The 72089-nt window shown below is 32.4% G+C and overlaps 2 long non-coding RNA genes across 7 annotated transcripts; one reads left to right on the forward strand and one right to left on the reverse strand.

The window, feature by feature from the left end:
- The first annotated feature begins 3021 nt into the window (after positions 1-3021).
- Positions 3022-14687, forward strand: LOC118195935 (uncharacterized). Its single transcript, XR_004759343.2, has 4 exons — positions 3022-3162; positions 6311-6423; positions 10700-10808; positions 12680-14687. It is a non-coding gene; the product is annotated as an uncharacterized LOC118195935 (long non-coding RNA).
- Positions 14688-15298: 611 nt separating this feature from the next.
- Positions 15299-40817, reverse strand: LOC118195934 (uncharacterized). Of its 6 annotated transcripts, XR_015039852.1 has the most exons (8): positions 40745-40817; positions 33023-33177; positions 27835-27900; positions 26342-26446; positions 25371-25407; positions 23959-24067; positions 17949-18057; positions 15299-17093 (listed from the first exon to the last, which is right to left on the reverse strand). It is a non-coding gene; the product is annotated as an uncharacterized LOC118195934 (long non-coding RNA). The 6 variants fall into 6 exon arrangements; XR_015039851.1 differs by lacking the exon at positions 26342-26446 and having other exon boundaries at positions 25371-25404; XR_015039849.1 differs by lacking the exon at positions 26342-26446.
- Positions 40818-72089: the final 31272 nt, after the last annotated feature.

Raw genomic sequence — 72089 nt, forward strand, 5'->3', positions numbered from 1 at the left:
TTCAAATATTTTTAAAGCAAAAAATATACAATTTACAAACATATAAGAGTACAGAAACTGAGATCACTGTGCCGAGTAACAGAGTGGATATATATATAAATATAGTATTTATACACGTTTGATGCGGCCGATTGCAACCAAAATACCAGGTGCACATCTACGTTTTATAGCGGTCCTATATACAAAATTTCAACGTTCTGAGGCTATTCGTTTTCGACTTATGCGAGATACGTACGTACGTACGTACATACGTTCGTACAGACGCCATGAAAAATTCTCTTCAGAATTAATTTGAAAGCAGTTTTATCATTTTTTTTTGGAGGACACGAGTATTTTATTCTGTCCGTACGTACATATATCACTCAAAAACATCGTTAAATTGCATTCGATAGCGGTCAAAATGGATATTTTCGTTGAAATATGCTGCCTGAAACCTTTCGCGATTACAATACTTCCTTTTTACTTCGTACAATGAAGTAAAAAACGTGTGAAATTCTTCCATTAGAATCCGAAAATGTATCTCAAGTTTTTTTTCATCAAAATTTGAAAATGCTATAAGAGTGTTAGAAGAGAAAAGAATGAAATCACTTGCATAATAATTTTAATATTGAAATACTTCCAATTATCCGAGTCCAAACATCCAATTGCCAAATTATCCGGAGTAAACCTACTCCAATCAAGCTTGCCCGAGGGTGAAGCATCTCCGCCTGGCTTTGTCCTATCATTCGCACTCATAATCAGATCTAGTACAAGAATGCGGATCCCAAATTCAAAATGGCTGGGCTTATTATTCGCGAAACGGCATTTTGCGTTCCAATCACTATGAACGATGGGATATTTTAGTCTCGAAAAATCGGGATTGTTTCGGAACGATATTTTGCATTCAAGGGCTGTTATTCTCGAAATGGGATTTTGCGTCTGTTTACTATAAACGGCGTATTACTTTGCGTATATTGTTGCCAGCAAATATTATCGCCCTGTATTATTTTTAAAGAAACTAAATAATTAATAAAACTGCATACTTTTTGTTATACTTTTCTTGTGATTTAAGTTTATTTGTAATAAAATATTAATTATTCGTTTTAAGAATATAGCTATAAAATAACAATTATTTCTAAGAAGAAAATACTATTAAAAAAATCTGAAAGGTTTCAGGTTTTAAATTACGTCCAAATAGGCGTTTTTTTAACATTTTGTGTGTTACCTTAATTTATTAATATCAAGTTCTTCGCACTTAAACCAAAAAATTCAGTTCAATAACAATATCGCAAAATAATTTTAAATTGAGCATATCATTAGAATTTCCGATACACAGTCTCGTGCGCTGGAGATATATATATATTTTTTTTTACCCGTACAGTGTTGTTACCGCTCGCTTTGAAATCGTTTCGCAGCCAAAGCATGCTTTCATGGTGGGATATATCATTGGGAAATTAACTTGTATTTGCGTTACACTCGGAAAAAACTATAAAAAGAGGTACCAGTTAACCCTTTCGCTGGAAATCGAACACACATCGAATGAACTTCTAAAGGATCTAGTTTCATAAACTCTGCACATGCATATATATTAATTCTGAATTTGTGAATATAAAAGAAATTTCTTCTAGTAGATAGTTATCCAACTCGTAATACATATTTCGATTCCAAAATTGATTCTAGAAATGTAATTTTGCCTTGAAGAAAAGGCTCACGAAATCGTAATAAATGCAACTTAATTGAAAACCTGACCTAAAAAAAAAAAAAAAAAAAAAAAAAAACTTAAAGGTTTCAGATTTTCAATTACGTCCAAAGGGGCGTTCTGTCTGTTACCTTTATTTATTAAATATCGCGTTCTTCGCACTTAAAACATAAAATTCAGTTCAAGAGCAAATATCGTAAAATAGTTTTAAATTGAGCACATCTTTAGAATTTCCGATACAGTCTTCAGCGCTGGAGATAAAAATGTTTTCTCTGTACAACGTTGCCATGGTTGACTTTGAAATCCTCGAGTTTGTTGTTAATCAAAAATTCGTTAAAGTTTCACAGAATATGAAATCGATAATAAAACAAAGTCCAAATTTCAAATTTGGGCTTCCAGATGCCCATATTCGCAGGAGGATTACGTCATTCAAAATTCGATGGCTCTAGGTACCATTGTTTTATCACAATGCGAGAAAGATACATACATTTATGCAGATTCTTCATTATTTAATTTCTTCAAATATAATACAGATCGATAATATTTGGTGGCAACGATTTGAAAAGTGATAAAGCCTTTTAAAGGTTTCGACACAAAATGCCACAAGGAAATTAATAGTCCTTCAGGGCAAGTTGTCCCTTTGGACTAGAAATCTGCATTTATGTATATCTGATTCTTGCACTAAGAAAAAGGCGACAGTTCTTACAGCCATCCAATTTTAAATAACGTATATCTATGTACGCGTGGAACTCCACCTATGTACGCGTGGAAGCCCGAATTTCGTATTTTTTTGTTTTGTTATTTATTTCATATTTTTTAACATTTTAATGAATTTTTGCTTAACTAACTCGGTTTGAAATCTTTCAGATTTTATTTTTGTTCAGTTATATATTTAAATTAATTATTTATTATTATTATTATTATTATTATTATTTTTTTTTTTTTTTTTCGCGATGGGAATCTTCCTCAGTACTGTAAAATGAAGATATTCGTATGTGAAAAACTGCGTTATTTTTGCATGCTGTTTTTGAATTTTGACCGTTATAAAATGAAGGTATATGACTAATCTCTTACCATTAAAGAATTGTAGAATTTATTTATCAGTCTGACGTTGCATTGTCTACTTTCAAGCGATATGATAGCGCATTATCGGTTACAGTTTCCACCTCGTTATCTTCCAACTTAGCAAAAACCGTTACTCTGATAACTTCCTGGTAAGTTCCCTTTTACAACTTAACTATTGGAGGGTTCGTTTCTCTTTTATTAAGATTAGCCAATGGGAAAGCGTGAAGAGAACAAACGGAAACTTTCCGTTTCGAAGATGAAAGTTTTATAATCGGGAAGCAGATCATGATATTTCTCAAACCTAGTTTGTTCACTACGTGTTTTATTTCGCATTTTGAAAGATATCGTTCGATTCTGCAATGAGAAAATATTTTCGTCTCGAAATTTTTTTGGACTATACGTTTTGGCTTCACCATTCAGTAAGCACGATTTTAGATATCTAGAATTGAAAATTGAAAGTTTAAAAGCTTAGTTATGTGTGCCAAATTTTAATGAAACACTAAAAGTTGATTTAAAAATGTTAAAAACTGAAAAATTGAAGTAATGTGTATTTTATAGTTAATTACTTATTAATGAAAATAATTTTTAGTGTCCCTTAAGTAAAAGTACAAAAAAATTTCTTGAGGTTATAATTATATCTTGGAGATTTGTTTTTTGAATTAATCAAGATTAATTTTGTTTTAAAAGATTAATAATTCGTTTCCGAATTAATCCTAGTATGCGTAAATTTAAAAAAAATCAGCAAAACTAATAGTGTATGTTTTGAACTGTGTGATTCTCTGAAATTGGTATACTTTTTTTTTCATATAATTCTTGGCTTGAAAATAAAAATTTAAATAATATTTTTTAGCCAATGCGCAGTATATGTATATTTTCGCTTTTTGAAGTTTTAGCTAATATTTAGGAATAAATAAATTGTTGTTTTTCTGCTTTCGTTAGAAATTAATACAGAAAATTTAATTTGCTAGTTTAGTTTTGATTACATATTTCTGTTTGTTTCTCATTTTAAAAATAGTTCATTTTAAATTTTATCTTTGTTTGCATTCCTAGTGATTGACAGAAATAATTATTAAGAGATTTCCGGAAGCTCCCCGTGCCCAGATATCTCGCGAAAGCTTTCTTCTTATGAATTATATCTACCAGTATTTCTTGCTTATCAGTTGCGTCAGGCCCACCAAGTGGGTGAACGGTTAAGTCCTTGAACACTGGTAGTTCGGTCCCAATTTCGAATCCCGCGAAGCCTGTTAGTCTCTCCCTCCTGTTAGTCCTTTACGGCGAAACATGTAAATAATAATAATCAGTTGCATCAGTAGCGAGAGGATTAAACCTTGAAACAATGCTTGTTTGTCCCAAACTCAAAAAGAAACAAATGACATTGGATTTTCGGGATTTTTCCCATGTATCAGCTAAATACGATCAGTTTTTCCCACTTGAGCGTTTTCCAATAAGCTGCCCAGCCAATTAGTGTTAGCGATTTTGACTGCCTTTGCGATGGGCGCGGATTCGCGGAGGTGACATGGTTGTAAATGTCCCAGGAGGCAACGGTATCACCTGTTAGGTACATCCATTACGAAATGGCCACCAACCACTTCCAGTCCTTGTAGAGTCACAAGGTTAATTAATATTAAACAAAGCGCCCGGCCATTAAAAAAATTGTTTCGGTAAGTGTTTACATTTGGGTGCCCCTTGTTTGTTTGGCGATTCTTTTTTAACGCCAAGAAGGAAGGGATAATTTCAAGATGGCCGCTACACAAAACCAAAATAAGAAGTCAAATAACTGCTCAAACTCGGTATCCATGTGCCCATCGATCTATTTTAACTTGAAAAAAAAATATATATATCAGAGAATTGCACAAACTAGGCATTGCGCACTACCTTTGTGCTATACATATCGATTTATTTTCACAAAAAAAAAAAAAAAAAAAAAAAAAAAAAAAAAATCAGGAAGCTAAAACAAAGTTAAAACTATCACGCTAACCAGAAATAGGATTTCATAGCCAAAATTGAACAAAATTTGTTAATCGTAGGGGCACTCAATTCTACGCCACAGCCTATTTTTCAATAATAATAAGAAGAAATCTGAAAGTAATCCCTCTTTTTAACTTTCAGATTTTATATTACGCCCAAAGGGACTTTTTTAACATTTTGTGTGTGTTACCTTTACTTATTAAATATCATGTTCTTCGCACTTAAACCATAAAATTCAATTCAAGAGCAATATCAAAAAAAAAAAAAAAAAAAAAAAAAAAACTCGCGCATAAAATAACCGTGCTTTGGAAGATACACGCCATGTTAATGGAACGCTTTGAAATCGTTGAGTTTGTTAATCAAGAATTCGTTAAAGCCTTACAAAATATGAAATAGGTCATAAAACAAATTCAGAATTCCAATTTACGGTTTCCACTTGCCCATATTCGAGTGGAGGACTAAGCTATTCAGAATTCGATATCTCTAGGTAACGTTGCTTTTACATCCCATACATTCACGCAGATTCTTTATTATTTAATTCCTTTAAATATAATACAGGGCTCTAACATTTGGTGGTAAGAATTTGAAAAGTGAAACGCCGTTTTATAGTGGACAACGCAAAATTGCCAGTACCAAATTATTAGCTCTTCTAAAAAATTATCCCGTTGAGCTATTTACTTACATGGAAGTATTATTTTTTCTGTATGCGTCATAGAAAAATCTAATATGGAAAGGAAGAGGAAGGAATAAAGGACAGGAATGGAATAAGGAAAAGGAATGGAATTCAATACTCCTGGAAAGTTTAAGAAAAGCCCTTCTACATAGAAATCAGGATGTTGACTGATAGTCCAGAAAAGAGGCTATGAGATGGAGCATTTAGAGAATACGCTTTGCATTCTAAACGGCCACGAAATTATTCTAAAAACTTGTAAACACCCTGTTTCCCTATATATAAGCAATGAGAAAATCCTCTTAAATTTTTAGTCCAAAGAGGCTTTGTCCTTGAAGAACTATTGTTTTCGTTCTGCGATTTTGCGTTGAATCACTTTTCAAACTGTTGCCACCAAATTTTAGAGTCCTGCATTATATTTGAAGAAATTAAATAATGAAAAATTTGCATAAATGTATGTATATTTCTCGCATTGTGATTAAACAACGGTCCATAGAGCCACCGAATTTTGAATGACGTAATCTTCCTACGAATACGAGTATGTGGAAGACCAGATTTCAAATTTGGAGTTTGCTTTATTATCGATTTCATATTTTGTAAAACGTTAACGAATTTTTGAGTAACAAACTCAACGATTTCAAAACTAGCAATGGCAACACTCTACGGTTTTTGTCTCCAGCGCGCGGAACTCTGTATCGGAAATTCTAAAGATAGGCTCATTTTAAAATAATTTTGCGACATTGCTACTGAACAGAATTTTATGGTTTAAGTGCAAAGAACATGATGTTTAATAAATAAAAGTAACACTCCAAACGTTAAAAAAACGCGCCTTTGGACGTAATTTAAAATGTGAAACCTTTCAGATTTTTTAAAAATTTTGTACAAATATTTTATTTTTGTGGTTTCTATTTTCTGCTTTTCTTCTACAGCGGTACGCGTGTGGACATGAAGCATTCAGTTCTGTGGAATATTGTGGCACGCCTAATTGTGCAAGTGGAATTTACAAGAGTGGAAGTCAATCAAGCGAAATAAAAAAAAACAAGTAAGGCAATTCTTTTTCAAAATATGCAGCAAACACTGTTTCGGACATAAGTGAATAATTTGATGAGCCAATTCAATAAGTCACTGAGATACACTAGAAATCCATTACTTATAAATTTATATGCTGTCTTTCTGGTAACTCGATGTGAGAGCTAACATTTTTCAAAGAATTTTCTATCATACCAAATTGGGTCAATATATCACACTTTTATAAACTTGAATATACTTTTAAAAATGATATACAGTTCATAATGTGTAACTGATTTACTTTATCAGTAATAATACAATATGCTTGAAAATACAAACGAATTACTGTTCTATAATGCCAATTTTTTCTTTCATTTTTGTCATGTAATAATAATATAATATGACTTGTGTTTTTGTCATGTAATAACAGTGCCTTATATCTCAGATAAACTCTAAAAAAAAAAAAAAAAAAAAAAAAAAAATACTGTCCTCGTAGAAAGATTTTATACCAAATCCAATACAAATATGCTCTCTGAAACAGTATGTGCAACAATGTAGAAATTCCAAAAATGAGTAGTATTATTGTTAGACATTGTTACAATGTTATTCTTATTATTATCATTATTGTTGTTGTTTTGCACATTATTATTATCATTATTGTTGTTGTTTTGCACTGTGTTATTTCGAAACCGTGTGCAAAGGGAATCCCGCGTACATGTAAAAATGTCGAATCAAAGTATTTGTCAATAAAATAATTTTAAAATTCAATTTAATTTTTAAAAAATGGATTGAAAGAATATTTTTATGAAAACTGTACACAATTCGCTTTGTTGAAGTAATATCAATTTGTATGGTTTTATTTAAAATGATTCACTCGAATTGTGTTGAAGAGTGTGTATGCCATTTAATATGAATAACATGATAAATACAGGATTATGTTACAGAAACTGCTACAGGATTTTAAAGAAATTCATTCAAACCTTATTTACTTGAATTCAGTCACTGTTAAGGACAATATCTGAAAATACAGAAATCCGTAATATGTTTACAGGTTTTTAATGCAGCATTAATTTTGAGCTTTACTCTTGCTAGTATAGTTCATTTAAGGCATACAGATTATTGTCTTTTTTGGAATATTTCACAGTTCTTTTACATCTTCTAAAATGCATCAGTGCATATTAAATTTTGTTTATGGTATGCTCGTCTGGTACTTATTATACTTGAATAAGGGAATATATTACTAGTACAAATATATAGAATTTTTAGGCCAATAAGATTGTAGAAACGTTAGGTTATTTCGAAGCAGGAGACATGAAAAAGAAGCAATGCTCTCACCGAGACTCGAACCTTGGACTTCTCGAATATGCGCCGAGCATGCTCACCATTACACCACGAAGGCTTGCTAAGAAGGCGGAAGAAATACCCTATATGCTCCCCCTTTTAAAGGGCGACTGGGGATTAGCGGACCCAATCGCCAAACCCTGGTGGTGGAGTATCATCATCCACCACATTTTTAGTTCGGGCGCCACTGTAGAGACATTAGGTTATTTCGGAGCAGGAGACATGAAAAAAGCAGCAATGCCGTGGCCGGGACTTGAACCTCGGCCTCTCAAATACGCGCCGAGTGTGCTGACCATTACACCACGAAGGCTTGCTAAGAAGGTGGGAGAAATGCCTCATAAGATAAAATCTTATTTTGGGAGCATGCTCTACATTTTCCCATTTTTTTCATACATTCTTTGAAAACGCTCTTCCTTTACAGAGGGTGCTTACACATTTTTAGAAACATTTCGAGGCCATTTTAAGTAATGTTTAAAATGTAAAGACTATTCCTTAAATGTACGATCTGATTTTTTTTTCCCTGGACTGTACATCGTCATTTCCATGATACAAGGGCTTTTGGTAAAATTTCCAGGGGTAATGATTTCCATTCCTCTTCCTTCACTTTCCAGAATACTTCAATAGTGGTAGGTTTGCGCTTAGAAAGAGTTGTTTTCAAAAGATCAAAAATACAATATTTCATACTTAAAACGTCAGGAGACTTCGGAGAAATACGTTGAAAAGGCATATATGCAATATCTATTGCAGTCTTTATTTTTTCAAGAGATGCCGTGGTACTTTTCTAACTATGATCTGTTTTTTTGTCTTTATGAAGTTTTCCTCTTTAAAATTCGTTGGGATTAAAAAGAAAATGGCATTTCTTCAGTAAATATCAGATCGGATGTAACTTTCTCCTTATAGTATGTTACGTTGATTTTAACATTTTTGTCCACTCTTTTTATTTTTAATTTCCCACTGGAAGAGAGTCCTGGGACAATAATAAACGCCTTACTGAAACCTTTTTTGCATTGACGAAACCAGGTTTGAACATGTTTCTTTCTTCGTTTCCCCCACTATAAAGTAAATGCATGCCTCATCAAGAATTACAATGTTTTTCCATTTTATCTCCTGCTAAATAATTTTCGCACAGGATACTACCAACTATTCAGCGTTAAGCCCCGTGCCTCGGTAAAAGCTAGTGAACATTCTGTATTTTAGCTTTTTTAAATTCTAGATCATGGTTTATTATTTCTTTATTTCTGCAAATGTATTTAAAGACTTTGCAATTTATTTCTGAGTCGGTGGATTTGCTCTTGTTACCAACGGCCTAACTTTAGAAATATTCGAAACAGTACCTTCTTTTTTCGAATATTCGTTTGAAGTCTTCTTTGCATGTAAGAAGTAATGACTGACTGTTTTTCGCTTTCCGATTAATAATGCTCCTGCTTTTGCACTTAGTAATATTAATAAAAAAAAGCGCCCAGAAGAAATCGAAACACAATTGCGAAACTCGGCAAGAATGTAGTCTGGTAAGAGATATGCATTTGGACGCCAATGAGACAAGGGTAAGTGCGGTATCCGCATATGAGTTGTGCAGCTGGAAGAGTTTAAAAGCATTGTTTCTCGTCCCGCAAGGCTATTCAAACGAATCTGTAGACTTAGCTGGACGGTGCTGTGACTAGAGATACCTCTGAGGCGTAATCGACGGCAGTACGAAGAGTTGTCGGATTTCGAGGAGGGATGTATAGTAGGCCTCAGAGAAGCAGGTTTGTCGAACAGGCGTATCGGCTGCCACTTCGGTCGGTCGGAGTGATATGGTAGTTGCTCGGTGTTGGCGACAATGGATCACGGAATGTCTAGTCTACAGTTGCGGAGGGTCAGAGTGTCCCAGGAACACAAATGAGCAAGAGGATCGCGAAATCATAAGAGCAGCCACTTTCGCATTAACAACGCCGCTAGCATCTATTCGACGCCATTTACCACCTTCAAGGTATCTGGTGGTATCAAGGGAAACCATTCGGAGACGACCGGCCGAAGCCGCCAACATCCATTAAGACGCCTACATCTGATCCCACATCATAGGCAATGTCGAACAACCGGGAGTGAAACCGACCGGAGGGGTGTGATCTTCAGCGATGAATCCTGAGTCAGTTTCAATACTTATGACCAACGCACACGCGGTGGAGGCGGCCAGACCAGTGGGCCGACACGGCATTTGTTGTCGAGGGCATACGGCGATTGCAAAGGTGTGATAGTGTGGGAGCAATTTGTTAGGACACACGATCACCTATAGTCGTCCTTCAAGGCGATATGACGGCTCGCAGTTACGTGGACGACATTTTAACGCCGATTGTACTGCGTATGCTATCAAGCCGCCCAGGTGCCACCATTTATCAGCAAGCCAACGCTCGTCCACCTACTGCGCAACTCTCTCAACAATGTCTTCAAGGATATGAAGCACTTCCGTGGCCTACCAAGTCACCAGACATCTCGCCACTACAACATGTTTGGGACACGTTTGGAAGGCAACTGCTCGGAGTATTGGTGAATTAACTGCCCATTTGCAAAGATTAAATCTCGCGCAGGGAGTCATAGGTTACCTACTTGATTCGATGCCAGGCCCTGTTTCGGCTTGTGTAGTCCTTTATCATGTTAAGTTTCGTGATAGTAGTTAGTTTCCTTGCGGGCGCATATGCTGTTGCCAAAATTTTTACTCCAAGTTATTTTTTAAATAAAATAGCTCTGAAAATGTGTAAACACCGTCTGTATATTCTGCAAAAACTCCTTGAAAATGAGCATGCATCTTTTTCGTACATTAAATAAAGCATTTTTAATGGAAGATGGCATGCATTATTGTTATTTGATAAGGAATATTTAAATTGCACTTCAGTTACTTTACTTATTCCTTAATTTAAACCTTAACTGAACTGTACGTATAAATTGGTAAACCGTCTCTTCTGATCTAAGTCTACTTTTTAATTTATTAACAGGAACGTCAGTTTTTTGTGAATGAATTAACAGACAACACCATGTATGCCTATGCCTTTCAACTGAGATTGAAATTTACAAGAGTGAAAGCCAATCAAGCGAAATAAAGAGGTAAGTAAGTTATTTACAGCTGCGTGCATTAAACTGTGGATCAATATGTAGTTTGTTCTTATGTACGATCTTATGAAAACTCTTTTTATTATTATTTTTATTATTGTTAGTCCAAAAGGGACCTTAACTCCGTATAAGATATCAGTCCTGAATTTGCGTTGAATCACGATAAACGAGCATAGAGTGACTAATGGACATGGCGCTAACGTCTAACTTCTTAGCAAGTTCTCGAGTAGTTGCATACTGATTTTCTTCCACAACTTCTTGCAGGCGGGCCTCATCAACATCAATAGGCCCACCAGAGTGCACTGCTTCTTGAATGTCATAGTCCTTGTTGTTTTTGAACTTTCGGCCACCAAACCTTCCACAGTATCAAATGATACAATATTAGTACCTAAAGCTATACACATGAATTGATGGCATTCTGTAGCTGACTTTTTGCGGCAGAACTGGAAGTAAATGATGATTATAATCTGGTAGTGTGATAGTTCCATTTCGGACACATGTACTTTATGATAAGAATATTTTTTTTACAAGTTTCACAATACGGCGTTCTAAAGCAAGCCTCTTTCTTTTAAATGCCAAAAATCGTTTCACAAAATATGATTAAAGCCAACGCGAACTGTTTGCGCAGACGATACTTGCGGTGGTGGAAAACTTTCGTCAAAATCCGATATATGGCGCACTTGTGAAGGAAATTATGCTTAATAATACAGCTAAAAACAATAAAGAAAATGGGTAGCAGGAGTGAATGCAACAGCTGATTGGTAGCCTGCGAGCTCATCGAAAGGGTAAGAAACCTTAACAAACCATTTTAGGCGTTCGTTAAAATCTGAAACCTTTCAGACTTTTTTTGTTTTTGTTCTCACTATTATTATTATTATTATTGCTGTTATATAATTACTGTCTCTTTTCTCTGAATTCTGAAACTATACGTTTATACCTTAATTGCACTTAATTTACAATCTGAGTAAACTCATTAAGCTGTTTAGGGACTTTTCGTCCTTCATAATAACCACAATAAACAAGTGAAGTAATAAAATATTTTAGGTACTTCAAAATAAAGCGCACAACAAGGAGAATAACAAAAATAAACTTCCTCCTCTGCTAATATAATAGTTTTTCAATATTTGAATACCTAAATATTAAACACTCAGAAACCTAGTTGCTATCTAAAATGCTTTCTCGCCGAACGAATAAAAATTTAATTCGCCAGCAATTAAGCATTGCATTAGAAAAACGTAGGATAATTGTACTGCTCGCCTAAGCTGCCAAAGATCTTTCTTTCTCTCTAAATTTAGATTATCAGAGGCAGAAACAGTCGAACACTGATCGTTCGATCCAGGTTTCAATGCTGACGAATGGACTGGCTTCATAGGTATTTTTGTGGGAGTATCTATGTTAGAGAAAAATAAGCCAGTTTCTATTAAAAAATTCTTCATGAAGGCGTCAGGTTTAGAGATACAATTCTTGTGCACTTTACCAATTAAAATAAACAAACAAAAGCTAAACGTAGATTCTCGCGCTAATGTTATTTAATTTAATTTTTAATTTTGGGGGGCAAAAGACGAAGTAGTTAAAATTTGGCAAGATTTAGCATGCTAATTTAATGCACCGTAGAAAGCCATACAGTTACAGTTAAAACATTTTAAGATATATTTTTTAATTCGCTTTTATCCTAGATTAGAATTTTGAATGAAAACATCATAAATATTTTTGCTAAATATTCGCTTTTAAACGTTAATGCTAACTCAAATATCTTTATTTAAATTAACGTTAATTAACGAACTTTAAGAAAGTCTTTTTTTTTATGTATAAAGTAGTATTATAATGGAATTTTTATCAGACATAATTTTCTAATTCGTTTGCAGGGACATTGATTGGTAAGCAATAATGTGCATGGAAACCCATCGATAAGAAATACGAAGCTTGGCACCATTTCCATACAATACTATGTATGGAAATGGATTAACAAACATTACATGTGCAAAAACGAATTGACAAGCCATACTATGTATGGAAATGGATTAACAAACATTACATGTGCAAAAACGAATTGACAAGCCATACTATGTATGGAAATGGATTAGGAGACAATAAGTGTGCAAGAACGGATTGACAAACCATGCTATGCATGGAAATGGATTAAGAGACAATACGTGTGCAAGAACGGATTGACAAACCATACTATGTATGGAAATGGATTAAGAGACATTAAATGTGCAAAAACGAATTGACAAGCAATACTATGTATGGAAATGGATTAGAAGACAATACATGTGCAAAAACGAATTGACAAGCAATACTATGTATGGAAATGGATTAAGAGACAATACGTGTGCAAGAACGGATTGACAAACCATACTATGTATGGAAATGGATTAAGAGACAATACGTGTGCAAGAACGGATTGACAAACCATACTATGTATGGAAATGGATTAAGAGACATTAAATGTGCAAAAACGAATTGACAAGTAATACTATGTATGGAAATGGATTAGAACACAATACATGTGCAAAAACGAATTGACAAGCGATACTGTGTATGGAAATAGATTAAAGACATTACCACTGGCAAAAATGTGTTGATTAAGAAGCAATGCTATGCGCAGAAATGGATTGACAAGCAATAAATACTACATCTTGCTTGTCAATCCGTTTTTGCACATATTTTTGCACTGACACCTTTCGCATAGAGAGCAGAATTGTAACAGTGGAAGGTAATCAAGTGGAATGAAGAACTATGTAAGTCTGATTTTACAGTTTGCATAACAAGTTTAAAGAATAATTAACTAAGTTTTTTTTTTAATTTCCGGAAAATTACTTTTTAAATATCTCATTAATATAAAATGACAATAATTTTGCATAAATTAGTATTACTTTAAAATTTTGAAATATACTGTCTGATGAAATTTATGTACTTATATTAAGGCATCTTGGCACCATTTGGCCATTTTTTATGGAAAATGCAAAAGTTATTATGAATGCAATTTGGTGGATTTCGCAGCTTTTTTTGAAAAGATTCTCAAATGATCCATATTTATCAAGCAATCCAACTTTATAAACATACATTAGCAATTTAAGATATCAATTTTAATTACTAAATGAGAATTACGTGGTGTATTAAAAAATAGAACACTAATATTCTTCTCCAAATCTTTCCGTAATTTGTTTTTCTCTATTTCTCCTTCCCAATAACAAAACGATATGTTTTCAGTTAAAAAAACATCAAAGAATTGTAGAATTGTGAAAAGCTAAGGTTCAGCTAGCTATCTACCAAACGCCAAACACATCTTTTCGTTGTTCCCTTTAGAAATTTGGCGGCAAAATTCTATATTCCCACAAAAATTTCACCGCTGTTTTCTTCTATACTAGCACACTCTACAAGCGCATATTTTAAATTTAGTTTTAAGGCCAAAAATATCACGATTTGTTTATAAAGGGCATTGGAACTTGGAATACAACAAAAAGAACGAATATGATAATAGTGGTTTTAACTAAAGGACTGTTATAAGCATGGTTGTCTGAAGAATGGTAATGGACATAGTTGCCAGATTGTGGCATATTCTGAAATTTTGGCGATTTCTACAAAGTAGTTACGGTAAGAACGTAAGTACCAAATTGTAACTACAAATGTATTTTTGGGTATTGTTTTCATTAAAATGGTCTTTTAGATCTTATGAGATACCATTTGATTCTTTTTCAGAATGTACTTTTTTATGACAATTTTTTAAAAGGTTCTTTTATTCCTTTAGAATAAACATTTCAGTAGGAATGGGAAATAAATGTAATATTTTGGGAGCTATTTATATGTCTTAAATTTTACTACTGTACTTTTAGATTGGTTATTATAATAAAATGTTAATTATATTCAGCATTTATCGTGCTCATGAAAGTCTTTAAGTATCCTTTATTTTCGCAACCATTGGTAGTAAACATTTACTTCCATATACAAAAAATGTTTTAAATAACGAAAATATTCATTTTATGGTATTACTAAAGTTGAAAAATTCCTTTTATAAAAATTGCAAAATCTAACATCTATGTGACCCCTCGATAGCTATAGTTATTAGTTAGTAAATGTTTGCAGTTATTCTAAACAATAAAACACAAAACTTTTGACTTCCATACGACAAAAACTGGACGAAATATTTAATTTAAGTTTAAGATCGTTTTCCCGAAAATTCGATTTCGGACACAAATTAAAGAGCGAGGTACTCAATTTTGAAGTTCATAAAATTTAAATACTCATTTAAAAAATGGTTCCTGATGTTAATAGATTAAGTAACAAGCATAAGTGACTTTCATTAAACGTTTTCCAAAATGCTCATTTATTGGATCTTATCAGAGTTCATATTCTAGAAAACAATGGCAAGTTTCACATATTAAAGAAATTATAAAAAGTATTATGCATTGCACATAGCAAATTCATAATATTGCTGCGTTTTACGGGTTCCTGGATTTGGAGTGATTGAAGATAACACTTGATGAAGAATCAAAACACAATTTATTCATCGTCAATATTACATAGGACAGTTCCAAAGACGCATTACAGTCGTCGAAAAACTAATTATTCTTTTAATATTCTGAAAATAATTTCTCATTTAAGAATGATAGCATAACAATACGATATCACTACTTTTGAAACATCAAATGAGAAAACAAGGATTTATGTAAGGCAAAAATGTTTTGTCAATATCTTCATATTGTCTATCTATTACAATAAGAAGCAATATACAATTTACAATATGAAATTTCAAATAATTCGCTGTTCATATTGTGAAACTATTTTTTAAAAATAAACATCTGCAGTAAGCTCATTATTATTACACAATGAAGTTCATATTCTTAAGGCTAGCTGCTAGCTGTTGTTGAATCATTTTCTTGTTCCAAGAAAAGGCTTGGAATGTCTTTTAGTGAGCAATTTAAAACACATAACACATACATTTAGCATCCAATTTATTGTCATCCTTCAGTGGGATTAAGAACTACTATCATGTATATTTTATTGTCATGCTATTATCTTATTACAAAAATGAATGTCTCAATTTAGGGCTTTTAATTATAATAATGTTCCAAAGTTATTCAATAGATAGAGTCAACAAAAAGCATGTTAAATCAGATCTAAATTTGCATACATGTATATTTTATTGTCATGCTATTATGTTATTACAAAAATGAATGTCTCAATTTAGGGTTTTTAATTATAATAATGTTCCAAAGTTATTCAATAGGTAGAGTCAACAAAAAAGCATGTTAAATCAGATCTAAATTTGCATACATGTGTAAAAATTTTAATTAAACAGGACAAAGGAATTTAAAAGGTTTAGAAGAAAAAAATAGTACAAACAAAAAATTTAGTTTTCCAATTAATATAAAATAGTACTAAAATAAATGTGCTACATTAAACAGAAATATTTCAGTGCTGATGGCTTAATGCTTCAAAGTAATGTTTATCAAGTAAAATTTTTTTTAAAAAGCAAGTAAATAATAATCTTTTTTTTTTTTTTTTTTTCCTTTTTTTGTTTGTTAATTGCATAACAAGAAAACATTCTTGTTATGCGAATATTCTAGAGTCTACGTTCTCTAAAATTTTACGAATGAACTGAAACCTTGTGTCAAGCTTAAAATTATCATATGCTTTTCTGGTGGTTCTGGGAATGAAGCACCAGCTTCTTCAGCAGTGATTTGATTGAAGCTATTTTGAATGTTTCATTATTTCTCTCCAAAAGAGAATTTAGAATCTGAAATTATGTACGCATTTCCTGCAAAACAAGTACAAAAAAGGCAAGTGAAATTATCTCTATGGCAAATTATAAAGGACAAAGCACATGGATGAAGTAAAGAACCATGTAATTTTGATTTTGCTTATTACACAAATAACTTAGAGAGACTGCTGCATAATTAGAAAGATGATACTCAAAGGACAGACAGAGAGATGTGTGCAAATTGAGCATAATCTTTATTGCCAGACACAATCTAATTATCAAAACTATATTTTTCATTACTTATGATCATGAACACATTATTCCCACCATAATTTTACATAGAGTATCACATTTTAAATAATGCTGTAGTTAGCAGCAAAACAAAGCACGGTGAAATGAAATAGAGTCCAAGCAGCAACAGAACTGCAAGCTAACTGTGCATTTATCCAATCTGGCAGTCTGTTAAGAGAAAGGTTTTGGTTTCCAAAGGTTAGAAAAGTTTCAGTTCTCATGTTACATTCTCGTGCTATGAGTTATGTCATCAGCGTTGTGCAGGCCATGCAAGATGGAATGATCTAGAAATGATGCAATCAAAAAAGTTATTACAATTTTTAGAACAGAGAGGGAGAATTAAAGACAGTTATTTAAATTATAATTTTGTTTTACATATTTTTTACTTTATATACATATATATATGTAATGATTTCAAATGCGCAGATGAAAGCAGTGGAACTCTCAAGATACTGCGTAGATGACCGAGAAGACCATAGTGGCTTGATAGGGAATTCAGATGAATAGTTACCTTTTTTTATTTTATCCATTCTTTAGAGGATGTGAGATTTGTTGAAATAAACTGCACTTACGTTCCACGCAATCGAGGTCGAAAATAGGGTCGAAAATCGGCTGCGCCATATTATTGTAAAGAAACTGTGGTTTGAAGGTGGCAGAGTGGAAAGCATGATGATGCAATTTAGCACAACATATCTTGAAAAATCACAATCTTTATTTTTTCCATGTGTATCAAATCATCCTTTTTCAGATAAGATACTTCCTAATTATATTTGAATAGAATAACTCCCATTTTGAAGTACGACGTCATCTTAAGCATGTAAGTGGCAGCAGAATGGATGAAATGCATCTTACCATTTCCTGTGCTTTTAATATTACATATATATAGAGAGACTTAGTTTATCCTTTGTAACTAACCTTGAATTTCACACAAAATTCAAGTTACCTAAATTAATGGTGAATTTTACACATACTTTTAAAGAGATTTTTCAACTGAATCATTAAATTAATATTCTTCAGATCAATTTTTTTCTATAAATTTTCTTGAGGAAAATAAAAACAATGCTAATAAATTCTAAAAAACTCAATTAAAGAATTATGTTTCACAGAAAATATTTCTACACAGGTAAATTTATACTTACATAACAGACATATTTACTCGAGAGAGTGAATGTTTCGATGTCAGGTTAAGGTTAACATTCCCAGTTTTCGAAAACTGCAATCCTGTAAACCCATACAGACTGGTTGCCTCTGAAATTATACTTATTTTAACTGTAAATGCAGGCCAAACAAATTATTTGAAATATATGACATGATGATGGAACAGAGACAGATTTCATGAAAACAACACATGGATTCATTCACGTCACTCTTAATAAACATAAACACATATCATTTTGGGTGATAATCACACCCTCGACACTTTTAAATAATAGTTTACATTTTTAGAAAAATAAAGCAAAGTGATGAGAATATACATGTTGTCAGCAGCAAGCAAAGCAAGGAAAAAGGGAACTGTACAATAGTAACAGTGGTATTTAAAAACCTCGATTTCTTTGTTTAAATTTTAAGCTTTGATATTGGACAAGAGCTAACTGCTGCAGTGCAAGATTAGGGATGACATAATTTTTCAAGTGATGCAGTTAGTTTTAAAACAGGAAAGAATGAAGGAAAGCATCTAAATTAAAATGAGTAATTAAAAGAACTATTGCTGAATTAAAGTTAATTATTTTGAGTTACCTATCTTATACATATATATATATATGTGTGTGTGTGTAAGATAAAAAATATGAAAACAAACTTCTAAATTTAATTGTCTGATAACCTTTTTTAGTTTTAATTTAATTTGAGGACTTCCTCTGTCTGTCTTAAAAATAGCACTATAAATCTAAATTGCGTGATTCGAAATAATCATGTGATCTTACATAACATTTACTGCAGATATCTCTTGCCCAATCAAAATAATTGTAAACCCAAACTAACTCAAGCTGAAGCTTGACTTCTTTCCTTCTTCCTCTGAAGTACTGCGACACTCTTTCCTTTTTCACTTTTGCTTTCCTCGTGGTCAGATGCTTTGCTGCAATCCTCTATGTACTGAAATGATCGTTTATATAACAATAGTATCAAAATTGTGCTGGAAATAGGGATGATTGGAGTGCCAAGTGAATTATGGCCACAAAATGTTAATTTAAATAAATGTGGAATTTGATTTGGCTTGATTGTTTCTTCTTCAAAATGGATGGTTACTCTAAGCATCAAATCTTCGCCATCAGTACTTCTACGCATCTACATCTCAACATGTTTACATTCAACGCTTCAAATATGTTGTGCTATCATTAGATATACAGTACAAAGTCTTTAATTCGGAATTATAAGCCGTCGGGACTTCGGTGATTCCGGATTATACATCATCAATTTAAATCTGATAAGATGGCATGCAGAAATTATAAATTTAAAAACATGAAACTGTAATTTATGAAATAAAGAGCAATTATGATCTAAAGGATATCAAAATTTACCAAAAAAAAAAAAAAAAACCTTAATATTTATTTGTTTACTTTATTAAGCACTTCTTTCAACGCACGCATGCATAAAGCATACATTACACATAGCTGAAATTAGAAAATTGCAACTATCCTATTTGATGTGTATTCATGATATTTATAACGATGAGGAATTTGATTTAAATCATATCAAAGGAGTACATCAAGATAAAATATTACATTTAGTTAGGAATTATAAGCCAAATAAAATAAAAACATCTGCCCAGAAGATGAGGATAGTGCTGACAGATCAACTTCCAGTTCATTGCACGTCCGCGACGTCCCCCCCTCCCCGGCAGAGCAGCGTGAAATTGATAAACAGATTTTGGAATGGTTAGAGAAACAAAGGATATGCCTTTATCCATTTTCTGCAGCAATTCCACTTTTTGTTTGATGGACGTCGAAGCATGCTTTCGCTTTGTAGATCCTTTGGCAGCTCCAGAATCGGAAGCTCCTTTTGACATAATCGAAAGTTCAAGCTTACTTTTTATAAAATTGCTCTAACAATCTGCAAAAAATAATAAGCCGGATCAAATTAAAAGATTAAGGAACAACGTAATCTGCAACATTAACTGAAATAGATAATTTTAGCCTAGCTTATACCATCTGTTATACATTAAACGTGCATGCATAAATGTATTATGTGCATGCATAAACATATTATGCACATGTATAAATGCGTATGTAAAGGTATTATGTGCATGCATAAACGCATAATGCGTTTATGCATGCACAGAAAGTTTGTAGCTTTGAGGTCCAGATTATAGATCATTCCGGATTATGGACGTCCGGATTAAAGACTTTGTACTGTATATATATTGGGCCATATAAAAAGTATCCATGGTCTTTTGGTACATTTTTGAACAAAAGATTTCTTTATTCAAAATCAATTTTAATCAAGTACATATTGACCATTATTATATGTGACCTCTTGCCATTTTTTGAGTAGCTTCATGATTGCATCGGTGTAAAACTTCGGTGGTTTATCATCGAAAAGCGTGGCCAAGTGATTTTCTACGGCATTTTGGTCAGCCAATTTTTTTACCATCAAGAGAGTTTGCAGAGATTGAAACAAATGGTAGTCAGATGGTGCAAGGTCTGAGCTGTATGGTGGATGCATCAAAACTTCCCAACCAAGTTCCATCAATTTGTTCCAAGTCATCAAAGATGTGTGTGGCTGCACATTGCCTTGATAGAACACAACTACCTTTCTTTGGCCAATTCTAGTTGCTCCCAAAGTTATATTGAGTGTCTGGTAGGGCCAATCCCACCAAACACCCAACATAAGCTTGTTTGTCAACAATCCATGCTTTGAAGTCATTTGTGGAGGGTCACCAGCCTTTGACCATGATTGCTTGCATTTGATATTCTTACATTTCACCCATTTTCCATCACCTGTAATGATTTGCTTCAAAAATAGTTGTTTTGCAATTTTGTTGCATTTCAGCAGCATTTCACTGATCATCATTTGATCAATCAAATTTTTTCGATTAATTCATGTGGTACCCAAACATCAAGCTTTTCTTCATAGACTGTTTTAAATGATTCCAAACTGTCATGTGGTTGATATTTAGTGCCTCCGCTATTTCCTGACAGCTTGCGTGCTAGCCTTGCTCCACCAGTTGCAAAATTTCATCGACCTTTTTCAGTGACTGGCTAACCCACAGCAAGGTGCATCTTTGACATCGAAATTTCCAGAACGGAATCGAGCAAACCACTCCTGGGAATTTCATTCACTAACAGCATTCTCACCGTACACTTAACAAATTTGTTTGGCATCTTTTTGCAGCATTTTTACATTTTTTATAGTAAAAAACTGCTGTGATAAAGCAGAATAAATTTAGTAGTGTATTTCTTTAGATATTTCACTTAGTGTTTCAAGATGCACTTTCATCACATAGTGTATTTCTTCAGATATTTCACTCACTTTCAAATCAACACAACTTTTTACACTAGCAATGAATTAGAACAAATTAAAAAACTATCTTCAAAAACAATGGAAGTTGAATGTCACCTTTTAAAACACATGTTCGTTTGAGACAATTGGGTGAATGTTGCCAGATATATAGGCATTAACACCATCTAATGGCAAAAACCCACAGACTTATATGACTCAATATATATAAATTATAAACTTTTTTTTAGATGTTTTTATGGGGTGTAAAGGTTTGTCTAATGGTTGAAATACAGTGAGCTAAAGTAAGTCTCCAATGAAAACGCATTTTGAAATATATTTGAAATACATGCTATTTATATACATTTGCCTTTTAGAATTAAAATTTTCACATCACTGCACCTGCACATAATAATAAGAAATTTGCAGTAAAACATATGCTATTTATATATATTTGCCTTTTTGAATTAAAAATTTTCACATCACTACACCTGCACATAATAATAAGAAATTTTCAGTAAAACGTAATATACTAGAATAAAAGTACTACAATTCAGAGTAAAAGTAATATTTTTTAAACTTCACAATGAACAATGTCTCAAAAATAATTTTTTAAGTTGTAAAAAGTTTCTATCAGAAAAATTTAAGGAATGGATTTTTTATTTTAAGAAAACCACATGGTAATGATCGAAGCTAGAACAAAATTTTGGCTAAGAGCTACCCACGGCCTCTGTCCAAAGGAATTCAAGGGACCCCAGTCCCAGCCTCTGGGATGTACTTTAGGCATGACCATTTTTAATACATCAAGTGCCATTTGTATCCAGATATGCATTCCATATTTTAATATGCATTCCATATAACATGTCATTGTATTTGTTTGGATCGTGTAACATGTATTCAGATTCGCCCAAAGGAAACACATTTTATATGTAATTGAATAAATGATTTTAAGTGGCTAATGGTACATAAAACTTTGGCAAATAAAATATAATTTTTGATCATAGTGGCCTTACCTCTACTGCTAAATGATTAAGAATCTGTATATATGCATGTATGTTGGTATGTATGCTCGTGCAGTGTAGAAAAATGTTGGCACTTAGACATTTAAACATACAGTCTTTGTTCAGAACATGTGCATTCTGAAGCTCGAATTTCAGGTCTGCTTTTTATTTATTTCATATTTAGTTGAAATTTAAGGAGCTTTTGATTAACAGCTTAAGAATATATAAGCTGTATGTTGGCACTCTGGAAAGCAATGAGACTTTCAGTTTCAAATTAAATCAGAAAACTCAATGATTTAAAAGAAACTTATTAACACTGGTTCCTAAAATATTTTTATCTTCTATGCAGTGTGTTGTCATTCAGCAATGAATTTATCCTGTTACTAATTAACAAAGCAATTTAAAATCAATAAATGCAGATTCAATTCAATTATTATTAATTACTAGCTGGATACATAAAATTACATAAAATTAAACTAGCCAAATTCATTAAAATCATTGCAAAAATTTTCTTTTTCACATTAACTATTTTAGGTGGCTGAAAGCATAAGCAGCTAATGTACTGAAACGAATACAATCTAATTATGGTCTAAAAACAGATATAAATGTATTATGTTTCACAAATATGCTACATGACATTAGGGAACATTTATGATATGCGAGTCAAAAAAAGAACAGTGGCTAAAAACAACATTTCATATACATATAAATACATATGGCAGCACATTGTTAAATATTGTTATGACACAGACACTACGGTCAGAAATGCCATCCTTTATCTAACATTAAAACTTGAACTGAAAAGCATAAGAATCAATAAAATCCAGTCAACAACTATGCTAATTGAAATAGTCCACTTGAGAAAATTTTATAATGAAAATGGAAGATATCGATTAAATTTTGTTAAAAATACAAGCAATATAAAGAGAATTCTCCCAAACTTAAAATAATAAAAATAATCCCACAGTAAAAATTGACACACCTTTTGTTTTGCACAGATTTTAATGAAAACTCAATAACTGAATCAGTAGAGTTTTGATTAGAAATCTATGATTCTTACGGCTGATATTTTGCCTAATTTACAAGTTTTAAATTGTGTCATGCTTTACATGTCACATAAAGGTTCAAATTTCTATTTGAAAACAAAGATAAAATGATCATAAAATTTTCAGCATTTTTATGATTTTCCCCTTTCTAAGTTAGACATATATATATAAACTTAAAGCATCTAAAGCTAAAATTAAATTGGAATCAAAGCAAGGCAATTCCTCAACAATATTCATAATTGCAACCATGTGTAAGAGGTTTAACACAATTTAAAACTAAAGAGGAAGCTAACCTACTTTACAGTTAGTCTTTTTGCAAGGAAAACTAAAAACCTAAAAAGCAATCGATATTAAAGGGAAAACACTTGCAAATTAACCAATTGGAAAACAACCAAAAAAAAAAAAAAAAAAAACCTTAAAAGGAAACAGGAATAATAGCTAGCACTGAAAGCTGTTAATGGTACTAAGTGCAAAAAGAAACACAATAATACTCTAAAAATTAAAAACAAAACTTTTAAACCCGTCCTGAACTATAGCTGCAGTATTGAAGTAAAATAAACTTAAAGCAATTTAGAATTAAACATGAAAAAAATCATTAAATTTGTTTAATCAGCATTTAAATATTTAATGACAAATGTTATTTTACACATAAGAAAAAACATACTTACAGTTCCACTTCCAGAAGGCTAAATGCTTCTGGATTCATATGAACAAAATTTACATGTGGTTGTCTTTCTACATCAGGTACTGAAATTCTTTGACTTCACTAAACCATTTCTGAGAGGAACAAAAATGAGACCAATAATTGCTCATGTCATATTTATGTTAAAAAGACACAAACATAATAGTAGCATCTTTATGTTAGAAAGACACAAACATAATAGTAGGGGAAAATATATTTTAGGGTACCCCTTGGCGAAAATGTGGGATTTTTTGGCGTCATTCTTGTTTACATGCAACGCACTCCCAAGTAAAATAGCATTAAAAAACCTAATAAAATAAAACATTATTAAAACATAAAAAAATTATAACCTCAATAAACCGCATTTTAATTGAAAATAAAACAAGGAAATAACATAAAAATGGAAATACATGTTTTCTAATCTGTGCAGTATAAAAAGGAAATATCAATTTCCCTTACACAGAAATTTTTGTGTCTTTGATGTGTAGTGCATAGAATTCCTTAAAAGCATCCAAAAACTATTTAAAATTATCTGAACTAGAATCCGTATACTGCCGTCATCACATAAATTCACAAAAGTTAAGACAAAAAATATCCTCGGTTCTACGGGACTATTGGTGGCATTTCTTTCAAAAATCCCATTTTATTACACCCATTATTCTTCCATAGTGTTCATAGGAGTTCCGGTTTCCGAATTCTTAAATGTTACTGTGTAATTTACTGAGAGCTGAATGAAGCCATTTAAATCTCCATTTACATACCAGTCAATCAATGTTTTCTTTCTCATTCGTTTCAAATTGTACAGAAACTCCAGGTTAATCTTACCACTGGCAGCCATTTTTATGGTGTACAACAAAAAATAAGCCCTGAGAAATATTTTCCCAACAATCAAAATCACTGCAGTCACCCATTACAACTAATCCTATCATAATAGGGTTTCTAAATCATTCTTCATAGGATACTCAGGTTACCATAATTGAAGCTACAACTCGGCAATAAATGAAACAACATCTTGCGGATAATAAAAGGGGTACTCTAAAATATAGACTACCCATTAGTAGTTTGTATGTTAAGGTTGTTAGATGTAATTTAACAATTCAGCATATTGTGGCAGTCTGATGTCCACATCATGTGGTTTATGTAAAAACTGCTAGCGCAATGGTGAACTCACCCACTTTGCGCTTAGCTCGAGTGTAGGATGTACAAATTTTAGTTTAGTAGTTTTCTGTTATGTTATTTCGTTATGTTATGATAGTTGTGTATAAAATTATGGTGTGCATGAATAAAAGTTTTGTTTAACGAAATGGAGTCATGTCTTTTAAGGATATACACCAAGCCACAACCTCCATTCACCATAATATATTAAAATATGTGAACATGCATGAAAATTTTACTTACAATACCAGATGTTCTTCTTTGGTAAACACAATAGCTGCTGCCAATATAAAATGACCGTAAGACAAAGCAATATGAAGCATGTACATCAATATAAGTTCAATTTACAAAAATACTCACAACAATTTCATAAATATAAAATCGTTTAACATATCTTAACTATGAATAATTTATAAACACAAAAACTACAAATGAATGTAACACCTTTTATATTCTGTGCACTCATACAGAAACATGATTGCACTGAAAATTATTAGATAATAGAGAAAACAAGATATGTGAAATTCGAATGAAACATTTGAAAAAAACTGAATTGCAATCTGATAACTTCAAATCACAATTCACTTACCTATTTTGAATTTCAACTACATTTGATGCAAGTTAAAAAATTTAAAAACATATTTCAAACTCATAAAATTAAAATTTTAAAACTGCAATATAATGTTTATATATTAATGCCAATTCCTAAAATAATTTTAAACTAAACTGTTATGCTGCATTTAATGACTACTAATTTAAGAATTAATTGCTCAGAAATTCATCATATGGAATATAAAATCATATGTTTAAAATTAGTTAAGGAAAAAGTTAAGGAAAAGCAATGCCAAACCATGAGAAGAAATTTGCTATTATATCATTCTGTTAATCACTGACACATGATGATTCAATAATTATGAAGAGATTTTACTATTCAAAACATAGCTGTACATTTATTTTAGTGGATAGATTGTGCATATGGTTTGCATCAAATGCTTTCTTTAAACGACAATACATTTTCTTGCATTATATGAGGACACCAAATCTGCTTCCGGAAACAGTAAACAACTCTGATAAATTTCCTTAGAAGTGCTTACAAAAATCATGATAATTCAAAGAAATATACATTTTCAAAAGATGTTTTCATGTTATGAATAATTAATGTAGCAATTAAACTAACAGCTATACTTAATTTTAATCATTAGAACATAGTTTACCTTTAGCTCCTCATTAAAAGTTTATGCCATGACCAAACATAATAAAGTATTCAAGAGAAAGAAATGTTTTCTGTTTACAGTGGTAACACATTTAGCCTTCAATTCCTAAAGATAAAGTGGAAGTTCTTAGTATTTTCTCATTATCCACAATTCCACGAAACTTTATAAACTCGCTGTCAGTTTTATGTATTAGCGAAACATACTTGTTTGATTAATTTTAGGGCTCATAAGTTTTATTCATAAAATAATAATAAAATGAAATACTTCAAAAGAAATTTATGAGGAAAACATATTAGACTTATATTCACATTCATATACTGTTCAGCCACACGACAGTTAAATATAAAGCATGCAAATTGATATGGATTTAAACACACGTATAATATGCACATGCAAAGGTTAGTTACTTGAAAATGCCGGAAACAAGGAAAAGACCAAATTTTCTTTTCCAAATAAACTCCTTTCCTGTGTAATTTCATTTATTTTCAATATTAGTTGCACATCTGAGGTTGTAAAACAGAATGTACAAGAATTTTCAGGTGCAGAAACATAAAGTACCTTATCCTCTAAAACCTAAGAATTATTTAAATGCATCTAATTTCTTTGCTGTGTGATTTTCTTTTGTGGTTATAAAATTAATGAAATACAGCTACACTGAAAACATATAAATTTCAAACCCATACCATGTTTAAATTATTTTCCAAGATATTTTATGTTGAAAAAATAATACTGAATTAAGAATTCTGAGAAGGATATGCTGGTATAATAATAAACATCAAATGATACCTCTCACCCATATTTATCTGAAAAGAACTGCAAAATATTATAAAATTTTTAATTACAAATTTCACCTTTTGCATCAAAAGATATAGATTTTAACTGTGTTAAACACTTTTAACACTCCATTCCTGAAAAGCTGGCTAGAAAACTTTTAGTCTTATATTTTTGATTGAATACAATAAATGATGATTTAAAACTGAGATACATCGCCAAACATTTCTAATATATATGCAATCAGATAAAAAAAAAAAAAATCCTGGCAGCATGCAACAGCTAAATTTAAGACAAAATTGATGTAAGGAAGAAAAAAAGCAATGAACTGCAGTAAAATATAAGATGTGACTTTCAATCTTCATGATGGGTTATTCATGTTGTGTTTAATAAAGGTGCTGCATTCTGCATAGAATCACTAATAATAAATTTACTCTGATGTTAATGGTTACACTGGCTCACATTTTCATGGCAATAATTTTTTGATAGTGAAATATTTCCTGTAGTATTTTGGTAATATACTTATATGTTTCTTACCCTATATGTTGAAAACAAGCATTGGCATTTTGGTCTCTAGTACAGAATATATGCTACAAATAATCACAACAGATATAAAACACACATACCTAACATCTTTTACACATAACCTAACATCTGTTTAAATTTTGTATTGGAATTATATATAAGTTAAAATAAAATACAACCAAATTATGAATACTTACTCATCCAACACATCAAAACCAAGATTTTTGAGGGGCTGCTTCAGAAGTACAGAATTAAACCATCTCCTAAAAAATAAATTTTCATGGGCTTATGAAAAACCATAATTAACATAAAAAATAAGTAATTAAATATCTAATATCTCAGTGCAAAGTTCTACTCAAGAATTTTATAGATACACATCTTAATACATGATACTTTACAAAAACCTATGCAGGATGATGGACAATTAATCTGCCACTAATTTTTAACAAAGCAATTCCAAAACAAAGAGAACAAACCTGCTATCTCATCACTTTCAGATATTAAATCTGTTTAATTTAAAAAATTCAGGATTTTGGAAATAAAAGTGATTACAATTTTTATTAAGTCATCATTCATGCCTCCTGATGGATTAGTAATCTAGCAAAATCACTTACCGAACACTTTATCAATCCAAATGAGCCTCATCACTTCTGAAAAAAAAAACTGTCTTAAAGTGTAAAGTGTCACATTTTCTCCTATCGGCAACTTTTGGAATTATTTCTTCATGGATTTCTTTTTCCCGTATTGTCAATAGTCCCTGTACAAAATTTCGTGGCTTTGCGGCTGATAGTTCAAGCTACAGAGGTCTCCGAGTACTGTCAGTTTGAAAAAAAAAAAAAAAAAAAAAAAAAAAAAAAAAAAACCACCCTGAACATTAAATTCACATGAGAGAAATGCAAAGAATAACCTCAGCCTTGCTTTATATTCTTTGGTATCATTCATCAGATGAGTCACAGTCATTTTAGAACAGGATCACCATGTTTTTGGACATATTTCCTCTCTCTCACACACACAATAATAATTAGGCATACTATTTTATCAAAAACAGAATCTTAGTTTTCTTTCAAAAGTAGTTTAGTGAAGATTCATTTCCAACACCAGAAATCAAGTTTTTTGATGAATATTAAACTAATTAAAAATCATTAAAAATCCCAGAATAACAGAAAAACAAAAGAAATATAGTGGTTATCAGATTAATGAGAGGTTAATTGAAAATTGGAGGTTTCTTGCCTAAGTGGTGGTGGATTTTCTGGTGCAAAAATTTAATGGTTACATGCACCAAAAACATGTCTGATACTTTCCTAATAAAATCAGGTACAAGCATATGCTACAGCCAAACACAAATTTAAAATGACAGCACATATCGAAAAACGATGGGTATGATAAAATGATAAATTCTGAAGTGAACAATTATGTAAAACTCGGATAATTTCAGATATAAAATGGATTAAAAAAATTAATGCCAGGTTAGTCACTTTAAATTTTTATTCTTCAGTAAAATGCAATGCAAAAAAGTTTAGACCTTTAAGTATTTGATTACACTGCTCAACAAGATTTTGCAATAGAATAAGTATAATGAAGATGCAGGGAATTTGTATACACCAATTAAAGATATGAACTCAGATTTTTATCACGTGCAATTTTTACATAGTATCTGATATCAATAAACTTTCATCAGGTTGAAACTTAAAAAAAAAAAAAAAAAAAAAAAAAGCAGGAGAAATTTTTATGACCAAAAATAACACTTAAATAATATATCAGTAAAATATATAAATAAGTATACCAAAATAAACTTTTTTAAAAGAACAATGAACATGTTTACAAACAGTAGCCCTTAAATGAGTGCAATAAAAAAATCCCAATGACAAATGATTCAGATTAGAAATGTGTTTAATTTCTTTGATGAAATAATACTAGAAAAGTCATCTGTGGAAATCTTACCCATCATCTGTGAATCCATGGAAAAAAAAAAAATTAGTTCTAAAAGTTACCGATAGGGGGAATATGGTGCTTTTGATCTAAATTTTAAGTTTAACTACACAAAAAATTTCTGACCACTTTAAAAAGTTATTAGAGTAAGTAGATAAATGAATAACAAAGAAATAATTTTCCACAAATGTTCCTTATTCTAAAAAATAATTTCTGTAAATGGTTACAAATTTAAAAAAAAGGGGGGAGGCGAGAGAGAACATTCTATTTGACTTCGTTTTTTATCCTTGTTCTCTTGTTTTTATTCAGTTGAATCGCTTTCCCGGGAAAGACATCAGCTATTTTCAATATGACCTCCATTTTCTTGAACTAAGCATTGCATTCTGTTCACTGTACTTTCTACAGGTGAATGGAACATTTCAGGATGTATGTTCATAACAGCCTGTGTTAAGTTTTCCTTTAAAACTGATAAGTTAGAAACTCCACCATGATAAAACGTAGATTTTAAATAACCCCACAAGAAAAAAATCACATGGGGTTAGATCCAGGGAGTGAGGTGACCATGCAACACGAAAACAGCGACTATGGACTCTTTCTTCAGTAAATTGATGGTACAACAGTTGCTGAATGGATGTACCAATTAGTGGTGGTACTCCAGCCTACATAAAGACAATTTTATCTAAGCATTGCCTTTGCTGAAGTTGTGGGATAACAAAACTACTCAGCATATCATGATATCCTTGAGTGTTTACAGAACAGGTCTGCGGTCCTGCTTGGGTAATAGTCTCCACAATAGTACGATCTGATGATAAAATCTGCAGTAAAAACATACCAAACAGTTATTTTTAGGGAATGAAGTGGGATTTCTTGAACCACATGGGGTTGTTCAGACGCCCAAATTCTAAAATTCTGAGTGCTGACAGTCCCATTCAAATAAAAATGAGCCTCATCACTTCTGAAAAAAAGCTGACTTAAAGTGTAAAGTGTCACATTTTCTCCTATCGGCAACTTTTGGAACTATTTTTTCATGGATTTCTTTTTCCCGTGTTGTCAATAGTCCCTGTACAAAATTTCGTGGCTTTGCGGCTGATAGTTCAAGCTACAAAAGGTCTCCGAGTACTGACAGTTAAAAAAAAAAAAAAAAAAAAAAAACCCTGAAGATGAAATTCACATGAGAGAAATGCAAAGAACAACCTCAGCCTTGCTTTGTGTTCTTTGGTATCATTCATCAGATGAGTCACAGTCATTTTAGAACAGGATCACCATGTTTTTAGACATATTTCCTCTCTCACACACACACAATAATAATTAGGCATAATATTTCATCGAAAACAGAATCTTAGTTTTCTTTCAAATGTAGCTTAGTGAAGATTCATTTCCAACACCAGAAATCAAGTTTTTTGATGAATATTAAGCTAATAAAAATCATTAAAAATCCCAGAATAAGAGAAAAACAAAAGAAATATAGTGGTTATCAGATTAATGAGAGGTTAATTGAAAACTGGAGGTTTCTTGCCTAGGTGGTGGTGGATTTTCTGGTGCAAAAATTTAATGGTTACATGCACCAAAAACATGTCTGATACATTCCTAATAAAATCAGGTACAAGCATATGCTACAGCCAACCACTAATTTAAAATGACAGCACATATCGAAAATCGATGGGTATGATAAAATGATAAATTCTGAAGTGAACAATTATGTAAAACTCAGATATTTTCAGATATAAAATGGACTTAAAAAAATTAAAAACATAGCATTAAAACATCAAGAGACAACATCAAACAATAAAACAAAATCGAATTAAATAATAAAGACCCATCTCTTTTAGGTACTGAAACAAATTATCAGTTTATTATTACTATTATTAAACAAATTTTTATTATTATTATTAAACAAATTATCAACCTCTTTCCTTATAATACAGTCAAGAGGCTCACAGTCACTAAAATACTTCCATCGATGTTTGTTAAAATGCGAATATTCAATTAAAAAGTGAAAAATGGAAAGAATGCTATTATAATTTTACCAAACAGGTTCACTCTCAGCCTTCAAAAGGTAACTGTATGTGACTTGAAAAAGGCCACTTTCTAGATTTATTAACAAGACTTCTTCCCTCTGGTTTCTAGAGGTCACCCAATAATCTACTTTAGGTTTGGTACTTCTCATGCAAGTCAGAAACTGAATATCCCAGAATAATTGCCATTTATTCAGCATTATGTGCTTGATGACCATTTTAATATCACTGTACAGGACAAGCTTATTCAACAAAGCAATTGCAAAACTTGCTGTTGTGTCTGCCAGCTCATTAAGTTGTATACCTACATGCCCCAGCAGAAATGAATCTGATACCTGTGGCTTTTAAAATTTTGATGTGATCTCAAAATGTTAAATAGATAAAGAAACTTTCCAAAGCTTTTACAGCACTAAACAGGTTGCTGTAAATTACAAACTTTTTCTGGTATAGGTTAGAGATGAATGTAAGAGCAAAATAAGCAGTTAATTCAGCACTAAATACAGTGGAAACATCATGCAGCCATTAGCCCTCTGTATGGTTTCCACTCATAAACAACAGGCCTACATAACCATGATTTTGAACCATCTGTATACACGGGAATGAAACTGCTGTGTCTGTGCTCAAGAAAAAGATGCCTGTATATTATCTCTATGTGTTTCTCTTGCTTCAGGATGTTGAAACACAACCAGAAGCTCAGGTTTCAGGTTATCACATGGCAGGATTTCTAGATGCTTTACTGCACGGACCTTCACATCAGGCAAGCAGTTTTTTCTAACAACAATTTACATCTTTTTAAGAAGAGAAGTAGGTTAAGAGGCCATGCAGGAAATAGAAGGTTGTAATATTCATCACGTCTACAGATCTGGAGAGGGTGAATAGTTTGTGACTTAATAATAATTGGTTTATTTAATTATGGCAAAGCATACTAGGGCTATCTGCTAAGGGAAGGGATGCCTTTGTGGAGGACTTTCTACAGGAAACTGACTTGTATACATGTTACACATGGGGTAAACCACGAAAACGGCCATGCAGCCAGCCCGTTCACGGGATTCAAACCTCAGACCAAACTACCAGTGTTCAGGGACTCTACTGCTTGGCCGCTGGTGGGCCCAACATAATAATGAAATACTGATGAAGAGACAATTGTTCACAACACAACTGAAGTGATGGTTCATAAGAAACCCCATGTTTCCTTCGAGAAACAATAAAAGAAATTTTTAAATTCCTCTACGTACCTTTTTCATATTTGTGGCTGAGATCTATCGTTTCACCAAATCATTCATTTTACTCAAAACTTCCATCCTACAAAATATTTTTACACTGCAAAACTTACCTCTAAATAACATTACATAAAACATAAAAATGTAATTATGTGCTTGATACCAAGCACAAAAAAACTGCATTAATTATGTTCTACATTACTTGTGAGCAAATTCTTTACCTGATTTGAAATGATGTTAATGCTTTAGCACTTCTAATTCTTTGGTGTTTTGGATGTGTCAGGATGTGCATATTAATTGGAGAGATGACACACATTATTTTAATTGAAGTTTTATTGCCAGCATTATCAGGTATCTTCTTTTTTGAGGAAATGCACTATAAAGAAAAGTAAAGTGCTTACATTTTTGTGTTATCAAAAGAATATTTTAAACACTGGTTATGTAACAATAGCCCACAGAATAAATATTCAAACATAAGAAAGCCCACATGAGAAAATAATGTTCCCTCTATTTCAGATTTCTAGAAAATAAATTCTTAAATTAATTAATTTAAGAATATTAATTAATAATTTAATTTAATTTCATGTGTTTTAAATTTAATTAATATTTTTAAATTTATACTTAATTTCATTTCATGTGTTTTAAAATAAATTCTTAAAATTAGGCATTTTATTTTAATTTATGTAAAGCTTTTTGGTGACTGATATTTAACACTCCCACTGAAAACTCGCAAACTCATTGTCAACTTACAGAGAAAGTTTGCTTGGGTATCTTTACGTATATTTTAGTGATGCATCTAATCACTAAAATATACGTAAAGATACCCAAGAACGAGACCCTGACAAGAAAGAAGAGCAAGATGAAAATGACAATGCACAGGACGACAGTTACATGGTAAGAAACCGATGAAGAACAGCAGATTTTCACACGATCTGTCAAGAAAATGTTCATCTATGTTCTAACATGAATAATTTTTAGCAACATGGGAGAGATAAAGTAAAAAGCAAAAAAGTAAAAAAAATCCAGAATTCACGCTATCTCCAAACAACATTCATCTGTGGCTAAGGTTATTCAAAGCAGCTATAATGCTTAATTATTGGAAATTAAGAACACACAAGCATATTTTAGAAGATTGCATGTCATGAAAATGACTAATCATGAATATGAATATGTACTTTTAAAGAGGAGTGTATTATATAATATGCTGCAGCCACAACATGAGCATAAGCATGCATGCTCTATCTAGACCAATTTAGTCACAAAATAGGATGGATGGACATTAAATTCCACAACAGGGATTCTTCCTGTTCTTATTTTTTAACTGTTTTTTCTGTAGCATTCAAAGAGCATAGACTTACGGAAGCAGAATATCACTTTTAAATAATCTAAGTTGAGATACTAATCATTATTTGTAATCAAATGTTTCACTCACATTGTGTTTAATTTTGTGCATTTATTAATTTACTTATATATTGGTTAATATATGAGTGTTTTTTAATTTTAATTTTGCTATGCATACATAATTTTATAATAAAGTGCAAAAAATAACTATTACTGTATTATAATTGCTACTGTAATTATTTAATTATTATATTTCATTGCATAAATTTCATTACAATGAATACAGGGTGGAACATATATGTCCTATGCACTAACTATATTAAATAAGGGTTTTAGGCCTCCTTGGAGACATCTACCCTTATCTCTATACATGGTATTATGAAGCTTCATTTTATACTCAGCCAATTTTTAAAACTACTACAACAATCTTTAAGCAGGCAGACATTCGAAGTTATATGTGTTAATACTAAGAAATTCATAATTTTCAAGTAAAAGTACACATGATAGTTTTAAAATGTTGCTTGAATTTAATTTTTCTGGGAGATAAAAACCATAGTGTGTTTTAATTTTAAATCTTTTTTTTTTTTTTTTTTTTAGATTTCTGATTTTATTTATTTAATAGTGGCCAACAGATAAAAAATTATGACCACTTTGGGCTCTGCAATTTGTATGGATAGCACTACAAAGCATAAACAGATAAGTGATTACATGGGTTCAATTATCTGTAAAAATTACTTATTCGGAATTGGTGAAGGCCAGTTGCTACCACGTAAGAGAGATTCTACTGTACTTGAATATTAGGAGTGCTAAATATTGCACAGCATATAAAATAATAAAATACATGTAATAAAAATTTAAAATCCATTAGACTTTAATCTATATTCAAAATATTTTTAGTGAGGTTTACAATCTATCCATTTTAGAATCTAATTCAATTTTACTCGGTTTATGTACAGAATTATACACAATCAGTTAATCAACCATAAAATTACATCTGAATAATATCAGTTAAAAAATTAGTCAATCAGTTTTTAAGTTTCCCATTTAAGGTTACAGAGACGACAGATGTTAAATAATACTGGTGAATAAATTTACATTAAATTCTATGTCTTACCTCAAGGGGGAAATACAGAGGATTTAACTCAATTTGCAAAATCAAATAATTCTCAGGACTAGTGTTAGCAAAATTTCAGCTATGCTTCTTTCGGTTGATCTTTAGATTATGGTAACTTGGCGATTTTTTGGCGAAAATTTGGCGACCAACTCTGCTACAGCAAACCTCTATTTTTTTTTTTTTGGCCGCCATTTTGTCTTCACAAAGTAAATACATATTTCTTTTCTTTTTATTTACTCAACACTTTTTCCAACAATCTCCTAGCCGAATTACACTTATGCTAGAAATTTTATGGAACAAAACTGCTTAATCATGACAAATATTAACTGCAAAATTGGGAAAAAGTGCAGAATCGCAAACTCCTTGCCGTGTTTTTCAAAACCGCACATACACAGTAACCATGTGCACGTTGACTTATTTTTACTTAAAAAAACATCCCAGAATTGCACAAAAATGGCATTGCGCACACTCTTGACTTTATCCATCTAAACTGCCATTTTCTCAAAATTACAAAAATTTGCACGAAAATGCAGGAAAATTTTGTGAATCTTTACACTCGGTAAAAGGCACATATATGAAATTACCTGATCGCGAAAGAGTATATACCCTATCCAAGGATGAACATTTCCACATATCAAAATCGTAAAAAACAACCTTATATTTAGCGTAGGTATAATGAAACACTCAATCGATTTCGAGGGCAGCTAAAGGTCCCTCCTCATCAGGAGAAAGAAATACATAGAAAGAAGAAAATAGGAATCACAGAAACACGTGGTGCTTATCAGCACTGCACGTGGTTATAACTAGATTTTTAATCAGAGTTGCACTGGCCGCCTACTTTTACTGAGCCAGGCTGTCTGATCAAGCATAAAGAAATATTAGCGAAGTTAAAATAGGGAGCGAGGGGCAAATGCACATTACGCTCAAAATCTGAACTTCAAATAATGGAAAGCAACCACTGAACGGATTTTTATACCCTCTGGTAGTACCAAGTGCGAGGAGGTAACGACATCTATCGGCAAAAATAATTGAATTAAGACAGTAGAATTTTAAAGGCATTAGGAAGGACTGGATTGGACTTCAAATCATTAACTAAACTTTCTAAATCTTTGTGAATGTGAAAAGCCTCAAGAAAATCCAATTCGCCTATGGAAGAAGCCTTTTGGATGATTTTTGCAGACCCAAAATCAAAATTATGGTTAAAAGTCCAGCTATGATACGCTATTGAAGACTTGTTAATTTCCCCTTTTTTGACATAAGATTCATGTTCCTTGATACAAAACTTCAACGCTCTTTTTGTTTGGCCAATATATCTTAAACCACACTGACATGATATACTATAAATTCCCCAAGAATTCAAGACAGAAACGCAATCTTTTAGAATCGAAGGGTGAATTTTATTAATAGGGGAGAAACCGACTTGAAAATTGAATTTCTGGAGAATCCGTGCAATTTTATAGCTAACAGAAGAATAAAATGGAAGCACGACAAGGTCATTGATATTATTTCTAACAGTTCAATTGATCCAGCCATCCAATTCACTCTTGAAATTGAATCCAACAATTCCCTCCCCTTCCTCGATATTCTTATAATCCGCAACGAAACTGATTTTAGCACCACTGTGTACCGTAAACCCTTTGCAGTTTGTTTACCACCCCATGCCAAGTCATGCCACCCTGTTAAGCAAAAAATGGCTTCTTTTTACTATTACGTTTTCCGCGCGCTAAAAGTTTGTTCCTCTGAATCTTTGCTTACCAATGAACTTAATTATTTGAGAGCAGTTGCGATTGACCATGGATTTTCTCCCGTGATTATTGATAAAGCTGTCAAAACATTTTCAGATTCCCATCAAAGAAGACATTCCACTGTTAGAAATAATATCAATGACCTTGTCGTGCTTCCATTTTATCCTTCTGTTAGCTATAAAATTGCACGGATTCTCCAGAAATTCAATTTTCAAGTCGGTTTCTCCCCTATTAATAAAATTCACCCTTCGATTCTAAAAGATTGCGTTTCTGTCTTGAATTCTTGGGGAATTTATAGTATATCATGTCAGTGTGGTTTAAGATATATTGGCCAAACAAAAAGAGCGTTGAAGTTTTGTATCAAGGAACATGAATCTTATGTCAAAAAAGGGGAAATTAACAAGTCTTCAATAGCGTATCATAGCTGGACTTTTAACCATAATTTTGATTTTGGGTCTGCAAAAATCATCCAAAAGGCTTCTTCCATAGGCGAATTGGATTTTCTTGAGGCTTTTCACATTCACAAAGATTTAGAAAGTTTAGTTAATGATTTGAAGTCCAATCCAGTCCTTCCTAATGCCTTTAAAATTCTACTGTCTTAATTCAATTATTTTTGCCGATAGATGGCGTTACCTCCTCGCACTTGGTACTACCAGAGGGTATAAAAATCCGTTCAGTGGTTGCTTTCCATTATTTGAAGTTCAGATTTTGAGCGTAATGTGCATTTGCCCCTCGCTCCCTATTTTAACTTCGCTAATATTTCTTTATGCTTGATCAGACAGCCTGGCTCAGTAAAAGTAGGCGGCCAGTGCAACTCTGATTAAAAATCTAGTTATAACCACGTGCAGTGCTGATAAGCACCACGTGTTTCTGTGATTCCTATTTTCTTCTTTCTATGTATTTCTTTCTCCTGATGAGGAGGGACCTTTAGCTGCCCTCGAAATCGATTGAGTGTTTCATTATACCTACGCTAAATATAAGGTTGTTTTTTACGATTTTGATTGTCACATTAGCGTGTTTCTCTTCTAGTCTATTTCCACATATAATATTAAAAATATCCAAAAACTTTTACCTCTAAATTATCTATTATAAACGTCACCAACAAATTCATAACAAAACATTAAAAATGGTTACTGTCAAATATTTAAATTATTTCCATGCACGTTTACATCCACTCAAACGTATACCAAATTGCTACAAACATATAATTCACAAAATAACTATCATTTAATTAAAATATAATTAAACCATGTACACGTCAACTTATTTTTACTTAAAAAAAATCCCAGAATTGCACAAAAATGGCATTGCGCACACTCTTCACTATATCCATGTACACTGCTTTTTTCTCATAAATTATTAAAATTTCACGAAAATGCATGAAAAAATTTTGAATCTTTAAATTCGGTAAAAAGGACATATATGAAATTACCTGATCGCCAAAAAGTATATACCCTTTCCAAAGATGAACATTTGCACATATAAAATAAATAAAATATCCAAAAACTTTTATCTCTAAATTATCTATTATAAACGTCACCAACGAATCTATAACAAAACATTAAAAATGGTTACAAATACTTAGTCTCAAATATTTAAATTATTTCCATGCACATTTACTTCCACTGAAATGTATACCAAATTACTACAAACATATAATTCACAAAATAACTATCATTTAATTAAAATATAATTAAACCATGTACACGTCGACTTATTTTTACTTAAAAAAAATTGCACAAAAATGGCATTGCGCACACTCTTCACTATATCCATGTACATTGCTTTTTTCTCATAAATTAGAAAAATTTCACGAAAATGCATGAAAATTTTTTGAATCTTTAAATTTGTTAAAAAGGACATATATGAAATTACCTGATCGCGAAAAAGTATATACCCTTTCCAAAGATGAACATTTGCACATATAAAATAAATAAAATATCCAAAAACTTTTACCTCTAAATTATCTATTATAAACGTCACCAACGAATCTATAACAAAACATTAAAAATGGTTACAAATACTTAGTCTTAAATATTTAAATTATTTCCATGCACGTTTACTTCCACTGAAACGTATACCAAATTACTACAAACATATAATTCACAAAATAACTATCATTTAATTAAAATATAATTAAACCATGTACACGTCGACTTATTTTTACTTAAAAAAAATATCCCAGAATTGCACAAAAATGGCATTGCGCACACTCTTCACTATATCCATGTACACTGCTTTTTTCTCATAAATTAGAAAAATTTCACGAAAATGCATGAAAATACTCAACGTATTCTACTCAAACGTATTCCAAAATACTACAAACATATAACTCACGATCATTAAATCAAAATATAATTAAATTAAAAAACACTACTTAAAATATAAATAAGTACATACATTAAATTAATAAAAATTAGATTACAATCCTAATTACTTTAAACTAAATCATTGCTAATAACAATTTTCCATAATACCATATTAATTTATTTACCTCTTACATTTAAAACAATGCATAAAAATAATATCCTCAAATGATTAAAAATACTAACTTACCTAATCTTCTTCAGAATCTTCATTACGTGGCATGCACACTTTCCTACAGAAAGAGTTCCAATTGGCTGTAGTACTACTGCTAATTTCTTTCACTTTACATAGCGCCATGCAATCCGAAAATTAATCAACAGTATTTCACACAACACACAATGAAGCTTAATACAAAATAATATATTACTACCGATATTTTTCCAAATTTTTACCCCCTTTTCCAATTAAAGAACTATAATTCGTCCATTAATGTCACATGACATATCTCATGATCTCTCATTTCCCTCACAGAAAATAATGCGTAATCGGAAGTGAGTACTTCCAAAGCCGCCTGAAATAGAATTATCTTCAGGGGGCTTTGGTACTTCTCACATTATTACCAAAGTCCTAGATAGTAACCTTTATCGCCTCCAAAATGTCGCCAAACTACCTGTTACCATATTCCAAAGATCAGCCCTTCTTTCTTATTTAAATGAATCAATTTTATAAAACTTTATTTCAAGACAGATCAAGGTCTCTAAATGGTATCACTTGCAACTTAACAACCAATTTAAAATTTTATTGCTTTTTTACTGCATTTTTATAAAAAAATATTCATTTGTATTTGATGTGCATTAAAATCATTACAGTTAAAAATAACGGTAAAATCCTAGTATACGGTGCAGCCTTGGCGCGACTTTGAAAATTATCTCCAACACCAAAAATGACCCAAAGAACGTCTATATATATACTATACACACATAGTATATGTATATACACACATAGTATATATACTATATACATAGTATATACTATGTTTAACTATATATTTTCTTTGAATGACCCGTTAACTACTCATCGTATATGTCCCGTTTTCACAGCTCATCATAAAGTCGCCAAAAGTAGTCAAATCCCGTGTGCACCGGATACTAGGATTAAACCAAAAAAAAAAAAAAAAAAAAAAATGTGTACCATTCTACAGAACAATCAAATTACGTTCCAAACATTAAATAACAATCTTAAGAAAACTATTACAACTACTAGTAGTTACATTTCTTCTTTTATTACGAAAATAATTCCTCCTTAGAATTAAAAAATTAAAGAAAACTATCATAAAGAATTAAAACTACCAGTTACTAAATTCGACTTTTGAGGAATTAATTTTATTAGGCAATTAATAGAAAAAGAGACTGATAAAACTGAAGATATTTACATACAGTCAAGCATCATAAACATCTTAGGAGACAGAGATGTTCTCTTTTGCATCTGCTAAGTCTTTTTACCCGCAAGGTGAAAAAGCTCAAGTGTGTAGTATAGATGAAAAAACTTCAACTATGAACTAACTAGATGAAGAAACTGCGTATTCTTAGGAGCAAATAGAAAGGAAATAATTTTAGCATTTGATACAAAATTTTTAAGGTCAAGTAAAAAATATGGATTAAAATAAACAAAGGGAAAATTCTCAGACTAAATAAAAATAGTAGTAATAATGGACCTAAGGTGGAGAAGATGAAATAGAAGTGTGAAGAAAACTGAACATGAACGTGTCCTGATGTGAAATGAAAAATATGTCAAATTTTGGAGGAGACCATGTCATCTATCACCTAGTAATGAAAGCCCTAATATGATGTTGTATATGTATAATAATATGTTGATTAGGTGTTGAAAATGCTAAATAATCGAACTGAAAAAGAGTTAAAAAAAGAGGGGAGGTTGCTTCGTTCCCGTGATTGAGCACATCTGAACATTTGTTTCTTATCAGAGGAAAGAAAAAAAGTTCTAAAACCTCCGATTAGGAGTGTGGCACTTTGAAAACTCTTTAAATGCGTCCGAGCTAGTTGAAAGCGCTGGCAAAAAAGAAAAAAAAAAAAAAAAAAAAAAAAAAAAAGGATGTCCAGTTTGATAACAATTTAAACTCTAGTTAGGAAACTAACTTAACGCTAAGTCAGTAAAGTTAAAATAAATAACTAAATAAAATAAAATAAGTAAATAAATAATAATAATAGTAAAATAAACCGTAAAAGGTGAGGAGTCCAAATATGGCATACAATGTTGGATTTCAAAACAATGTAGTTTGTATTTTGTACTTACTTTCCTTTAATTTTTTACTTAAATTATACTTATAATTTTACAATACTTATTACTTTTACTTTTTGGCCACTAATAATTGCTGTTAGTTTGGTTTCTTGGAAGTGGCAGCAAGGAAATTCATATAATTAGGAAAATATGTTTCTGTAGTTAGTTAGGCTTATTGAAGATTAATTGTATGCTATATACCTGAGTGATGTTTTATTAAATAAATGAATACTTTAGAATATAGTAGTCTCTTTAGAGTCCGTGATACGCTGGTAGCGTAATAGTTTGACGCGTAAGCGAACATACAAGGCAAAATGCTTCCTTCTACCATGAGATAAAACAGCAAGAAAGAAGCAGAACGTCAGACAAAAGTAGGTATGCATATACAGTCCGTAACCATATCAGATAAAAAAATAGAAGCTATCCATACACAGAAGATGCATTCAAAGTAAAAAGCAGTAAGTTATAACGCATTCTGAAGCTTCGGATAAAAGTACTAAGTATTTGGAGTAAATCACCAAACGTTACAAAACAATCTCAAAATCCTAAATATCGGAATTTTTAAATTCTTTAAATCACTTAGATTCTTATGAGTTACAGTAAAAAAAAAAAAAAAAAAAAAAAAATTGCATAATACGATTAAGAGAAACCATCTTAAACACTTCCACGTAAGATTTCTTCAACAATGATACAAAAACAAACAATGCTAAGAAGAAATCACGAATACTCAAGTAAGCGCTTTAGAAACGGTACTATTTATTACGGAGCAAACAATCATTCCTGCGAAAGGGATAAAATTTTAAAATTCTACGTACTGATATTTTTATATCAGAAATAAATGAAAAAGTAAAAGAAAGAATGGCTCCATGTTCGAATGAATTCTTAATTTCAAGGAGCAAAATTTCCCCATTTTTTTCTCTTGCAGCAAATACTGAAGGTCAATGAATTGACCGTGGGATTTCAAGTTATAAAGGGATATTTTAAATTCTTGGAACCAATAAACACAAACAAAATATTATCTTCCTCTACAACTAATGAAGAGCAATAATGCTTGTCAGTGTTGTTAAAATAGTTAAATAAAATTTCTTAACTTTCGAATAAGAACATTAAGAAATGAAGAATCGAGTAACAACTCCAATATACGTTCCCAACCTTGGCTATCTTTACACCTCCACGCGATTCAACAGCCTACCAAGACGACATATACCGTGTAATTGAAGATCGTGGCTAATTCCAGTGGCAGTTGAGTGTAAATTCATTTAGTTACATAATGTAAAATAGTGAAATGTAATGTAAAATAGTATTAAATATGTAAATAACGGAAGAATAAATACCATAGCAAATAAAAAATATGTAAGAAATTACATTAAAGAACAATATTTACAAGCAAACATTAATAATGAGTTCAAATTAGCTTAAAAAAGCTGTTTTAGTATTTTTTTGGGTGGTGATTTGTAATCATTGTTCCGCTCTAAACAAACTAAACCTTTTTATGTCAAAGCCCGGCTAATCAGCAATCCAAAACAAGTTTTATTAAATGAATTTAAAAAAACTCATTTAATAAAACATACATAAAGAAACTGCTAGAAAGATTACTTTTTAAGGAAATACATAGAAGCATACAGCATAATATGAAATAAAAATAATTACTAGGTTAAAATACCGCCTTTTGAAAATTTTTTAGGCATTTTAATTGCGAAAATACTCCAAAGTGATAATAGATGTATTAAGTATGCTAGTTCGGTAAGAAAATAGAGGCATCATACACAAAGTCATAGCTAGGATTTTCTGCGCCAGGACACAAATAAAAATCTCGAGCCTTCTCCTGTTTGCCAAGAATAGAAAGCATTTTATTCCAAAATCATAACATCAATTTGGCCCCCTCTGGGTGATGCGCACGACGGCATATAAGCAAAATGTACACTTCTCGGACGACGGTTTTAATTTGGCCAACGACAATTCCGATGACCATCACCATTAACTCCGCCTACGATGATGTCACAAGACCTGAAATTTATTTTAACGACATTTTATGTAATAGATATTTTAGTTTGTAGTATGACCTCTATATTGAAAATTACCGACACTGAACTTCCTGATTCATTTGAAAATGTCGAATCATTTCACTTAAGTTCCGACTTTTCGTTTTAAATTTTATTTTTATATGTATGTTATAATTATATATAATTAATATATAATTAATATATATATATATATATATATATATAATTACAAAAAAAAATTTAAAAACATATTATAAACACGCATAGTATTTTCGAGCATTAAGCTGCTGGAAAATTATCAGCAAAGACATAAAGTAAGAAATTTAGAACTAATTTTTCGGAAAGGGCAAAAATTGAAATTCATAATTAATAAATTTCAAATAATAATGTAAATGCAATAAATAATTTAAAAAATGTTAAAACCTATCCTTCACGCAAACACGCAATACCGAAATTCAAAAATTAAAGAAATTTAAAGAAAAACGAACGTAATAGAAGAAAAATTTAATCAACTTCAATGCCACTTCGTCAGGAGGAGGAACACTGAAATCAATTGAAATCTCTCTTCCACAAAAATCCTTCCTTTTCTGTATCCAGAATAGTCGATGAACCTATTCAATATATTTTAAATGTAAGAGTTCACCAGAAAATTCTGGGCCCTTCACAAAGCAAAGCAAAGAAAACAAAGTAAATTCTAATTAGAATCTTGTACCTTAAATAAAGAGAATTCTAGTTAAAGAATGAAAAGGTAAGTGAAATAATAAAATACTTCAGTGAAAAATTGAAATGAAAATTTTTCTTTTAAACAAATAGCATATAATCCAAAGAATTTAAAACTTAAGTGAAATTACAAAACTTTAGTGAAAAGACTTAAATTTTTATATATATGTCTCTATATACACGTAACAATAATATTTTAGATATTAATTATTACTATTAATATATATATATATATTGCAACTATTATAATTTTGTTTATTAATAATGATTAATAAAAAATTTATTATTAATTAATTATTATGTGCAGTACATTAATATTTGTAAATAATAATTTATTATAATTATATCTAGTAAATTAATATTTTTTCTTCAATAAATTAATATAAAGTCTGTATTTTTTCTTTAATTAACATCACTGACCACTTTGAATTGCAGAAAATGTAGGTACTTATATTGATAATCCCATTTTCAGAAAGCAATTTGTATGCGTCACAGTTCTCGCAGGAAAGTTGCTAGAAAAATGAGCGGAAACAGTGTCTCCAAAAAATACAGATTGTAAAGTTTTGTGAAAATAATGATTAAGAAAGACACAAGATATATGAGCTACAAGGATAAATTTGTCAAAGGTTTGTTTGTTATAATAAAAGCGATAGGAGTTTTTCAATAAGAACAGATTAATTATTTCCCCTTTATTTCTTATTGGAAATGAAATTTCGGCATGCGTCCAATTTAGTCTATGTCAGAAGATCTGGAATGGATTAATGACTTGCTCTGAAGTACCACTGTACTATAAATTATATTACATTTTGGACCTACATTTGTAGAGACATTAGTTATTTTTGAAAGCAGGCAAGATGAAAAATTAGCAACGCCTTCGCCGGGAATTGAACCACGGACCTCTGGAGTACCGGCCACCACGAAGGCACGCCAGGAAAGCGGGAGCAATACCTTATATACTCCCCTTTTTAAAGGGCGACTGGGGTTTTTAGGGGATCCAATCGCCAAATCCTGGTTGTGGAGAATCCTCATCAAACACCATTTTAGATCGGGAGTCACTGTAGAGACATTAGGCATTTTTGGTCGATGCAGGAAAGATAAAAAATTAACAATGCCTTTGCCGAGAATCGAACCGCGGATGTTTGGAATATCGGCCCAGCGTGCAGAACCACTACACTACGAAGGCACGCTAGGAAGGCGGGAGAAATTCCTTATATACTCCCCTTTTAAAGGGCGAATGAGGTTTCTAGGGGAACTAGTCGCCAAATCCTGGGTGAGGAGAATGATCAATCCACCACTTTTTTTAATTCTGGCGCCACTGTAGAGACATTAGGATTTGTTGGAAGCCAAAAAGAGAGATGAAAAATTAGAAAACGCCTTCGCTGGGAATCCGACCACGGACCTCTGGAATACCGGCCCAGCGGGCAGAATCACTACACCACGCTAGGAAAGCGGGAGAAATACCTTAATAAATCTTTCGTGGTCAATTTGAACAGATTTTTTCCAAAATTATTAAAAAGCTTCTTCAGTTGGCAAATTGATTTTCTTGAAGTTTTTTTTTTTTTTGTTTTTCATATTTATTAAAAATCTCTAAATTTTAATTTAAGATTCTAGATACAGTCTTTATTAATTTATAACTATCACCTTTTTAAATTTACTTTACTCTCTTATACTAGATTATGGTATAAAGTATTTCTATTTTTGCATTATATAGTTCAATGTACGTTCAATACTTTTCTGAAATTTACTGAGTCTCTTTTTACAGAAACGAAAGCCTACGCTTTATTGAAGTTAAGTTACAGATGAATGGGAAGAATCTTAAGAACTGATAAGCAATTAATCGCTTGAGTTCGTGTGACAAGAAACATCAAGATGGAAGGGTAAATAACCTTTTATTATTTAAATAAGATTTAACAGAACTCCGTCTTGGAGTGTACAATAAAAGGCCGACACTTGGGCTTGAACTTAAGAGACTAAGAATTAAACTAAAACTAATCTAAACTAAAGAGATATACCCGAAACTATCAAGATTCTGACCGAGTTGGCCCCTTAATGCTAAGTGACTTTTAAGCTATCAAGGGCTTAAAGTATGACCGAGCGTGATAAAAGCTTGCGAGAAAGTAGCCTAAAAAGGCGGACGCGTGCAGACAGAATACTTGGTATATCTCTCACTAAGACAGAAGAACTTCGCGGTTAAATACCGCACTTCTTTATTAGCATTCAGACGTGATTCTAAAACTACGTTCTGCCCGGAAGTGGTCAGTTGAATTTAAGAATCGATAGGAAAGGAAATTTAACTCAAAACTGTTAAAAAAATTTATATAATCCTTACAAAATATTTTAAAGAAATTTCGATTTCAACCGAAATCCGATTCACGTTTCAACCGAAATATCCATTTGATCATTCACGAAACCATGTTGACTATTTTGTTCTGCGGGACGTTCCTATGTACGCACAGAATAAAAGACTCTTTCTACAAAAATGGAGTGTAAAATGGATTTTAAATGAAGTGAAAAGGGAATTTTTCGTGACGTCTGAACATACGTAAACATGTATATATGTAACTCAAAACCAATTAGCCCTAGAAAGTTTGAATTTTATACTTGGCGCTGCTATAACATCTAATTGCATGTATTGGTAGATTGACAGATATAGATAAAGATATAGATAGAGAGATTGTTAATATATATACTTGATCCCTTTATCCGCTTAAAAAATCGTCACCCGGTGTTTATGTTCGCAATCCGTGTTCGTAGTCATTTACTTCCAATCACAAAAGCGTTTTAAATGACAAAATATTCATTTTTCGCCATGTAAATTAAAATAAATAAATAAATAAATACATGTAAAAAATTTTTTAAAAATTTGAAAGCTTTCAGATTTTATATTACGTCCAAAGGGGCTTTTTTTAACGTTTTGTGTGTTAATTTTATTTATTAAATATCATATTCTTCGCACGTAAACCATAAAATTCAATTCAGCAGCAATGTCGCAAATAATTTTAAAATGAGCGTATCTTTAGAATTTCCGATACACAGTCACGCGGGCTGGAGACAAACAGTTTTTTTCGTCGTGTAGTGTTGCCATTGCTCGCTTTGAAATGCTTGAGTTTGTTACTCAAAAATTCTTTAAAGTTTTACAAAATAAGAAATCGATCATAAAACAAATGCCAAATTTCAAATTTGGTCTTCCCTGTGCCCATACTCGTAGGAAGATTACATCATTCAAAATTCGGTGGCTCTATGTACCGTTTTTTATCAGAATGTGAGAAATAGACGTACATTTATGCAGATTTTTCATTATTTAATTGCTTCAAATATAATGCAGGACTCTAATATTTGGTGGCAACAGTTTGAAAAGTGAAACGGACATTTATAGTGATTCAACGCAAAGACCGAAGAACTTTGCGTTTAAATTCTTCCGCTCTTCCTCATTATGTATTCAGACGTGATTCTAAAACTACGTTCTGGCCGGAAGAAGTAAGTTGAAGTTAAGAATCAATAGAAAAGGAACTTAAAATTTAACTGTTAATAATATTAACATAATCCCTACAGTTTTAACAGGAGATTAGTTTGAGTTTATTACATCAATTATAATTAGCTATATTTGTATATTTTTTGACACTTAGTACTTGATTCTGATTTATAGTTTTTGTAAATTAATTGCATCCGAATGAAAAAAATGTATATTAAAATTTATGGCACTTTTTGCGTCGTGAGTAATATCTTCAGACTGTTGCATGCGTATTTGTAAGTAGCAAATACAGATAAATACAACTCACAATGTAAGCTGTTGAGGGGATTGACAATTGAATGGACATTTAGATATTCTAAATGACCATTAAAGTCTTAGTATCAAATATGTCTTGATTACACTTTTGTCACAAAATATAGGATTTTACGGGAAAGACTTGATCAACTTGTACAACTAGGATATCTTTGCAAAAATGTTGTTTAGGAGGGACCTTTCCTAATTTCTGGTTAAGTTAGGTTAGGTTAACGGATTAAGGCAAAGCAACCAGAAGACTACCTTCCTATGGGAAATAAATAACTTCGAAAAGGACTTTCTAAATAAATTGGCTGGTATCTACGTTCCATAGGGGAAACTACGAAAACGCCCGAGTAGCCAGCTCGATGCCGAGATTTGAACCCGTGTTGAACTGCCAGTGTTTAGCGACTTTACATCTCGGCCACTGGTAAGTTTTTTCCATTCTAGAAACAGAAACATAAAGAATGAAATTCTAATATATTTCACCTTGCAGTTTTGCTTTTCTTGATTTTTTTTTTTTTTAGATCTTAGACTGCCTGAAGGGATAATAGATAATTCTAGAACTATTATTACTAGTTTGCCTCTTGTTCAGTTTCTGAGGGCATAATGGAGTTTTGACTTGCTTGCCTCATATACAAAAGGAACGCGATTTCATTTACTATTTCAAGAATCACACAGAAAATTGATGAAAAGTGCATTTGATCACAATGCGATTATAGAATGATTAATATTGTTCAGGCTCTATATTCAAAGCCGAATCTCCGAATTTTATCCATAAGGAAAAATTACAAAAATTATTGGTCAGCTTCCAATAATTCAGTTTGTAAGAAAGTTTAAGGATATGGAGGAAGAGGTCTATGAATTAAATCCTCGGTGCAAATTTTTACAAAATGCATTTTTGATGGTTTCTATCATAAAGTGTTAATTTTCAAGATTATCATCTTGAAGTTGGAAGACATATCTCCAGTTCTTTCCTACGAAAAACGAAACTTTTTGAATAAGAAGAAAATGACTCCTCAGTCAGGCCCACCAGAATTGGAATTACTCATTCTCTGACCTGTAAGAATGTAAGGTATGTTCTTTCACCTTTCCTCATGCCTTCGTGGTGTAAATGGAAACACCGTGTATACGTTACATCTGGAGTTCAAAATCTCGGCGCGGGCATTTCGGATTTCTTATGTTTTCTGACATGGAAAAGTTCTTAAAAAAAAAAAAAAAAAAAAAAAAAAAAAATTTGCAAGCGGCATTCGAACTAATAGACGGTGGAAAATAAATCGTCACCACCAGGATTCGGCGGCTGAGTCTTCTTCCTCAATCGTCTTTTAACAGAGGAAGTATATTTTTTCTCCCTTCTTTCTGAATGTCTGGAATAGTATGGGTAAGTGTTGTAACTAGACGCACGCTCGACACGTATTCGGGTGGTTCGGTGTTCGAATCCCGACGATGGAATTGCATCGGCATCGATCACATTCCTGCATCGATGTAACCTAATGACTCTGCAAAGGTACCACAGTTTCGATCTATTTGCCTTTCAAATAAAATGTTATTGTGAACAGGCTGATATAACACTTTTACCTGCCTTGAGCATTGAAAGGAGTGCAGTGTAGTCGACATATATATTACAAGATTCGCAAAAGAAAAGAAAGTATTTCGGAAAATGTGTGAAAAAAAAGAAGACGCGGAGGTACCAGGAGGCGTGGAAAAGGAAAGTGGTGGATCTTTACATTATGGTAATTTGGTTATTTTTTGGCGAAAATTTGGCGACCAACCCTGCTACAGCAACCTGCTAGTTTTGTTTTGGACGACATTTTGTTTTCACGAAGTAAAGGCATGTTTTTTTTTTTTACTCAACATTTTTTCCAACAATCTGCTAGCCGAATTACGCTTATTCTAGAACTTTTATGGAACAAAAATGCTTAATCATGACGAAGATTAGGTGCGAAATTGGGAGAAAGTGCAGAATCGTAAACTGCTTGCCGCGTTTTTAAGAATCGCACATACACGGTATCCATGTACACGTCGACCTATTTTCACTTAAAAAAACATCCCAGAATTGCACAAAAATGGCATTGCGCACACTCTTGACTTTATATATGTACACATCGACCTATTTTCACTTAAAAAGTCAAAGAAAATTGACAAAAATCCATTTCTTCTTACTCTTGTAAAAAGCGTCAAACAAATAAGTGGGCGATTCTGCACTTTAAGCAGCGAAATTGTTTCTAAGTACTTATTAGGTAAAATCGCGATCGGAATTTTCCGGAAAATGTCACGTGACATGTCTCATGATCTCTCATTTCTCTGAGACAAAATAATCTGTGATTCGAACTGTGTACTTCTCAGATTATTGCTAAAGTCCTAGCTAGTAACCTTTATCGCCTTACCAAAATGTCACAAAACTACCTGTTACCATATTCTAAAGATTTGCCAGGAAAGCTATAGAGAACGAGGAGACAAGAAGAAGAAGAGAAGAAGAAATACATCGAAGGGTCAAAGAAAAGTTCAAAGATCCCTAATATATGGCGACCACCCGAGTGCTAAACAACGATAGTTTGAATGACATAAAAACAAAGCAGCGGTAAAGAAAGCCAGCAACAATCTTGTAACAACGGTAAAATATCTAGTCAGCCAAGCCGAAACCTACACTTCAAGAGACCGCCAGAAGAAGAACCAGTTCAACGGTCGAAATTCAAGAAGACGAGCAAGAGGAAATTATCGTCGGTAGATCATCTACCGATTAAGGAATAGCACTGCAGTTTATTTTCTGCCAGCGAAAAGCTGTACGGTGTAAAGATCGTGCATAGAAACGCAAATAGGCATAACAAGACCAGGGTACCATTAGCCGTAGGGAAGGATCCGAAACCATTTTAAATTAAACTAACCAAATATTATGATTTTCGTCTGTCCTATAACTTCTACTTTTTCCTTGTTCCGCATCAGAATGCTTTTACAGTGTATAAGCTGAAGATTTTGAATCCTACTGAGAGAGGAAGAGGTGCTAGCACTCGCTCCGCGATGTTAGAATTTTATCAGCTCTTTCTAAACGTGAATATCCGAAATTTTGTAATCACTCGCAGCCAAGACTTTAAACTCCCCCCCCTTTTTTTACGCACCTGTAAACTACTTGAACTAGCTTGTAGCTTATGTTGCTGAATGTGTAGTCGCAAGATACCGTACCAACATTTGAATTTACTTGATTTTTATTACTTAATTTACATCGCAACGACAGGTGGCTTGTCTGCAGTACAAGTCGTGCCTTTTATGCTAAACATTCGGATTAAATAATCATAATAATAAAAGATAATATAAAACAAAATCTGAAATGTTTCAGATTTTAAATTACGTCCAAAGGGGCGTTTTTTAACATTTTGTGTGTTACCTTTCTTTATTAAATATCATGTTCCTCGCACTTAAACCATAAGATCCAGTGCAACAGCAATATCGCAAAATAGTTTTAAAACGAGCATATCTTTAGAATTTCCGATACAGAGACTCACGCGCTGGAGATAAAAATGTTTTTTCTGCACAACGTTGCCATTGCTCGCTTTGAAATCCTTGAGTTTGTTAATCAAAAATTCGTCAAAGTTTTAAAAAATAGGAAATCGATCATAAAACAAATTTCAAATTTCAAATTCGGTCTTCCACATGCTCATATTCGTTGGAGGATTACGTTATTCAAAATTCGATGACTCTATGTACCGTTGTTTTATCACAATACGAGAAATATACATACATTTATGCAGATTTTTCATTATTTAATTTCTACAAATATAATGCAGGACTCTAACATTTTGTGGCAACAGTTTGAAAAGTGAACCGACATTTATGAGTCCGACGCAAAATGCCAAAACGAAACTAATAGTCCTTCGGGATTCAAATCCCTTTGGACTAATAATAAAAGGTTATTTAAAACTTACTCAATCTTTGTCATACTATTTCAGGCGCAGCGAAAACTCACTAACCTATCAAGTAGGGTTATGAGACTTAAAATAAATTCAATTTCCAGAGCAATTGCAACCATACAATTCTTATTTCGGAAGTGCCCTTACCAATATATATACTTTTCAACTGTTTGTTGTAATATATTACCAAACCCTATTTTGAAAGATGTTATGTTCGATATGTAAACATATTTTAAAGTATTGCTCAGACGATTTTCTTGTAATTTCAAAATAAGTTTTTGAAAAACCAATATTTAAAATAATAACATTTTCTTTAGCTGAATTGCTGCCCCTATTGCAAAATTGTAACATTTCAAGATAGTATTTTTATATTTATTGAAGAAAACGTAATGCCTTTTTCAGAATATAATAGATTTAAGTTTTAAGAAATTGTTTTTTCAGAATAAGTTTTATGAAATGGCAACAATGTTAAATTCAGCATTTAGTACTCCTGAAAGAAATACAGACAGTTTATGTTTATCGATGTTCTGAAGTGAATAAAAGGTCTCAGACTGTTTTCATCGATATTGTATTAAAGCTGTTTCTTTTGTGGCATTATCTAAATATACACTACACACTCAAAAAAAGTAAGAAATGAAATCGAAATTTAAAAACAGTCAGGTATTAAGAAAACGTAAGCAAATTCTTCTGTATACATCATTAATGCATTCCAGTTCCTTAGACGCATACCAGGCTGGAAGTATGGGGAATGAACTTTTGTAATAAGAAATAAAGGAAAAAATCTTATTAATCAGTTCTCATAAAAAAATCCTGCTGTTATTATATACCTTTACAGAGGCAAATCCGTTTAACATTGAGTGAATGGGGAATCTCGGTAATATGGCGAGATATCGCCAAGCTGACAACAGTATTGGCTACTTATTTTGTCGCCAGATATGGCGAGAAATCTCCAGTGCTCGACATTTTGGTCTGGGCTTTTTATTACCATAATAGGTACTGTAATTGAATAAATGTAATTGATCACTATATTAGCTGTAACCGTAATTCGACCCTCTTATTACTTTCCAGTATTTTTTGAGAAGCAGAAAGTACTAGAAATATCTCGGGCGACCAATTGAAAAATATATAATAATGAGGAGAGCATCTGCTCTTAGTTAGTTAGTTGCTTAGCTATTGTTATTGCGAGTTGTTAGTTCAGCGTGAACTGAGATTTCGCCAATTTCTTTATATAGCTTTCTCTTTAAGGGCGCTCTAATTTGCGTTGTGTTTAAAGTTCTTAGTTGTTTGACGTGTAACTACCAATTGATGTAAACACCTATGCGAGTATTTCTGCTGAAAATTTCAGAACTCTGAAGTGTTTTTATTTAATAAAAATTAATTTTATTAGCCTATCATTTGACCTGTATGCATTCAATCTGTTACGGACTCTTACGCACGCAATAATATACTGTACATATGTGTTTTCTTGCTCATCAAAAGCAGTTTTTCAGCATTATCTAACATCTCTGATCTTTCTTTGGTAATTGATTTCAACCCTTTGCAAATACTGCCGATTTTAAAATGTCTTCTCAATCGTAGACTACGTTGTACTCGGCATACTTTATAAAGTAGCCAAGTCACGGATACGCATGCGACGTTCATATTTTTCAAAAGTTCCTTTTCCCTCCCTCTCTGTGGTGATCCTAACAATTTTCTTCGTTGCTTGACTCTTTCTCATTAGATTTTCTGAAACTGATTATTAATGAATATACAGAATTCTTACATTTAAAATTTAATCAAGCTTATCAAAACGGCGATTTAAAAAGAATAAACTCGTTTCTTCATAAAATAAATCTTTGTTTCATTTCTTAATAACACAGCAAATCGATATAATTTAATATAGAATTAATTTCCAATATATCCAGTTGATGGTTTATAAGAATATTTGCAAAAATACTAAAATTATTAAAAGATGCTTCTAACGTGGTATCATGCGTATCTAGGGCAGATTCTTTTTTAAATATATTTGGTTTCACTGTGAATTTCATTAAATAATGAAGCATAATTTTTAATGTGTTCATAATATTGGATACAAAGTATTACAAATTTACATTTTAAAATTTTTACACTATTACAATTGGATAGTTCAATTTGATTCTTTCCAGATGTCCACATGTTATCAATTAACAAGCAACCTCATTCGGAATCAGCATTTGTCCGTGATTTGAAAAACAAATCGCATGTTGATGCCACAGGATTTCCCTGAACGGCAATACATTTTTTGGTAAAAAAGTTTTTGCTTCACTTCATTTAAATTTATTTCTTCGAATTATAAAAACATAACCCTTTGTTGCATCATGTCCACTCTAGTAGACAAAAGTTTAAATTTGTTTATTCTTCTGTAAATGCCTTAACAGATTCCATTCCTGTGTTTATTCATTCTATATTATTAGAATTTTCAACTGTCTATCATATATGGCTATATAGGGCCCACCAGCGGCCGAGTGGTAAAGTCGCTGAACACTGGTAGTTCGGTCCGAGGTTCGAATCCCGCGAACGGGCTGGCTGCATGGGCGTTTTCGTGGTTTTTCCCATGTGTAACGTGTATACGAGCCAGTTTCCCTTAGAAAGTCCTCCACGAAGGCATCCCTCCCCTTAGGCAGATAGCCCTCGTGTGCTTTGCCATAACTCAACAGACACACCATATGGCTATATAGCATCACTAAGTAAAGCATTGCTATTTGGAAAACGGCTGCTACTTCTGTTTCCAAGTTAGTACAATTTCTCATAGTAAACATTATATAATACTGCTTCCATTTTCTTGTACTGCCATTTTTTATTCATAATTAATAATTTTAGACATTTTTTTTAAATGTCACTTTGAGAAAGTGGAGTGGGTAGATAAAGATATACCGAAAAGAGTGAATTGAAACCCAAAATGTACAGCTTATCAAGCCAAAACACCACTGGAAATGTTTATGTTTGGCAAGGAATTTCTAGAACATTTGACATTTGAATCCAATAAGTACAGGTTACAAAATCGTAGCAAAATGAATTCAATCACAATCGACGAAATGAAGGTATTTTCGGGGAATCTGTATGTAGATGTCAGTTGTAGATTTACCATTTAAAAGATGGTAATGATCACTGCAAACAAGGCAGGAAATGATTTCAAATGCAATGACCGTAAATCGTTGGGAAGAGATTTGTGTGCATGTACGTATATGCATGCTGTCCACTGTAGTGAACAAACTGTAGCAATTATTTAAAACGAAATTTGAATAATTTTTTTTTATTATTACTAAGGTTATTTTAAAAAGAAAAAATACAAACATTTTCGTTTAACTTATCTACATTATTTGTTTGCAACAAAGGATTAATTAACCGATACCTCAAAGCAAGTTGAAAATAACATCAAAAACTCTAAATTTTGAAATTAAAAATCCCGGCCAAATTTTGTCACACAGGGATCAAACTTTTGTATTTTGTTTCATAACGAGTATACAGTTTTCCAAAATATAACTATACGGCCTGGGAAACCGAATTAAAAGTTAGATTTCATTAATTGTCAAAAATTAATTTTTAGCCCAAAGCGGCTATTCATTACGTTTTGGCATTTTGCGTTGGTTTACTATATCGGTTCACTTTTCAAATTGTTGCCTTAGAGCCCTGTATTATACTTAAAGAAATTAACTAATGAAGAATCTTCATGAATATACGCATGTTTCTCGCGTTGCAAAAAAAAAAAAAAAAAAAAAAAACTGAAATGTTTCAGATTTTAAATTACGTCCAAAGGGGCGTTTTTTTAACGTTTTGAGTGTTACCTTTATTTATTAAATATCATGTTCCTTGCACTTAAACCATAAAATTCAGTTCAAGAGCAATATCGCAAAATAATGTTAAATTAAGCATATCTTTAGAATTTCCGATATACACAGTCTCGCGAGCTGGAGATAAAAGTATTTTTTTTTCTATATAACGTTGCCATTTCTCGCTTTTAAAGCATTGAGTTTGTAAATCAAAAATTCGTTAAAGTTTTACAAAATATAAAATCTATAATAAAACAAATTCCAAATTTGGGATTTCAGATGCCCATTTTCGCAGTAGGATTTCGTCATTCAAAATTCGATGGCTCTATGTACCATTGTTTTATCACAATGCGAGAAATAGACAATCATTTATGCAGATTTTTCATTATTTAATTTCTTCAAATATAATGCAGGACTCTAACATTTTGTGGCAACAGTTTGAAGAGTGAACCGACGTTTATGAGTCCGACGCAAAATGCCAAAACGAAAGCAATAGTCCTTCGGGACTGAAATCCCTTTGGACTAAAAACGTACCTAGAGACATAAAAATTTTACAATACGTGGATCTGGAAGCCCGAACTTGGAATTTATTTTATTATCGATTTCGTATTTTGTAAGACTTTAACGAATTTTTGAGTAACAAACTCAACGATTTCAAAGCGAGCAATGGCGACACTGTACGAAGGGAAAAAAAAAAAAAAAAAAAAAAAAAAAAAAAAAAAATTCATTTTCAGCCTCGCGAGACTGTGTATCGGAAATTCTAAAGATATACTCCTTTTAAAATTATTTTGCGATATTGCCGTTGAATTGAATTTGATGGTTTAAGTGCGAAGAATAGGATATTTAACAAATAAAGATAACACAAAACGTTAAAAAAAAGCCCTTCGAGTGTAATATAAAATCTGAAAGCTTTCAGAATTTTATAAACATTTTTGTATGTATTTATTTATTTTTTTTTAATTTGTATGGCGAAGCATGATTATTTTGTCATTTAAAACGCTTCTGTAATTGAAAAAAAAATGACTAGGAACACGGATTGCAAAAAAAAAAAAAAAAAAATATATATATATATATATATATATATATCGGGTAACGATTTTTTAAGCGGATAAAGTGATCAAGTATATTTATTAACAATCTTTCTATCTATATCTATATCTATCTATCAATCAATACATGCAACTAGATGTTATAACAGTGCCACGTATACGAGTAAAATTCAAACTTTCTAGAGCTAACTGGTTTTGAGTTACATATATATGTTACGGTGAAACACCGAAATCTGGAGAATGTCGACTTTCACCGGTGAATGTCAGCATTCACATAGTCTCTTGGTGTATGTCCGAAATATTTTCCAAATACTCTTATTTCTGACTTACAACCGTCAATGTCGACATTCACCATGTACTACTGGTGAATGTTGAACATATAACAATATTATATTTTCTTCTTTGTAATTCAGTCGCGAATAAACGCACTTGAAACTTGAAATAAGAACTTCAGAACATGATAACCTAAAACACACAATACATTCAAAATGAGAAAGGAAAATAATAGAAGTTAAAAACTTACTTAATTATACAGTATGTTCTAAATGAGAAAATAAAATAGCAGTAATAAAAATCTTACTAAATTATGTGATTGAAATCTTATTTATTGCAACCACTTAAACTATTATTGCACTTTATAACATCTCTTTTCGACTTTTACCAGAGCATATTTGTGATTGTCGACTTATACCGGTGAGGGTCCAAATATACAAGAATGTAGTGCAATATTCGATCTTTCACCGACGTATTTAGTGAATGTTGATATTCTCCGGTGAAAGTCGACATTCTGCAATTTCGGTCTTTCACGGTAACATATACATGCTTACGTATGTACGTACTTTCAAACGTCACGAAAAAATCCCTTTTGAATTCATTTAAAATCCATTTTAAATTCCGTTTTTGTAGAAAGAGTCTTTTATTCAGTGCGTACATAGAGACGTCCCGAAAAACGAAATTGTCAACATGGATTCGGAAATAATCAGATGGATATTTCGGTTGAAACGTGAATCGGATTTTGGTTGAAATCGAAATTTCTTAAAAATATTTTGTAAGGATTATGTTAATTTTTTAACAGTTAAATTTTGAGTTAAATTTCCTTTCCTATCGATTCTTAAATTCAACTTACCACTTCCGGCCAGAACGTAGTTTTAGAACCACGTCTGAATGCTAATGAGGAAGAGCGGTATTTAACCACGAAGTTCTTCTGTCTTAGTAAGAGAGATGCCAGATATTCTGGCTGCACGCGTCCGCTACTTTCTCGTAAGCTATTATTACGCTCTGCCGTGCTTTAGGCCCTTGGATAGCTTCGCAGTTAGTTAGTGTTAAGGGACCAAATTTGTTAGAATCTTGATAGCTTCGGCTATATCTCTTTAGTTAAGATAAGTTTAGTTTGATTCTTAGTCTCCTAAATTCAAGCTCAAGTGTCGGCTTTATTGTACAACTCCAAGACGGAGTTCTGTTAAATCCTATTTGAATAATAAAGGGTATTTTAACCCTTCCCAAGTTTACTTATTGTCTCATGAACTCAAGCAATGATTCGCTAACTACTTAAAATTCTTCACTTTTAAGTGTAACTTAGAATTACACAGTGGAGAATCCTACAATTTTATTGGAATACATATACAATTTGGAAAAGTGTTCAGAAATTTCATATTGTTTTCTTAGAGTTTGCGCATAAAAACTATGGCATTATTAAGAGATTAATTTTGTTTTTCTTCCGTATTAAAGTTTAAGCATGAGAAACATTTTATTTCAGATTGTAAGTTTTCTCCATATAATAACAGACTAATTGAAAGAACTTTTCAATTTAAAATTTCAAATAAAATTTTTCTCCTCCATGGGGGGTTCATTTTATTCAATTCTAAGCGAAGTTTTACTGCGGAAAGCTGCATTTTCAATAAATTTGGAATTCCTTGCATAGTAGCAAAATTATGGTGGGGCTAGCGTAGGAATTCCGAGGAATAGCAGCGACCTTTGCAAACTATCACTTCCGGTTGATCGTTTGTAAATAAAACCTAATTTGCTTATAAACCTTATGGTTCAATGTTAGCTACAAATGTTATTAATTTTTGACTATTCCTTTCTTGAATTTTTTCTATATGCGTACATGTGCACTTAAAAAAAAAAAAAAAAAAAAAAGGCTTAAAGGTTTTACGTTTTAAATTACGTACGTTTTTTTTTTTTAACGTTTTGTGTGTTACCTTTATTTATTAAATATAATGTTCTTTGTGCTTAAACCATAAAATTAAGTTCAACAGCAATGTCGCAAAATAATTTTAAAATGAGTCTATCTTTAGAATTTCCGTTACACAGTCCCGCGCGCTGGAGATAAAAAGGTTCTCCCCCCCCCCCCCGCCGTAGAGTGTTGCCATTGCACGCTTTGAAATCGTTGAAATCGTTATTCAAAAATTCTTTAATGTCTGCCAAAATATGAAATCGAAAATAAAACAAATTCCAAATTTCAAATTTGGGCTTCCAGATGCCCATATTCGCAGCAAGATGACGTGATTCAAAATTGGATGGCTCCAGGTAGCGTTGTTTTACAACAATGCGAAAACATACATTTATGCATATTCTTCATTATTTAATTTCTTCAAATATAAGGCAGGAATCTAACATTTGGTGGCAACAATTTGAAAAGTGGTACGCCGTTTATAGTGATTCGACGCAAAATCGCAAAACGAAAACAATAGTCCTTCAGCGACCCCCCCCCCAAAAAAAAAACTTTTAGACCCCCCCCCCAAAGAAAGGGGGGACAGATTTATATCTCCCGTTCTACTGTACCGATTGACGAAATTCAAATTGCGTTTTTCATATCTCGACAGCGCGACTTAGGATATATATTAGATTTATATATAGCATTGTTCTAATATAGGCATTTTGACACAGAATCGGACTTTTGCTGAAATGACATGCCGTTTGTTTTCCGTATTTCGATTCTACGATTCAAATTATGCCTAAATTTAAAATTTTATGAAATTTGGTGCGAAATTTATGCAGAATTTAATTTATTTATGGAGAATTTATTTATTTGCTATATTCTCCCTTGATAAATACTCCATAGAGAAAAATGGAGAAGCTAAATCAATATCCTTTTATTTGAAAAGTGATTTGAGTCAAAACGGAAATGAACACAAATTTGAGGATTGAGAATAGTAGATTTCATTGGTTACGAATTTTGCACATAGATAAATGATTTTAGTGCAATCATTTGTGAACTGGAAAAAAATCGAAAAACAGGAAAAAATCTAAAAAGGCGAGCCTATTCACATGCCTATTTTAAATATTAAATGAGAAGTTTTAATCATAATATATTTTTTTCCCGAAAAGTCTGCTAAGAGCTTCGAGTAAAGTATCAGTTCTGGTTCATCAGTGCTAACGATCAGTATAGTTCATCATTGTAGTGGTTTCATTAAAAGCTGTTATTGGCTTCAAGTAAAGTACCTCTTCTGATTATCTGTTAGATATTGTTATGGCTTCATGCAAAATATCGCTTTTAGGTCGTTATGTTGTACCCAAAATCTCATCAACTCTTTACATGATTACAGAATGTATTAACACAGGAAATGGTATTCTTTAGAAGTTTGATATAAGAGTTATCATGGACGAAAAATTTGCACACACATACGGACGCACAAACATCATTGTAAAAATACTCAAAACATGTTGTGGGGACCATAATTCATGCTTATTCACTGAAAACTCTCTATGGAATTTTTAAACTAAATACATTGCGTTCCTTACCCATGGATATAGATTAACCGGATGTAAAAATAGCTCCGCGGCATAGCATACAGCCAATTGCCGAATAGTATATAAAAAAAGGGTACTTTTCCGTTTTGCCGGCGCAAGCGATAAAGTCGCCAATAATGGTACAACCGATGCCAAATGGAATATTCTCGCTGGTAACCTTTTACGCCTCATTTTGAAAACAAGTCGCAGCTTTTTCTTATCAGATTGATTGTTTCTTTCAATACTGGCATATAATTACATAGAATTTTTATCAGATAGTACAGTTTTATGTCTAAGGCCCTTTTCGGTAATTAAGTCAATTAGGATGCAATCACAGCGCTTACCCGAAGCCGAAAATATAGAAAAGGTAAAGTCAAGGGTTAAATTCATCTATTGTGATGAGAATGCATTAGCGAAGTAAAGCACTGCAGTTTTACATAATTTCTGAGTAAGCTATTCTTACGAATTGAAATATTTCTTGCATTTAAACTTGTGTTCTAAATTAAGATTTAACTTGAAATTAATGTAGCTAATTTCTGAGAGCATTAGACTTTTGTAGAGTACGGTAGTACTTTGTAGAGTACGCCGGTTCGTATCACGTGATCCCAAGCGAGATGAGATCGCTTGGGGTCACGTGATACGAACCGGCGAATCAGGATGTTGAACCATGAAAGCATAGTAAACTTTTAAATTGTCTTTTTACACATTTATTGTCTTTATTTATTGGCTTTTTATAAAATTTTAAGGGATATTAAAATGTTTATGCCTTCAGAAAAAGAATTCCTATAACTAAACTAACATTTTTAAAATATTTTTTATGTGTATACTGTATGTTGTCGCCAATAAAGTCTGCTTGGCGAGATTTGCGCCGGCGAAATGGAAAAGTACCAAAAAAAAAAAAAAAAAAAAGTAACAACAGCTACAATATGAAAAGAATGATTAGAATTCATCCTGAAAATGTGCGAATATTTAACTATTAATCAAACTGAAGTTTTAGATTAGCAGCTTTTATTTCTTCTCTTGCTTTAAACATCCAGAAGTTTTCAAAGAAATTTCTGTCTGTGACGTATTATGAAAGCAGGAAAAGCTGCTGCCAACAATTTACAAAAAACTTCTCTCTCCTCATTCATATTTTAATTGCGACGCACGGAAAAGCTTTCTGAAGCAACAGAAAAGTAAAAACTTTAATTAATCTTCTGACAAAAATAGGATGTGCAGCTGTAATGTTAAAAGCTCATAAAGCCGGGTAGAAAAGAAAATTGCATCTTAAGGAGCTGGTGATAATTAGTCGTACTTTCTCTTATTTTTGAAGTAATAAGAAAGCTCTAATAATTATTTTAATTATTCTTCGATTCACTGATATTTTTCATTTCTTTGAGAAACTTCCATCTCACTGAAATTTGAATAGTCTTGATAAAACAATTTTTTGTTTTTAGATTCTTTTTCAACTAACTGAAATTGAATTAAATAGTAATACATTAAAATAATTCCGCTAGAAAATATAAGACTAGTGATACTAGGTTATTTCAAAGCAGAAGACATGAAAAATGGGCAAAGCCGACTCGAACCACGGACCTCTCGAATACGCGCCGAGCGTGTTGACCACTACACGACGAAGACTTGCTAAGAAGGCAGGAGAAATACCTTATATACATCCCCTTTTAAAAGGCGACTGGGGATTAGGGGACCCAATCGCCCAAATCCTGGCGGTGGAGTATCATGATTCACCACCATTTTTAGTTGGGGCGCCACTTGTAGAGACATTAGAGTATTTTGAAACCAGGAGAGATGAAAAATGAGCAACGCCTTCGCTGGAACTCGAACCGCGGGCCTTTCGAATACGCACCGAGCGTGCTGACCACTACACTACGAAGGCAGGCTAAGAAGGCGGGAGAAATGCCTTGTAACTTAAAATAACGAGGGCACTGCACGTGCATTTGTGAGAGAAATTTAAGAAGCTGATTAACTTTTCAATATCTATCTTTACATGAAAAACAACTTCGATTATAAGATTTAGAAACCATTAAATACTATCATTAAATTGAAAACTGTTTGTAAGTGGAGAAACATTCGCCGTAGAGCATAGATATAGCAAAATATCTTTTAGTGTTCTCAACAACAGAGCTTCTATTTAAAAAATAATGACTGAAAGTTAATTCCTTGTATTTAAAAAGACTGAATTATAATTCGATTTCTTTTATTACCGGAATATATTATATTATCTTATCAGATAACATGATTATACTACATTATCTTATAAGATAATAAAAATTAGGATTATGTAATCTTATCGAACAATAAGATAGACTCGTTTTGTTGTTGAAAGATAACATCAGCACTGTACATGGATTTCTTAGAGGAATTTAAGAAGTTGTATAACTTTTGAATGTTATCTTGACACGAAAAACAACGTCGATTATAGGTCTAAAAACCATTAAGCATAACCATCACTGGAAACTGGAAACGGTTTGTAACAGGAAAAAAAAAATTTGTAGAGCATAGGCATTGCGAAACATCTTTTAGGTTTCTTAACAAAAGAGTTTCTATTTAAAAAATAGTGACTCAAAATTAATACTTACTATTTAAAAAGAATTGTAATTGATAAATATGCATTTTTTTGTCATCGGAATGTAAGATGACACTGTATACTGCGCCCTCCATGTCTCAAAAGGGCGGCTGAGGATATATATTAGATTTATATATAGCATTGCTCTAATATAGGTATTTTGACACAAAATCGGACCTTTTCCTGGAATGGCATTTCAAAATTTTTCGGTATTTCGATTCTACGACTCAAATTATGCCTAGATACTAAATTTTGTAATTTTTTGTGAGAAATTTATAAATTTATCTTAGCGCATTTTTTTCAGTTTGTACCAAGAATGATTCACTTGGCGAACTTCTTAATTTATAGCAACCTATGAAAAATGAAAAAATGAAAAAAAGGAAAGGAAAATTCCTTTCCTTTCTTTTTTTTTTTGATTGTACACGAGCAGAAAAAAAGTCATCGTTCATGCTTTCAACTAATTTTAACAAAGTGTTTAAACCATATTTGGCGTTATTATCGCTCATAACGAATATGTCAAATTTCAAAACGCTCCAAAATATAAATTCACGTATACCTTAGGAAATTTTGAATAACAAACTCTAATTTTTTTGCAGATATGCTTAGAAATACATTTACTTTAAGATGGTGATAGAAATTTTATAGGTTATAATTCAAAATGGTTTTCGAAAAATTTAAAAAAGTTATTGAAAAGTACAAATTTTAAAAATAAATCTTAAAACAATGGGCGAATTTTATTTGGAATTGAACTGAATTTCAAAATGTGAAAAGAAGAATCTAATGACATTAATAAAAAAGCGATATTAATAAATATACACCAAATTCGAAACATGGAGGAGCTAAAATTTTGAGAGCTAATTTTTTAAAAACTACTCGTCCGATTTTTACAAAACTTGACACTTTGGCATAATTTGAGTCGTAGAATCAAAATATTGAAAAACAATTGCATGTTTTTTCAGAAAACGTCCGATTTTGTGTCAAAATATCTACATTAGGACAATGCCATACATAAATCTAATTCATATTTTAAGACACGCTCTGGATACATGAAAAACGCAAGTTGAATTTCGCCAATGGGCCTAGTAGGAGAAAACATATGGGACTGTCCCATTTTTCTTTTACGCGGTGCGCATGGATACCTTATCTTGTATTTTTTTATCCTGTATATCTTATATGTTTTGAATACCTTATCTTGACATGAAAACAACTTCGATTACAAAAATTCGCGGCTGTGGCACGAATAGGCCTGGTCCGGAATTCAGAGAAAGCCCACGTGTTTGCAGTTGTCGCGGTGTAAGTGTTTTTAAAACCTGTCAATATTTTCCTGTGGCTATAAGCAGACGCACAAAAACATCAGATATCGACTTCTCAGGAGCAATGAGAGTTAAAATGACTTCGAAATTTCCTTTCTCGCCCTGTTCTGTATAGTTGTGTACCAGTTGCGTGAGCCAATTAGTAAATCCTTTACTGAGTGTACTGAGTCTTTAAGTGAGACTCATTTGTTTTCCATCTGTGAATCTCTTAATACTTGTTTAAAACAACTGCGGGGGATATCCTAATACGTGTTTAAAACAAAGCAGGAATTGCCTTTTGCGTTATTTAAGATTATGCTAGTAAATTTTTACTGAAGTTCTTCTATTAAATGGGATAAATCTATTAAATGGAAAATGTTGGAGAGAAATGCTATTTTTTTACTGTTTTATTAGCAAAACGCAGTTATCTTGCACAGATGAGTCTATAGCCTAAATTTTACCATTTTTTAGAATATCCTTGCTGAATTTGTTATATAATGCAATAAGAGTATTGGCCCACCAGCGGACGAGCGGTAAAGTCACTGAACACTGGTAGTTCGGTCCGAGGTTCGAATCTCGCAAACGGGCTGGCTGCATGGGCGGTTTCGTGGTTTTCTCCCATGTGCAACGTGTATACGAGCCAGTTTTCCTTAGAAAGTCCTCCACGAAGGCATTCCTCCCCTTAGGCAGATAGCCCTCGAGGCTTTGCCATAATCACACACACAATAAGAGTATTAATAATTAGTAAATAGTCGTCATAAAATGTATAAAGTGGAAGTATAAAAATATCTCTTCTTGCAGTTTTTCTGAGATTAATATAATTTCCGCTATCAATACTAGAAAAGCCTTCTTCTTGCTAAATATATAGCCCTATTAATAATTAGTAAATAGTTGTAATAAGTAGATTAGTAAATATTCGTCATAAAATCCATAAAGTGGAAGTATGAAAATATCTCTTCTTGCATTTTTTTCTGAGATTAATATAATTTCCGCTGTCAATACAGAAAAGCCTTCTTCTTGCTAAATATATAGCCCTAAAAATAAAGAAAAAAGAAAGAAATACAAAATATTTATTTTTTAAGCTCCATACCGGAACGAAATTTTGCCAAGATTATTTTTTACCGCGGAAGGAAAATAGAATCATCGTAAAGAGTAGAGAGAGAGAGAGAGAGAGAGAAAAAAGATCCACTTAATGTCTTCCGCTTTCTCACGAACTGAAAAGATTTCTTTTAAAAGTTTCTATTCAAAGCATTACGAGATAGTTTACTGGAATAGATACCGAAGCATCTTCGACTTTCGAAATGTATTAGGTATCATTCGCTCTTATACTGCAGGTACTTTTTATTCTGGTTTGCATTTCTGATTCGTTGGAGTTTATGACTAATTTTGAACTGAATTTAATTCAATTGCAAATAATATTTTATGTGCGTTAATTTATATATTAGACGGAAAACTGAATGGAATGTCATTTAATATATATATGTAAGAAAAATAAAGAATATGTAATAAATATATGTAAGAAAAATAAAGAATATGTAAAAGATTAAATTAGCAGAGAAAATTAAATCTATGTCATGACTCTTACATGATCCTGATGATGTAAATGAAACTAAAACTCATACAGATAATAGCAATTTTACAGCAATATTAAGCATCCAATCAAAAATGCATTGAGAGCCAAAACTAACTCTCTGAATTAAGATTTTACTCTGAACATACCGCCCTTGCTTTCACCGCTTTGGCTTAGCTGGACTGCTGTCTGTCTGCTGCTTCTTTCTTGCTATAAAATTATCAAAAATGTAAATTTTTTGGAATAGGCACAGTTAATGTGCCAACTGGATTGTGGCTACAGCATGTTTACTGAAATAAAAATTAAATATACCTTGACTGCCAAATTTCTTATTCCTTGTGGATCGGCGTTTCAGCATTCTACGGCATCAAAATTCTAGCTGTTCATTGTAGATACATCCACCTGCTTTCTACCACAGAATCCATTATATATATTACATTCACACACACACATATATATATATATATATATATGTGTGTGTGTGTGCGTGTGTGTGTGCGTGATGTACCAGCTTTTGTCCGGAATAAATAGATTGGTGAAGAATCGTAGATGTAGTCGTAGCTTAAATTATCACACGATAAGTTTAAAAAACAGGATCCATTTATTATTGGTCAGGAGAAACAGCAGTTACAAAAATCATATTTCCGGAGTAAACAAAAACGAATTACTAATAATGTTTTGTATGAAGTTTACTACATCGTTACATTAAAGAAAAAACCCCGATATTCCTTTGCGAGTCCTTTTATAGCCTCTGGAAAGGCGGAGTTTTCAAGAAATGACGTCAGCCTCGTCAGCTTTTCCAGTTCGCTTTAAATATCTCCAGAACATTCTATAACTGTACGTGTAGTAAAGGCGGGAAAAACAACTTGACTACGGGGCTGTGGATTTAATTCCACGTACTTTCAAATAAGAGACCGTCGCCATTAAATAATGAAAAGACATACAGTTAGAATTTTAAGTGTATTCTTGACTATGGAACTTTGTTATAATATATATACATATATATGGAGATAACTGGTAATTCGATCGAAATTAGGCCAAATAAAATTAAGGTTATGGCTATTACATTCATAAAACATTATATAATCAATTGAATTTCTTATTTTTAGGAAATTAACAATTTGTTTAAATAATTGCAGTGTTAAGAGTTATTACTTGGGCCTTTCGTAGTGGTATTTTTTAACAATTGTAGTTAAAACATTTATTTTTATTAACGAGTTATTTTATGTTGGGTTCCCTGCCTGCTAATTTCTAGTTCGCGCGTATTCAAATGACGTTGAAAAGTGATAGTATTTAAAGGAAGTGTTATAGATTATAGAATCAGAACGTGTTTTCTTTGCTGAAGGCCCCTTCATAAGGTATTTTCTCCCTCCTTCCGAGGCCCACCAGCGGCCGAGCGGTAAAATCACTGAACACTGGTAGTTCGGTCCGAGGTTCGAATTCCGCGAACGGGCTGACTGCAGGGGCGTTTTCGTGGTTTTTCCCATGTGTAACGTGTATACGAGCCAGTTTTCCCTTAGAAAGGTCCTCCACGAAGGCATCCCTTCCCTTAGGCAGATAGCCCTAGTGCGCTCCGTATTCTTAATACACCAACACCACCCTCCTTTCCGCATGCCATCGCGGTATAATTGGAAGCTTACTCAACACGTATTCGAGCGTTCCAGGGTTCGAGACCCGATGAGGACATTACACACTTTTCACGTCTCCTCCTTCAAAACCTTAATGACTCTACAAAGTTACTAGTTGGTTCTTTTGAGAGCAGTTTATCTGCCGATTTGCGTTATTCTTGTCAGGTCTGAATCAACTTCCGCTTCTCTATCTGTGTAGCTTTTGTGCTAACTAAAATTTAATTATTTAAAATCAGTTCGCTATATTTGATTTACTCCATAAATGCTGGCTGGCTTTGCAAGCACAAGCTGTGCCTCCTGTTTATTTATCTGAGTTAATGAAAAGGCTTTTTTCACCCTTTCCCAAGCCTCTGCTGTAATTTCCCAGACACAGCCAAAAGTCGCTTACGTCTTATATAGTTCTCACACTGTTTATGTTATCAAAGAGGGGAAGACTCTATACAGTAATGTAGCATTTAAACATGCATGTAATGTTTTTACATTGTTTTATCTGTTATCTTATTAGTCCAAAGGGGCTTTGTCCCTGAAGGACTATTGCCGTCGTTTTGCGATTTTGCGTTGAATCACTAGAAATGTCCGTTTCACTTTTCAAACTGTTGCCACCAAATGTTAGAGTCCTGCATTATATTCGAAGATATTAAATAATGAAAAATCTGCATAAATGTATGTTTAATTCTCGCATTGTGATGAAACAACGGTACATAGAGCCATCGAATTTTGAATGACGTCATCCTCCTACGAATATGGGCACGGGGAAGACCAAATTTGAAATTTGGCATTTGTTTTATGATCGATTTCTTATTTTGTAAATTTTTGAGTAACAAACTCAACGATTTAAAAGCGAGCGATGGCAACACTCTACGGTGGGGGAAAAAACTTTTTTATCTCTAGCGGCCGCCGAACTGTGTATCGGAAATCTTAAAGATATGCTCATTTTAAAATTATTTTGTGGCATTGCTATTGAACTGAATTTTATGGTTTAAGTACAAAGAACGGGATACTTAATAAATAAAGGTAACACACAAAACGTTAAATAAAACACCCATTTGAATGTAATTTAAAAATCTGAAACCTTTCATATTTAAAATTTTTTTTTTATTTGTTATCTTGCTGCGTTTTCTTCTATTTTCGTGGACTCCCACCAGAATGTAAATTACACTGCTTGGCAAATGTCGAGAGACACAATCAGTATGTCATTCTCTCAGTATTTTTTTTAACTCGTGACACTTCAGCTGCCTTATGCACAGTAAGCATAAAGCAAAGTAACCTTAAAGTCTGGACCATCTGCATAAGGGAAAAGACGAGCAAAAGAAAAATGAGCAATGTCTTTCCCTGGACTTGAACTTGGGCCTCACTATTTTGCGCCGAGTGTGCTACCATTACAACATGAAGGCATACAGAAAGCAGGGAGAAAATAACCTTATATACTCCCCCCTTTTAAAAGGAGACTGAGCATTAGGAGCACGGTATAATTTAACGATGTCATTCGAAGTTTGAAGTAATCTTTAGAACATTATGCATGATCTGGTGATACATGATATACATTAGACATTATACCAGGCATGATATGCTACTAATAATAAGTCAATAAAGGTCAATATAGATCTATAATGGTAATCACAATAGAGTCATAAGTCAGAAATTTATGTATATATCAAACTATTACTGTAACTATTACTGTATATTTTAGTTCAATAATGTCCGCCATGAGAGCGTTCTCCTGCTTGGTTAACTCCTTAGGTCAGGAGCTCTCATGGTGGTGATCAGATCAGACAGAATCACCAAATCCTGATGGTGAAGAATAATCATGCACCACATTTTAGTTTGGCCTCCACTGTAGAACCATTTCTTGAAGTACATGAAGAATTACCAATGCCCTCGCCAGAACTCGAGCCTGGACATCTCGAATATGTGCTGACTGCTTTACCTTTATACCACGAAGGAATACAGAAGGGAAAATACATTAGGGGGCTTTGCGCTTTAATGATTATCTGTTAACATATTACATGCCATAACAATAATCCTATATTATATTACAGTCCCGTACCTGATTTGCGATGTATATATTGCTTTAAATAATGCTTATAATATTATGAGCCCACATGGGCTATTAGGTTTTAAACGGGATGTTGCGTAGTCCACTATGTCCTAAATTTAACGCAAGATTTGAATTAAATAAAAAAAATTAAATTGATATTTTTTATTGAATCGTAGAGGACACAGAATAGTGTTAAATGTTTTATGGAATAAAACATCGGGGAAATGGCTTCAACGGCTTTGCTGTCACATTCTCACACTCTTGTCGAAATTTTCCGTGACCATTTTGCATAAATGTGGCTGAATTTCGTGGATGCAGCATTGAATTTTCTCCTTCAGTTCACTTGTGCTTGTGGGCTTGTTGGCAGAAACCTTTGACTTCAAATAACCCCATAAGCAGAAATCATCTGGTGTTAAATCGCACGATCTAGGGGACCGGTTCTCATCACCGAAAAGAGAGAGTACAGGCCAGGAAATGTCTCATGTAGGAGTTGGATTGTTTCATGGGCTATATGGCATGTGGCACCGTCTTGTTGAAACCCCATGTCGTCCACATCAGTATCATCCAATTCAGGCAGGAAGAACTGTGTTATCGTGTCGCGATATCGAGCACCAGTAACATTCATTGCTTGACTAGCTTTATGATCCAATGATGCCTCCAGCCCAAAATCCGCATCCAATAGTAACACGTTGAGGATGCATTTGTTTTTCGACAATCACATATGAGTTCTCCGAACCCCAAATGCAGCAATATTGACGATTAAAAAAGCCATCAAGGTGAAAATGGGCTTCATCGAAATTTACGAACTGTGGCCGCCAGACTTTCTTTGTTTTTGAGATATTTTTCAACAATGAAAACACGTTGTAATGCTTCTTTTGTCGTCGTGGTCTTTGGTCGTTTTTGTTCTCGTGTAATGCTTCTTTTCTACTAACCCTAAACTATCATCTATCAAATGTTTTTTTTTAATAGGGTTGCGAAAACATTACTGCACGAATAGTGGTAAATTCAAATCTTGCGTTAATTTTGGGACACCCTTTACCACTTTTAACATTGTTGCCACCAAATATTATATATATTATAATTATAATGGAGAACTTGCAGGTATTATAATATATATTATAATGGAGAACTTGCAGGTATATATGTATTTTCCAAGTGGTGGAAAAAAGGCTTCAACTAAAGCCATCCAAATTTGAATAATATAGTCTTTCACCTGAAATGTCTCCTCCAGTGGAGCGATGTAGCACCAGGGTGCCTACCCCTTGTAGAACAAGTAAGTTGTTTCGAATAATGTCAGAGAAATAACTAAACAGAAAACTACGAACTTAGAAAAGTTAAAAATAAAGATAAAATTTAAGCTAAAAAGATAAAGTAATGTGCACCTGAAAGCCCGAATTTTGTATTTTATATTTTATATTTTGGAAAAAGTTTCTGAATAGCAGACTCAACGATTTGAAATCGGTCAGTGGTAACACTGTATGGAATGAAACATTTTTATCTCCAGCACGCGAGACTGTTTATCGGAAATTCTAAAGATGTGTTATTTTTAAATATTTTGTGATTTTGCTGTTGAATAGGAGGTAAGTGCAAAGAACGTGATATTTGATAAAAAGAGTTAACACTCAAAACGTTAATAATAAAAAGACGAGAACAAAGTTTGTAAAGCCACCTTAGTAAGAAAACTGAACATTGACATGTGAAACTGAGAAAAGACTGAAAGAAACCAGAAAAAATGTATGCCGACACATAAAGCTGCATCGGGAATTCTAAACATATACTGCTGTACTACTTTTAAATTTTTGTAATTTTGCTATTGAATTTTATAAGACGTAAGTGCGACGAAAATGATGCTTAATAATAAAACTAAAAAGGAAAAAAAATGGGTTTGCAGGAGTGCAACAGCATATTCGTAGACTGCGGGATCAGACTGCAAAACTGATAGACTGCGAGGAAAAAACCTTACCAAACTATTTTGGACGACCGTTAAAATCTGAATCCTTTCGGATTTTGCTTTTTTTAATAGACCTGAATTTGCATTATTTGCTGTTATAAAATACAAATGACTATTGTGCGTTACTTCACATTGTCGTGCTTCTAGATGAACGTGTTACCTTCTTTCCAAATAAAGGAATTATTACGCTTTACCATACTCGGTCTTGTAGTGTAAGTGACTATTTAACATATCCACCTATCAGTTAGCAGATGTGTGGCTCGAATTCCGGCGAGGACACAATTGATTTATTTTTTATGTTTCTTACTCCAAAAATCTAATGGACTTCTACAGTGCATTTATCATCACCCTTTTAGCATACATTTTAAAGATTTTTCTCTTCCAGAAATATTCAACCTACAAACTATAGCATTTTAACCCTTTCCGGCATGATACCTTTTAAAGTCGGAGTTTTGATAAAAGAATACGTAGGCATTCTAAT

This window comes from Stegodyphus dumicola, chromosome 2, assembly GCF_044657685.1.
Source record: "Stegodyphus dumicola isolate Sdum_Otavi_A_Nest chromosome 2, ASM4465768v1".
Lineage (NCBI taxonomy): Eukaryota > Metazoa > Arthropoda > Arachnida > Araneae > Eresidae > Stegodyphus > Stegodyphus dumicola.